A 67,028-nucleotide genomic window follows, 5' to 3' on the forward strand; every position below is an offset into this window, starting at 1 on the left:
TTTAAAAGTTATTTATGACAAATCAAACAACACAAATAATGTAGTACAAGGAGCACAATGCAAAAGATATATTTTTCTGACAAATGGAAAAAAAAGAGATAAAATGGATAAACAAGAGAAAAAAGAGTAAAATTGCTATTTATAAAAGACATAAGAGGAAACTACAACAATTTTTTCTGAGATAAAATAAAGAATAAAAAATTTTAACAACTAAAAAATATTGTGCAACATTGTAAAATTTTTACATCTAAAAAGCATATTATATTATAAAACTAAAAATATTTTCATCTTGCATGTTCAACGCTTTAGCGTGTGATGTCACATTAAAGAATTTTCAAGTGCAGAATATTCCCACACGTGTCAGTGAGAGATTTAGGGCTAAGGTTATCATTTTTTTGAGTTTCAACAATGGGTGGCAGCAGACATAAAAGATAGAGCTCACAGCTTGATAGATCGAGTTCCGATATAGGTTTGGTCAAGCATGTCTCACGTAGGGAGGAAGTAGGCCAGAAAAATCCATCCCCACCTCCTTTTGAGACTGTTTGTCGATAAGTTCGTCTGCCTGATTTGCAATCATATACCTCTCTTTCCTATTCGGCCTTCTTGTGTTCTTGATCCGATCCTGCAGCACGATCTTGATCGCGATCTCTTTCTGCACAAGAATTTCCTTCTGTATGAGCTAAAGTAATAAGCTTTAAAACATCCTTTCAGATTCCAGATTTCTCAGCTTGATTTTAAACTCGATTTTGGAAGAAAGCAGATGATTTCGTTAGGGTGATGGTCAAACAAGGAAGGAACCTGCTCTATAAACCTCCCCCTCCCCCCCGGCTTGAAATTCTCGAATGTTTCAAGAATAAAAGAGCAAACACATCTCTTTGGTGATGTAAATCAAGGGCTTTGGAAATTAATGAAGAAGCTCTGCCCCTTTTGGTACTTATGCCTGGGTGCTAACAGATGTATTATTATTCTCAGATATACTGGAATGCTGTGTAATATGCTCTACGTCTCCACCTCTTCATATAAAACTACCTTCGACACCTAGACTTTGCTCGGCGGCAGCAGGGGCCATTTCTTCATCGTATTCTTCTCTGATGTGGATTTGTAGAATGCGTGAGAGATAGATGTGGAAGAAAAACTATCCCAAAACCAATGTGTGTTCGTTCTAGAGTGTTCTCCAAGCCTGTCCTGGTTTCAGTCGTCACATCATTTTGGCCCACTCAGCAAGTGCATGATGCCCTCGTGTTTGATTAACGCAAAGATCCAAGCTCAGTGCAACAAGAGCTGGAACACAAATCAGTCTTCGTCAATTGCCTTTTTTCTTTGGTTTTAAGCATGAAAGATCAACCCTCTAGGAGGTGCCCAAGCGCTTGCCAACAGTTGAGCCAATGGAAGCATCTCATAGAGACACCCGAGTTTGCAGCCCTTCACCGACTTGAATTGTAGTCCTCCTCATGTCTTGGGTCTAGAAGCAGATGAGGACGTGCCTCTTTAGGCCCTTTGCAGGGGTTCATATAACATGGTTTGTTAGTCCTAGTCTTCTGCCACGTGGCACGGGGGTTACTTAGGAGGAGCAATCTGTCCTTGATCTCTTATGATCTTTCGTCCGATCTCCATGTGAGTTTTTTTCTGAGTTTTTCTCTTATGAAAAGACCAACACCAATGTTTCCAGGCGCAAAATATCGCAGCGATAGAGAAGGAAAATGCAAGAGGACCAGAGTTTCGTGACTTTGAAAAGCTCCAACCCTCTTGGAGATCTGTTCTAACTCTGGGAGGAACATTCAAAGCAATAGTTCTCGACACCAAGATTGGACAGGCAGTCATGCTTGATGTGTGCAATATGTTTTTGGTGCCAAAGGTACCTTTGGTTTCATAGTGTCCAAGGTCTTGACTTTTGCAACAGGCCAAGGCTCACGAGTGGCTCTATTCATCCAAGGAAGGACAATGGCAAGTGGTTGAAAGTGCCAAGGCCACTCGGCTTATCATGGTAAGACTTGCTGACTATAAAACTTGCATCGATTCATCTGTCAGAAATAACCTGTGTTTCTTCTTTTCGGACAGGTTTACCTTGAAACTGACCGTCAGACTGTCGAGGGCCAGAGCCAGCTCAAGAATAAGACTTGGTCAAAGTCAGGGGTTTTATCCTTTATAGTAGGGGAATAAGGGAATATTTGGCTAGAAACGGGTGCATCCCTTGGTGCCAAAGGTTGACAACAAGGGGGATGGCCAATTTCCAGGCATAGTATGTGTGTAGAAGTGAAGGGAGTGAAAGAAAAGAGAATGTTCTTGGAAGGATGCCTCGTTCAACAGCCTTGGAGTGCGTGGAGTGGAGGTTGGCAATGCAGCAGCGACTATGGTTGTTTGAGGAGCGCATTACAGCAAGAATCACTCAAGATCAACCAATCTGTGTGAGTTGTCCAACTTATGGGCAGCCCTGGGTTAGGATGTAAGCAGAGGGTCTAGCAAAGGTCACTGACGAAGCTAGAGATGTGGCTAGGCAGTAGTGATTCTCCACATCTCTGGTGTGTCGTCACAAGGAGCGACATCTTTTGGTGCACTACCTAGGAAACAAAGCGAGCATGGAGATTGTGGTAGAAGGGTGAGCGCCAGGAGAAGTCGGGCTGCCCTCACCAAATCGAGGCTGTTCATTCCTGGTGTATGAGTCAAAGAAGTCAAGAGAGACTTGTAAAAGCACAAGAGTGAGAGGAAAGACGAGCGAAGCAAAGACATGAGAGAGAGGTGAGAATTTTGATGTCGGGTAGCAAAGTCCGTGTCCATGAAGTAGAAAGTTGCACCCGAGTCTAGTAGTGCCAGAGCCTTAAGTCCTGATTGTCCGGTGAAAGAAAGGAGACATGGGATGCAAAAGTTGCGGGAATTGGTGGTGACTTTGATGAAAGGTGGTAAGGAGTTTAATAAAGAAAAAAATTGATTTTTATTTGGGGAGTCCAAATAGACAGCTCCTACTCTGTTTGGACAAGGTTGTTTCCCGACTGCAACAGAGGTGGACCTTGAGGCAGAGTGAACTCAAGCAGTCGGGGAGGCTTCTTGGGACACACAACTGCTTTGTGATTAGGATCAGCATAGTAGAGGCAAAGATTATGAGATATTCGACGTTGCTTCTCAACAGAACTCAACTTCCCTCTAATGAGTTGGGGAGTACCAGAAATATCAATCGGGACCGGAGTAGTAGGTTCAAAAGTATGCCCCGAAGACTCAAGCTGGGATTCCTGAGTCTAGGACGGGAAAATGGCGGCACGGCGACTTTCCTGATGATGTTCAAAGAGACGATTGTCGCATTAAACAGCTTTGTTGATGGCGTCCAACAGGTCCGTGGGATCCTTCATGGTGAGCAACAAATCCTTGACACCGTTGTTGAGGCAGAAACGAAATTGATCAATCAGAGCCCGCTCATCCCATTGAGTGTCCAAGGCAAGGAGTTGGAACTCTGTAGCATAGATCGAGGCAGGACGAGACCCCTGAAAGAGATGTCTTATCTTTGTGGTGGCAACCCAAACCCGATCCGTCTATGCTTCGAGCTTCTCTTTGAACAATTGAAGATCCATCAGCTCTAGAACCACGACCCCACAAAGCTACACCTTCGAGCAATGTCCCAATCGTGCCGATTTGAGACTTGGGAGTGGGGTACCGCCGATGTTGAAGTGCGAAGATCAGCTCCATTTGGTTCAGGAATCCGCAAAGCTCTGAACGCTTGCCTGAAAATTTCACTAGAAAACTCACCTTCGGTTCAGGAACTTTGCTGGATCCTTGAGCCGAAAGTGAAGCAAACTCCTGTTGCATGCGAAGAAGGGTCGCCTTCAGCTCGGTATTCTCAAACTGGATTTTTGCAAGGACTTCGGCAAAGAAATCATGATGGCTTGGAGACCCAATCGGCAAAGAAGAAAGAAAAAGGGGGAAAAAGGCAAAGGCAATCAAACAATCCAAATGAGCTAAAGCAAAAACGAAAAAACACAATCTGAATCAAACTGCTAAGACCCCCAACAAGATCAAGACTGGAAAATGCAGAAAACAAAGAGAAAAGTTAGTGGAAATGAAGAAGAGGCCTTAGACTAGTGTTGATTTAGATTGTGGAGAAATGGAACAAAGCTAACCTATATATACTATAGGTTGATGAAGCTCCACCACTCTTGGATTGAAGACGGCCTAAATATAGTTGAGGTTGAGGAGGTGCCACATCATCATCAGGAATGTGGCTCGAGACTCAGGAATCGTACGGGAAATCAGAGAGTCAGGAATAGGGAAGTGTCTCGAGAGTCAAGAATAGGGAAGTGTCTCAAGAGTTAGGAATGTGGGCTGCAGGTCAAGAATCCGGCGAGAGTCAGGAATGTGGCAAGAATTGGGGGTTCCTGACAGTTTTCTACATCGATTTCGTAATCTTGAAGATGAAGGAGGGCATGTTGGGCTATCCACTGCTGCTTAGACGTCCTTGGCTTCTCCCGGTGGCAACTGTGCATAATTGGCGTATAGGAATTCTTGCAATTGGCGATGGCAATAATTGTGTTAAAAGTCCAAGTTCATTTTTGCCTTAGGGCACAGCGAGTACTTGGGGCAGAACAGGAGGATGAAGACAGCTCTAATACATCCAATTCTAGCAGCTAGACAAACAATGAGGATGATGAGGAGGGTAGCAGCAGCATAGCCAGTTGTGAGGAGCTAGAAATGGTGGATGTGGCTGCTGTTGCCAGGAATTCCTGGGGTAAGCCTCTTTCGACATGCAACATTGAGGAGCTTGAGAGCTGGCTGTTGGGAAAGGATGGAGAGTTGCCTTTCAACAGTGTACAGGTGGAAGAAGAAGAGACTGCTACCAGACAGCAGCGAGGACGGAGCCCTTTTCCTTGCTACATAGCTATAGTGCTTCATGAGATGTGGATGGACTGCATTTTGAATCTTGATGTGAGGAACAATTTTTTGAGCGAGGAACTAGTTGCCACTTGCCAGCTCAAAACTATTCAGTGGAGCAGCTGTGTTGGGCTATACGAGCAGGAGTTAAAGCAGATCATATATAGAGTTCTAGGTTTGACAATTAAGATACCAGAATTTCCAGTTGACCTGGATTTTTTGGTGGCACCTTGGAAAATGGACAACTATATCTTGTTGGGATGAGATTTTTTTAAGGTAGCAAGAGTGTCTCATCAGTGGAATGATCCTCTTCACTTGTGGATTCCAAATCCACATGGTAGTGGCAGAGTGCAGATCGGCATGGAAGAAGGGGATGAGCCTAGCGAGCAAGTTTTTATCACAGTGTTGGGATCAAGAGCTGAAAATCAAGCTATGCCAATACCAGTGGTGTTCCAGACAGTGGATAGTTTTGAGGCTTGAGTGGGAGGAACCAAAGCGATGCATCTCACAACATTTTTGGAGAATGCAGATCTTACAGCAATAGTGGATCTAGGAGCACTTGGCAACTTTTTAACAAAAGATGGAGCGGCTCGAGCAAGCTTGGTGGTTACAGCTCTTCATGAGCATTACATTGCCGTCTATGCCGATGGTGGAGTTTTTCCAGTGAGTTCCAATGTAGTGATTGGTGAGGAAGACTTTCACGAGGTGCCTTTTTATGTGATCGAGGGCACTGTGACCAATGTACCAATTACTTTGGGAGCAGCTTGGCTTTTCTAGGTGTGGGCTAGTCATGACTATGTGATTGGTACTCTGGTGGTGGAAGATGATAATCATCGATCTCGGACAATCATCTTGTCTGATATTAGTGCGTTTGACTATCACTTTTCTTACATGCTGAAAGTTGAGAAGGTTTCAAAGTTAAAAAGCAAGTGGCAGCATGCAAGGATCGTAGTATGCTCAACTATTTTTGGAGTTTCAAGATGTGTTTGCATGGAGCTATGCTAAATTTGCTGGAGTAGATCTGGAGTTGGTGCAACACAGGATTCCCTTGCTTCCAAATGCAGTGCCATAGCAACAAAGAGCTTATAAGATGAATATGAGCTATGCTAAGGCTGTGCGTGAAGAGCTTCAAAAGCTGTTGGATACAAGATTTATTGAAGAAGTGGAGGCTACAGATTGGCTTTTGCCAATTGTAGTGGTCCGAAAGAAGAATGGTAAACTTAGAGTATGTGTGGATTATCACCACCTTAATGCTGCAATGAGGCAGGATGGATTTCCTCTTCCCTTCACAGATGTGGTGCTAGATAGGGTTGCTGGGAAGGAGTTGTACAGCTTTATGGATGGTTATAGTGGATATAACCAGATCCAGGTGGCTCCTGAGGATCGAGCAAAAACAACATTCATTACAGAGTGGGGTTGCTATATTTTTCGTGTCATGCCATTCAGTTTGATGAACACACCAGCTACTTTCCAATGTGTGGTGACTTTAGCATTCAAATCTCTTCTTCATGAGAGTGTGGAAGTCTTCTTGGATGACTTCTCGACTTTTGGAAGCTGCAGGAAACATCTAGAGCAGCTTCGTGCAGTGTTCCAGCAATGCCAAAAGTTTGGTATTTCTCTTAATCCTAGGAAGTACCAATTTGGAGTAACGCACGGGGTGTTGCTTGGCAGGGTCGTCTCGGCTCGAGGCTTGGAGGTGGATCCTGCAAAAGTGAATGTAGTGGAGGAGCTTGAGGCACCATAGACTGTGAAGGAGCTACATGCTTTTCTTAGCCATGTTAGTTATCACCGACACTTTATCTGGCATTATGCTGATATAGCTTTTCCTTTGATGGGCCTCTTGAAAAAGAATGTTCCTTTTGCATGGACCCCTAAGTGCCAAGCTTCCTTTATACAGTTGATGTGAGACTTGACGACTGCTCCAATTCTTAAGCCGCCAGACTGGAATTTGAAATTCCATGTGCATGTCAACACCTCAGCTTATGCTATTGGTGCTGTTTTATGTCAGTTAGTTAATGGTTAGGATCATCCCATCTTTTATTCGAGTAGGCAGTTATCTCTGGCTGAGAAGAATTATACAGCCACTAAACGCAAGGGCTTGGGAATGGTGTTTGCTGTTTCCAAATATCGCCACTATCTGCTGGGAAAGCCATTTCTCTTCTATCTGGATCACTAGGTGCTGCGCTATCTGTCAACAAGCCCTGTTGACATGGCCGAATCACTCACTGGTTGCTTCTGCTTCAAGAATTTGAATTCGAGATCATGTTGAAGCCGGGAAAATCTCATGTGATGCCTAATCATCTTTCAAGATTACCAAGAGAACCTGCCAAGGAAGGAGTTTATGATGAGCTGCCCAATGCTCCTCTTTTCTTGTTGGAGGGCAGACAGGTTTCTGCAGAAATTCCAACTGTCTTCTTAACTCAATCAAAAGCAGAGGAGCTGCTGTTATACCAGGTTGTAGCTGTGCCGGAGTGGTATCAGGGTCTTGCAGAATTTCTTGCTGCTGGCAGATTTCCTAATGATATGCCGAAGGTGGCATAGAAGAGGCTTTTGTGCCAGTCACGAGCTTTCACCTTGATCGCTGGCTAGCTTTATAAAGAGGGAAGAGATGGTGTTCTGAGGCACTACATTCTTCCTCATGAGGTGTAGCAGATGATTGGCTCTTGCCATGATTCTCCCTACGGTGGGCATTATGCAGCAGCAGCGACTAGAAATTAGAAATTAGAATGATAGGTTTCAGGTTAGAAACCTAGCTGCATGAAACCTATAATTCTAATTAATAATGCCTAGTCGCTGCTAGAATTCAGCGACTAGAATTATGCTGTGAGGTTTCTAACTCTTGGTTGCGAAAATCTACATTTTCCTGCTGCCACACGATGGAGTTTGTACAGGGACTCTGCTGGAGGAGGTAACAATGCCGTGCATCGATTAACAAACAGAAACCATTGACTTTTCTCTCCTTTGTTCAGATCGATTCTCCATTAACGGGTAACATGCTTGTAGAGGATGTTGTATCATCCGACAAAAAAAAGGCTTTCTTTCGACGCCTGTTCTTTAAACGTAATCCCAACCTCATCCAGTCGGAGGCTTTACTAACGCCAACGAATGGATTTCGACGCGTGGGTAGTAAAAAGAAAAACAAACATGGCAAAGAAACTGCAGCGCAGAGAAAACAAAGTACGTGGTATAGAAACTTCTTGACTTTAATCAAAGTGTAACTTTTTTTCTTTCTTGTTCTTGTGTTTGTTCCAGACACCACGGATGAGATGAAGGTAGATCACAGTTACTTGGCCAGTCCGTATCACGAAGGGATGGTGGCAGGCCTATCTTTGATCTCTACTAAGATTGAGTCATGCGTATCTTCCAAAGAACAGGCATGGCAATCAAAGTGTTCGCTATTTTCTGCTTGTGACAAAGAATTAATCCTCAACTACTAGTACAGATTCGTGTGATGATCGTTGGGCTTGGTGCTGGATTGCTCCCAATGTTTCTGTACAAGCATTTTCCCTTCAACAGCATTGAGGTAAAGTGTTCTCTTTATTTTTCGTTACATGACAAAAGGTTTTTTCTTGTTTAAGGTAGTGGAGCTGGATCCGGTTGTTGCTGATTTGGCAAAGCGTCACTTTGGATTTGTGGAAGACGATCGCATGCAGGCATGAGAGTCCCCAATTTTCTTTTTCTTCTTAACCAATATATTCTCTTACAGCTGAGACTTGGAGATGGATTAGCCGCTGTCGATGCTATAGCAAAACAAGAGGTATGAGTTGAAAGATCAAACTTGAAAGAAGAAACTCTCAAATATTTCTTATTTCAGATGGAAGAACAAGCTAACAGGGAGAACACTAGACATAAATTGCACATACTACTCATTGACGCTGATTCCTCCGATCCAAGGTTCTGTTCTCTCTTTTCTGTTGATATTTGTTGATAACTCCGTTGCAGTAATGGGCTAAGCTGCCCTCCAGAGGAATTCCTTCTCGAAACATTCCTCCGCAGTGCGAAAGCTGCTCTGGAACCCGAAGGAATCCTCGTCATAAAAGTTGTTTCGCGGGCTCGTGAGCCTCACATACAAGCAGATCAGAGAATGTGTAAAGTAAGCTCGCTAGACTCTCGTTTCTGGTAGCAGTAAGAGCTTACAAGTTGTTCTTGCTTTGCAGACTTTTAGCGAAGTCTACAGCCTGCAAGTCGACGAAGACGTGAACCGGGTGGTGTTTGGATTGCCACAGCCGAGTAACCTGAGAGACTCCACCGCGATTTTTAACGCTGGAGTGCTACTGAAGAATGTCGCGGGCCAGTTTGCTTCGTGGGACAAAGGCCCCAACGTCAAGGACGTACTAAAGAAGATCAAGCGGATCAAGTGACAGTGAGAAGAAAAAGGTCTGGTTTTAGTTTCTTTCCATCTTTTCTCATTCTCTCTGGGGGTTTTTGCGCGAGTTTTCTCTAGAGAAACGCACTGTACAGATGTACCATCGCTATACTTTTTTTGCAAACAAAGAGTCCTAAACGATGATCCTTGGTGTGTCATCGAAATCAAAGGAAAGATGGTTTTTTGCTCTCCTGCAAACTGCATGAGAAGATTCATCGCGTGAATCTCTCAGAAAGCCACAGGAGAGATCGACAAGATCTAATCTGTGCATTGTGTGAATGAGCGACACGCACTAGAAATTAAATCGCTTGTAGCCCCAGAAAAGATGCACGAAAAAGCGAGAAGAATGAAGAATCTCTCCTACATGAGATGAGATCTTTGTCCAGAGAAGAAGAGATGAAAGAAATCCCAGGACATTGCGAAAGGAGATCAGCAATGTAGCATTAGCTGAACGGGCAAAGCTCACGCGATAGAATCTTCGCAGTGCCCCAGTACTAAATGCGCGAGAAAAAACAAAAGAGAGAGAAGAAGGTGCTATGGCGTCCATCAGTCGAACAAGGCAGCGAACAACGAATCGCTGACCCGTGCTATGGAAGCCGCGAGAAATCGTTGTGGCATCCGCGTATAAGCGAGCCGCGAAGAAAGAGAAGCGCCCTAGGGCACACACACAATGCGGCAAAGAGCGATCGCCAGCGGCGAAGTTGTGACAGAGCTGGAGCTCGTCTTCCTCAGGCTGTCCGCGATCGATCTGTGCCAGGCCAGGTGCGTGTGCCGCGAATGGCGACGAGCAATTGACGATCCCATCTTCCGCAAAGGCTACGCTCTCTCCCACCGCTGCATCCCTCACCTCTTCCTTCGTCTCTCTGGATCCCTCCTCGTCAAGCCGCTCGACAGCTCCCCTCGCAACGAGTGGCGCCACTTCCAGACGCTCCCCAACAACATGACCATCGCCAGCAGCGACGCGGGCTTGCTGTGCCTGGCCACGTTTGAGGATAGGTTGACGCTATCATCTATCTTCGTGTGGCGCTACGGGATCTCAACTCCTCCCCGGTGAGAGTTCCGTTGCCGCCAGAGACCGACCCTGACATGAGCTTGATGGTGTACCGCCGCGAGAGGGATCGATCAACGCGAGAGTTTTGCGTCGCTGGCTTCGGGCCATCGCTCGCCTTCTACATCTACGACTCGGCCTCGGGCGTCGCGCGAGAACTACCCAGACATAGGGGACATGGAGGACGGGAATGGTTTCTATCCGATGCTGGATCACGGGGAGCTGGTGATGCTTTGCACGGATACCTGGAGCCTCGTGAGATACAACGTGTGGGATGATTCCTGGCGCATTTTCAAGCTTGATTCCGACGAGTTGGACATGGAATGGAGGTGGTCCTTTCTTCAGCTGGATCGGGATCGGCTGTTCCTGGTTAGTAATGACTTGCTCGCGGAAGATCACGAGGGGCTGATTGTCGTAGAGAGGCGGGGAGAGAAGTGGGAGATTGTTTCGAGCCGTGATGAGGAGTTTGATAATTTGGACGTGTGCACTGTGTGCACTGATGGGAGCCACAGTATATGGCTGCTTGACCGGTTTAACTCGCGGATTACGCACTTTGGAGTCGATTCCAAGAGCTGGTCAGTGGAGGAGACGCCCAAGGCTGTGACAGGATTCGTGGACTTTGCTTGGTTCTCTTGTTAGTGCTGAAAATCGGGAGTTCTTTCTCGAAGAAGATCCAGGGCACTGCTGTGAGCTAATGCTGTGATGATCAGCATCGTTGTTAGAATGGTGGTGAAGGAACAACAAGGTGGTAAATCGCTACTTTGCGAAAAACAAGATTGAGCATGTTTGTGACACGGAAGAAAAGTGTGCACAAGCTCTTGGGGAATAAGGAGTCAGTGCCCCGAGCCAAATCGTTGTGGCATCCGCGAAGAAAGAGCGGTGCCTCAATGTTAAGATGCAAGAACCCTAAAATCAAAAGAATCATATGCAAGAAACTTAACATCACTTTATCATGAGAAACTTCACTCACTTGCTGCTACAACACTGGAGGAATCCATTGTTGTTCTGCACACACTTGTTAATCAGTACTGAGGTATAACGATACTGGCCATTGCCATAGCACTGGGCATTGATGGAAGCAGGACTTGGAGCTGGAGGATGGTACCACGGGGTGATCACTACATTCTGGCACGAGGCAACAAAGTTTCTGCCGCAGTTGAGGGTGCCTCCATTGTTGCTGAAGCAATCGTTAAGATTGATGCTGCTCCTTTGGAGCTGGCCATTGGGCTTGTAACAATTGGCAGTCAATGTTGTGCCGCTTATAACCTCTGAGTTCTTGTCACAGGTATCCTCAAAGTTGCATGCCTGCATCAAAACCAAATTGAGTATGATTAGCTATAGTTCCAGTATGGGCATTTGCAACAAACTAATAGCTTACAGCGTTGCTTGTCCCTGCAAGCGCTACAAGAGCAAAGACTAAGTAGATAATAAACTGCGAAGACATGATAGAATGCGAGTTGTAGAGATTGTGGGTTCTGATCCCACTGTTGGACTTTTATACTGGCAAATGAGAAATTCCAACACGGAAGTGCAAGTAGCTCAACCAAGCTCTTTAGATTTTCCTTAAGAAAAAGAGGGTGGATGGTTCATGTCTATAATTTTTCACCAATCCTTCAAAATAATATCTAATTAATAAATCTTGCTATTTAATAAACAAGAAACGTTATATTGTAGAGAAACAACTCCTACAAACAACTGTCAAATTCCTCAAAAACAATATTCAATAAGAAAATTCAGTATTAAGGCTGAAGGCTAAGGGCATGTTAATTAGAGCTAATGTAATCAAAGTTAAGTAAAGCATTAAACTGGTGAATGCCAAAATCAATTCCAGACTTTTGATGGAGAAGTTGCTGTGGATGAAGCCTTGAGTTGGTGGGGTAAAATTTCAAAGCTCATCCAGGTCCATAGATAATTAGAGCATGTTGTTTATGATAAAGGTTTGGACGATACTCAAGCACTGATCCTCTTGAAGGTTTGTCTCTCCACCAAGCACCTGAAGAAAACAAAGATCTCTGTGAGCTCAAGGAAAGACTGGAGCTCCCAATCCAGATGCCACTGATGTTGTCATGTTTAAGTCATTATCCACTTAATACAACCGCAAGCGGAAGAACTAGAGGTACTGGCGGAGAAGAAAGAATCTCGACTCCAGCGTTCAATGCCAATCAAGATCCATCCGCATGTCCAGAACAAAGGTTGGGAGCTCGGTCATCGCATCACATTTTCTCTTTGTTTCTTTGCTTTAGGGAATTTTTAGGGCCCAAGATCAATGGCCATAAATTAGGGCTCTTGAGGTTTAGGCGCGAAGTGCTTTTTAAAAGAGGAGAAGAATATTCGCGGGGATCTAGGGCTTAGTCTTTCTTTCCCGCCTTGGCCAGATTTTGGAGGAGCTCCATTTCTTGAGAAGGTAGCCGGCGCGCATGAGCTTGAGCACCGCTCTCCACTTGATCCTCTTCGCCGGCGGCATGAGCAGGATGCGCTGCTTGAGGGATCGAAGCTCCTCCAGGGTGCAAGCTTGCGGCAGGCGCTGGCGATGGATATTTCTTCCTTTGGCCGCCCGCGCCGCCAGATTGCCGCCAGGGACAGAGCGCTCGTCAAGGGCTCGGCTGCTCGATTCTAGGCCCGATTGTGGATGGAGAGATCCGGTTCTTGCAGATTCTAGGCGCGATTGAGGACGGGAGGCTTCTTTCTTTGGCGATCGAGCTGGTTTTTGGGACGATTGTGGAGATCTCAGTCCATCCGGGCAGGATTGGGGCAAATCGTCTCCCTTGGTGATATTGCCTTGGAGCGAGCTCCATGCGTGGGAATCGGCCCAGGGCAAGCGATCGAAGCTCTTCTTGGCACGTCTGTGGAGGCCGCTTTTGAGGTATGCCGCGATCAGGGCCACGGCAAGCTCCATCTCTTGCTGCGGCATCCGGTCGAGCAGATCTTTTGCGCGCGTGAGATTTCCGGCACGGAGATACGCGTGGAGCATCGCGGCCCATGCCACCTTGTTCCTCAGCGGCATCCTCTGGAACAGCCTCTCAGCCCGGCCAAGCTCGCCGTCCTTTGAGCGCAACTCGATCAAGGTACTCCAGGTCCCGGCGTTGTGGCAGGGCATCCGATCGAAGAGCGCGTGGACTCTCTGCAAATACCGGCGCTGGGCGAATGCCGCGATGAGGCCGAGCCACACCACCTCGTTGCGCTGCGGCATCTCCTGGAAGATCTTCTTCGCGTATTTCGGATCGCCATGGTCCGCATAGCCGAGCAAGAGCGTGTTCCATGACACGACGTTCCCGATCTCCATCGCCCGCAGCATCGTCTCCGCCGATTCCAGATGCCCATTCCGGGCGTAGGCCGCGAGCATCGCGTTTGAGCAGACAAGATCGCGGGCAGTGGCAGGGAAGCCGTCGAAGAGCGTCTTCGCCCTCTCGATCTGGCCGAGATGGCCCAGCGCCTCGATCACGGCAGTGCAAGCGATCACGGTCTTGTCCGGCATCATCTGGTAGAAGCTCGCGGCCAGCTCCACGAATCCATTCATGGCGTAGGCGCACGTCATGATGTTCCAGGAGAAGCGATTGGGCTCCTGGATTCGATCGAAGACGTAGCGGGCATCGTTCACGGAGCCACACTTGGCGTACATGTTGACGAGGAGATTGGCGAGATAGGTGCTGTGGCGGTGCTCGGTCTGATCGATCCGGGCGTGGACGCGCTTGCCGCCGGAGAGATCCTGGAGCTCCGCGCACGATCGTAGCAGCCGCGCGAAGCTGTCCTCCTTGGCTCGGTGGGCGATGCTGGATACCGAGCAAGCCCGGCTCATCGATCTAGTTCTTCGCAAAGTCACTGGAGGTTTGAAGAACACGATGGTGGATGATCATCAATGGGGAGCTGCGAGGATCTCAGTCTCCAGCGTGATGCACTGGCACGGCGGCTGCGAGCTTGCTCGGATCTCCAGCTCGCCAGGCGCTTGCAGGCGATCGTGAGCGAGAGTTTCGGTTCTTCGCCGGATCTGCTGCTGGGGAACCTCGTGATCGATGCGTTCCGGCGTTGTGGCAGCGCAGAGGAGGCTCGCCGGGCATTCGACGATCTCGCGGCGCCACCCAATCTCTTCTCCTGGAACATCCTCATCTCTGCGTATGCCCAGAACGGGCATCTCCGCGAGGCGGAAGCGGCCTTTGAGGCAATGGATCAGAGGAATGTGGCATCGTGGAACGCGATGCTGTCGGGATTTTCTCAGGAACAGGAGCTGGATCGAGCGAAGGAGCTGTTCGATCTGATGCCCGAGAGAGACATCGTGTCGTGGACAGCGATGGTCAGCGCGTATGCCCAAGCCAGGGATCATCGTTACTTGGCTGCCGCGAAGGAGATCTTCGATGCCATGCCCGAGAGGACGCTCGTCTCGTGCAATGCCATGCTCACGGCCTTGCTCAAGAACAGGAGGATGATCGAGGCCAGAGATTTTTTTCTCCAAGGGATGCCCGAGACGAACACTCTAGGCTGGACTGCCATGGTTTCTTCGCTGGCTGGCATGGGAGACGTGATCCAGGCAAGATGCTTCTTCGACCGAATGCCGGAGATCACAGCTTTGGCCTGGAACTCGATGATCTCGGCCTACATCGCAGTGGACAGGCTCGACCAAGCGGAGGAAATCTTCCAGGGTGTGCCCGAGCACGACTCTCCAAGCTCCACTGCGATGATCGCGGCTTACGGCGATGGTGGGGATGTTGGCAAGGCCAGAGAAGTGATGGATCGAGCTCCCAGAGATGATCTAGCAGTGAGAACCGCGATGCTGGTGGCTTATGCCCGGAACGGGTATATCAACTCCGCCAGAGAGATCTTCGATGCCCATGGCGTCGATCGGCGAGATGTGGCGATGTGGAACGCGATGATCACCGCTCATGCCGAGCATGGCCAGATCGAAGAGGCCAAACGGCTGTTTGACGAGATCCCGGAGAGCAACGTCACAACTTGGAACGCAATGATCACTGGCTATGCTACGAGCAGCCATTGGCGCGAGGCAACCAATATCTTCCACTCGATGCCGGAGAGAAACTTGGTTTCCTGGAACACCTTGATCGGAGCTTACAACCGTGGCGGAGAGATCAACCAAGCTCGCAAGATCTTTGATTCCATGCCGGAGAGGAACACTTTCTCGTGGAACTCGATGCTGGCAGCGTTTGCTCGTCATGGCCGCGTTCTCGAGGCCTTGCTCCTTCTTCCAGAGATGAGCTCGCAGGGATTCTCGGCCGATCGCGTCTCCTTCCTTGGGATCCTCTCGGCTTGCAGCCACGGAGGAATGCCAGATCGAGCGCGCGAGCTGATGCTCTCGATCGATCTCTCGTATTTCGTGGAGCCGGCGGCCAAGCAGTATGGGTGTATCGTGGATCTCTTCGGGAGGGGAGGATCGCTCGAGGAATGCGAGGAGCTTGTCAAAGATTTGAGAGAAGGGGCGGAGAAGAGCGAGGCGTGGATGATCTCGCTGCTGGGAGCTTGTAGAACACAGGGCGATTTGGAGCTTGGATCAAAGATTGTGAGGAAGTTGGCGGGCGAGATGGATTCGAGCTTGTATGTGCTCTTGTCCAACGCTTTGTCTAATAGTCCTGGTTTTACGCGAGGCTAGAATTTTCACCCTATTAGGGTGTATTGGCGGCTTTTTCAAAAGTTTTAGGGCTTTGAGGAGGGAGAGGAAGCGCGCGGGGAGGGCGCGGGATTCCATTCACGATCGCTTCCCATGCCTCGGCAGTGGCTGGAATCCTCGATCGTCTCCGAGCGTTACGACCGCCGCGGCTCACAGGTGGATTGCTTCAGGGTTTTGGGAGCGTGAGAGATTGGGCAATGGGGGATCCCGAGCTCCAGGTGAAGTTTAATGCCGGCTTGGCGGCGGCGAGGAGAGTGGCTGCGCTGATTGTAGGGCAGCCATTTTGCGCCTCGGATTGCATAAAGGCCGAGAATCCACTAGATGATATGAAGATTTCTTTGAGGTCAGTCAGAGAAGTCCCCAGTATCGGTGAGAGAAGTGAGAATGGGCTGCTTGTCGAGGAGCAAGGGAAAGTTTGCGAAGAAGATGAATGCCAAGAAGAGAAAGTCTCACCGCAAGCACACGTCAAGGAGGAAATCCGGTGTGAAGAACAAGTCGATGGAAACAGCTGCGAGATCATACGAGTAGATGCGGATCAAGAAAAGAGCTGCGAACTTGTAGAGAAGGAAGACAAAGCTTGCGAAGTCCAGCGGTAAATTCGAGCTCCTAATTTTGTATTGTTTCGTGATTGACTTTTTACTAGCAGGGAAGAAGGAGATGGCGGAGTTGAAAAAAACAGCTCGGAAGACGAGTACGATGGCGATGGATACATGTCCGAGAGTTCCAGTGAGGTACTTCTAGTGTTTCTTGTCGTTCATCAATGATACTTATGTTTGATGTTCAGGGCTCAAAGTCTGACGAGGAAGTCACAAGGATGATCGATTGGCTGGTGGAAATTGAAAGTGAGGTTTGTATCCTTTTGTTTTGTCATCCAATAGCTGGCTTATCTGTGATGTTATCAGTCAGCGGACGCTCAAGAACATTTGGAAGACGAAAGTGTAAAGAAAGTGGAGGAGGAAGTCAGGCTGGAGTTGTCTGAAACACTCTCTGGACAAGAAGTAAGAAATTTGGATGCAAGGAAAAAAAGCTCATGGACACCATTTTGTTGGTAGCTGGATATGGCAGTTTCTTGTGAAATGGCGGACTACGTTTCCATATGGAAAAAAACGCTTTTGGAGCTTGAAGAGGAGAGTGCAAAGCTTCAGGTTGATTACAGAGCTATTTGTGCTATTGTGATACTGAACCGTCTTCTCCAGGACCGGCTTGAAGATGCCGGTGTGTCTCTACCGGATTTATTCAAAGCTATTGAAAAGCAGGCTGCTGAAGGGTGTATGACGGACACTTGGAGAAACCGGGCTCACTGGGCTGGTACTCAGGCACCTGAAGATTTTGCGGAAGTGCTTCATTCTGCCGAGAAAGATTTGGATGCTCTGCGGCCGGTTATAAGGTTCGTTTTTTACGCATACGGAGCTGATCTAACCTGTGAGATATTAGGCGCCGAGGCAAACTTGTAGAGGAAGGTGCAAGCGGTTTTCTGGAAAGAAAAGTGAACGACGTCGATACTGTAAAGGGCTCCACTGGGTGGGAAGCTTTTGATAGTGCATTCCAGCCAAAACTGAGCGCAGTTAGCTTGTTCGAGTCAAAAAAATGGGCTGCGGTTTACTCCGCCTCGACCCCGGAGCAAGCAGCGCGATTGGGCTTAAAGTTCCCAGGCGTTGACAAGGTATAATGTCTTGAAACGTCAGAAACTAACCTTCTCATGTCAGGTTGACGATATTGCGGACATAGATCAACATGTTGGGATGGAGGCGGCCGCTTTGGCCGAAGAGAGTGAGTTCGGTCTTACGGAGCATCAAAAGAAGACTATGAAGCGGGTATTCATTCCTTTTATTTACTTCACGTACTGACGCAACCTGCAAGCAGGTTAGAGAAGAGGATGATGTGCGGCAGATGCAGAAGAAAATTGGTGCCAGACGTGTCAGGGCAATGGCTTCACAAGTGAAGTCATCAACAAGTGACGTTAATATTATAACCGAGCCTCCTGCAGTACTATCCAAATTGCAGCCCGATACCATTGATCTGGGGACTGCAGGGGACCCGCAGAACACAGATGAATTGCGACTCGAAGAGGAGCAACGTCAGAGTCATGAGCGGCAAACAGGGACGGACCAGGCAGTCGCGGATAACGTGACAACTAGGAACCAGCCATTTATTAATGGAACGCCGTCGCGCAGCGAGGAAAAAGTGAAGAAAGGTGTGGCTCCAGCCAGGGAAGGAACGGATCATATACGCAATGCTAGCTCTTTTGGACGCCCAACCACAGATGGAACGGAGCCTATGCCCGTCTTCATGGAACAGACCGTCAGAGATAATGGAACACAGGCAGAGGCAGTCGCAGATGGAAGTCAATGCCATGACGAAGCAGTTGAAACTGAAGAATTCAAGGTTCTTAAAAGAAGTAACAGTTTTAAAGCCATTGGAGTGAGGACGAGCTCAGCGGGTTTCAATGATGCTAAAAAGCCGACTCCTTCGGTGGTCATTGTTGTCAGCGATGATGATGACGACGATCCACCTGCTGATTGTGGTTCGACTGCACAACCGAGAACAGTAGACCAAGGCAAGGTGCCAAGTAAAGGTTAGCGCGTAATGCTATTCTCTTTAGTTTTAACTCTTGTTTCAGACGTCACTGCGCTGGATGAAACGACTTCTCCGTTAAAGCCTTTGAAACGAGTGATTGAACATGGTTCTTCATCCAGATGCAAGAGAAAGCGTTGTTTCATGGTTAACAGTAGTGAAGATGAGGAAGATGCGACCTCGGCCAAGAAGGAACAATCGGGATTGAAAAGTGATCGTGATGAGCAAGAGGAAAGAAACTCAGACAGCTGCGATTTAAGTCAGAGTAAGCTGTCCGGGGATACCAGGAGAAGGTTGACGAGAGGAAGCAGGAGCTTCGGGTGCACAGTATGCGGCGAGATAATGTCGGCAAAAGACGTACTGTCGCATCCCGTTCTGAAAGTTATAATTTGCACCTCCTGTAAGCAACAGTATGATGATGGCCCGTTTCGGAAGGTAGGGTGTTCCTGGTTCTCTTTTTATTTTTGCTGATCATATCAATTTCAGGATGAAGATGGCTCGGAAGCAGAATGTAGATGGTGTGGTGAAGGTGGAAGTCTGATTTGCTGCGATAGCTGCGACAAGGTTTTTTGCGAGTCTTGCATTGGGAGGAATTTCGGACCTGCGTTTTTGGAAAGCATAGAAGACATATCCTGGAGGTGCTACCTTTGCGATCCATCTCCTTTAGCAAGTTTGCAGCAGTGGCTGAAAGTAGCAGAAGAAGAAGCCTTAAAGGAATCACTAGCTAACTTGGACGTGAGGCGTAATCGGTATCTGTTTTTTTTTCTTTTTTCAACTGCACTCTAGTTAACCTCTCTTTTGTGCAGTAAAAGACAACGAAAGAACATTCGCAGGGTGCTGAGAGATGACGAATTGGACGAGGTTACGAAGCAGAAGTTGGCACTTGAAAAGGTATGCCCTCGAGAAATCTACCTATCATTTTCAATCACTGTTATTGTAGGAACGTCGAGAACGCCTAGCAGAATGGTATGCAGAAGCAAGAAAGGGGAAGTCTCTCTCTGGGAAAGCCGCCAACTCAGAGAAGGCTGTTGAAGGGACAGACGGAGACGATCATATCTGTGAAGGTGATTGCAAAACTGAGGGGTGCGTTATCAACATTGCTAGCAGGCAAACTGGTGAACCACTGGTTCGGATTCCTGCAAGTATATCGAAGCATTTAAAGCCACACCAGGTAATTACTTGAGGCGCATGAAGCTATTAACCTCCCGTTTATGCAACAGCTGTGTGGAGTCCGATTTATGTGGGACAACTGTATTGAGTCTGTGGAGAAAGTCAAATCCGGGGATGTAGGTTTGGGCTGCATACTTGCCCACAGCATGGGACTTGGAAAAACGCTGCAGGTTTGAGTTCTTAGAACTTCCAAGTTATGGTTGTTTTACCATCTTATTTACAGGTTATCGCTTTCTTGTACACGGTAATGAGAAACGTGGACTTGAACTTCAAAACCGTGTTGGTTGTGGTGCCCGTAAATGTTTTGCATAATTGGAAGCGTGAATTCGAGAAGTGGCGGCCTGCAGAAGTTGCGCCTCTGGAAGTGTCGATGCTAGATACTTCCAGGTACTTTCTCTTCGTCATCCTCATACAACTGTTGACGCTGCTACTCTATGCAGGGATAATGCAACTAGAGCGAGCCTTTTGAAATCCTGGAAGGAAAAGGGAGGTGTCATGCTTATTGGCTATGCAGCATTTCGGAATCTTTCGACGGGAAGTCACGTGAAGGACAAGGAAACAAGAGATACTCTATGCAAGTGCCTGCAGGTATTTATTCTTTACTTGGTGTCCATGACGGTTATATTTGTGCTTGTATTATCTAGGATCCTGGCGCTGACATAGTTGTTTGTGACGAGGGTCACACCATTAAAAATGACAAGGCGGACATTACCATAGCACTCCAGCGAGTGAAATCTGGCCGCCGAATAGCCATGACAGGATCTCCTCTACAAAACAATCTGATGGAGTACTATTGTGTAAGTATTCGATGCTGGTGTCATTATGTGGATTAATTGATCTTACAGATGGTTGACTTTGTGCGGCCTGGGTTTCTGGGTCCTCAAGCAATCTTTCGTAACAAGTAAGACTTTCGACTGCTGGAAAGTGGATGTTAATGAGGTCCTTTGCATGTAGGGTCCAGAATCCAATAGCAAATGGTCAACATGCCGATTCTACTCCGGACGATGTAAAGAAGATGAAACGGACAGTGCATATTCTGCATAAACGTCTGAGCGGATTCGTGCAACGACGGGACATGACTGTCTTAAAAGATGAACTCCCTCCAAAGTGCGTATGGGTGATCTCTGTCCGCCTGTCTCCCTTGCAGAAACAGCTATACAAAAAGTTTTTGAGCTTATGCGAAACTGGGAGGAGCAAACTCTTCGATCACTACCATGTTCTAGCCAAGGTAATAACTGAAGTCCGATCTCAACGAGCTCATGGTTTTTCTTACAGATATGGAACCACCCGGATTTGCTAGCTATTGCAAAAGAGCAACGATTGAACGAGGAGTTTATTGTAGACTCGGAAAAAGAAGATAGCGCCGAGAATGGACAAGGTGCAATGGATTTTTACTCCTAAGTTGGTTCTGACTACTCTTTTTTTCTTTTCTGGCCCAGGATGTCCAAAGCGGGCTTCCCCTGAGGTAAGTATATTCGCAGTTTTTTTATCTTGGAACTGACTGTAGTTTATTCAGGCTGATAGTTTCGAATGGTGTGAAGAGATTCTTAAAGAGTCAAAGCGGGATGTTTTAGAAAACAGTGGAAAAATGGTCCTAATTATGACACTGCTCTCACTGAACTCGTCGCGAGGTGAAAAGACTCTAGTATTCAGCCAGAGTTTGCACACGCTCGATTTGATTGAAAATTTCTTGGATACAATTCCACTTGGAGGTAGCCAAGATGTTTGGAACAAAGGGAAAGAATGGCTAAGGTACACTCTTGTTCATTTCTCTGGCCATCTATAAAATCTTGGCAAATGCACAGGCTCGATGGCAACACAACTGCGAGTCGGAGGCAGCAGATAGCGGACATTTTCAACGATCCTAACAACACAGCTATTAAGTGTCTTCTAATTTCTACCAAGGCTGGCTCGCTGGGTACTAATATGACCGGCGCTAACCGTGTCATCATAGTTGATGGGTCCTGGAATCCTACTCACGATTTACAAGCTCTTTTTCGAGCATGGAGGTACTTATTTGAAATCTTCTTCAGATTTTGTGGTGTTCATTGGTTTTATTTAGATATGGGCAAACGAAGCCTGTGTTTGTCTATCGATTGCTGGCGTACGGGACTATGGAAGAGAAAATCTACAATCGCCAAGTAAGCTTTACTGTTTAAGAGGCAAGTCTAATGTTCAACAATGACAGTTAACGAAGGAAGGCATCGCTGCGAGAGTGCTTGACGCCCATCAAGTTGGCAGGCATTTAAACGCAGACGACCTGGAGCTTATGTATACTTTGGATGACGATGACGACGAGGAGGGAACTCAATTGGCCGGAACCGAGCAGCAACAGCAGCCTGGTGCCAAGGGTCAGAAGCCCAAGCACAAAACGTTTTTTGTGCCCTCTGACGCCCCTCCACGAGATGATCACATGGCGATGCTTCTCTTGGACTTTAGGCCACAGTATGGCTCTCCTTTTCTGATCGAATTCTTAGTAAGTTCACTTTTTTCGCTTTTATGTTCACGCAGGTGGATTGCGCAGTATCACGAACACGAGCCCCTGTTAGAGGACTTGGAGGAGGAGAAACTGACACCAGAAGAGATGAAGACGGCTTGGGACGGGTATATAATTGAACACGAGCTGCAGAATCGACAGATACCAAGCCAATCCCCGACGAACTATCCACCACAGTCGCAATATCCAGCCAGCAGCACCGATGTTCGTCCTCCTTTCACTGCGACTCCCTCCAAGGCAGCTTGCAACGACGTTTATCACGCCAGCCTTTTGGCATCACTGTCCATTCCCGTTGGTGGTTCCGTGGCTTGTGGTAAGTGCCTGCAGAGAGTTCGATGGGAAAATCTCGGAATTCCCGATTTCAACAAGCAGCAGCAGCAGCAGTAGCAGTAGCAGCATCACCACTTACAAAAGTACATATAACATTTTTTCTCGTAAAACTTTTCGCGACTTTAACTACAACCAACTTAAGTTTTCGACGCTTGTCGCATGGAGGAGGTGACACGTATGGTGACACGCGTTTGTACAGGTCGGTATAGTTTTCGGTATAACTAGTCCTGAACTAAACCATCTTCTTTGCGTTTTCTTATCAGGAAAGCGGAGGTTATAGCGATGGGGATTGACGATGGTGCAACTGCTGATGCTAACCGGCCACCACCCGCTACTATTGCAGGCGTAAGCGATTGTTTCTTTTTGGATTTTCGTTGATGGTTTGTTTTCTTTTCTCCATCAGGCTTTGAATTCGGCCTCTCAGTCGTTGGTGGGATCCAAGCCTCTCGAGGCCAGTGACATACAAAGCGCGGAAGCTCGAGCCACTGGAATTCCGGCCGGCGTGAAAGGTGGTGTCGGAGCTGCTGCGCAGCATGCAGTGGACAAAGGCGAGCCGGTTACAGTCGGAGACGTGCTTCGTGTGAGTATATCTCTTTTTGTGCTTTTCGCTGCGAAGGTACTTATCTTTTTGTTCTTCTTTTGGTCCTGCAGACACCAATTCCAAAGGGTGGTGACAAGATCGTCACGCAGGCTGATGCTTCACGAGTTCAGAGCGCCGAGCAGCGAAACAATCCCGACAGCGTCGTTTCTCCGGGTGGTGTCGCTGCGTCGATGCAGTCAGCCGCGGATCACAACAAGGCTGCAGGATACGCTTGAAGGGAACGAGAAGAGAAAAGAGTTCCTTCGTCTTTAGGGGCTTTGGGAGGGATTCTTTCTTTTTCCTTTCCATGGTAGGAAACAGGCAGAGCAGAGACGACCATTGTCTGTGAGTAGCTGTTGGAAATCCAGAGGGGAAGTTTCGGAAACGTGCTTTGTGCATTAGATGGCCAACTTCTCTCACTTTCATCACGAACACTTTGCCGCAGCGGAAGTGTAAGAAGAGAAAAAAAAAAGCGGGTCTCTTTCTCTTTTCTCTTCCACTCTGGCTTGGGAGCAGCGTTTTGTCACTTGATGCTTCAATACCATACTCGCGCAAAGGGGTTTAATTCTCGTGCGACGTTTCATTCAAGGATCAAAATCAGTCAGGAAGTCAGGAGGGGTCGCTGTTAGAAATGCCTTGAATGCCAAGAGGTGAAAATGAGATACTGGGGATTTTAAGCTCTCTCAATTCAATCACTTGAGTTACTACTGACCTGTCACAATATTCCCATCATTGGTTGCAAGGATTTGCCTTGCTACTTGTACTGTTACCTAGTGTTTTGTTTAGACATGTAGCTGTACCTCACAGGAGTTTAAATCCAAATGCTTCTGCATTAATAATGTCTATAACATGTCATGTTGTGCCTAGCCTAAGTAGTGCTATTTTCCTTCCTTTTTCTCCCTTTTGTTTCCCCATTTCTTAAAATACCCAGTGTCCTGTCTAGAAACATGCTTTGCTTCACATGACAATTCCTCAAGATTCCATGACAAGAAGTTGAATCCAAGCAATGTTCCCTAGAACCACAAAGTTGCGTCTATTGCTGATGTAATGTGCTGCTTGTGATTCTTATTTCCATCTTATTTCTAGGGGGACACAAGATCAGATATGCCTTTTGACCAATCCAATGTTTATGACTTTGCTCACATCACCGCACATACACAAATCACCCCTCAAGAGCAAGAAATCTATTTGCTGCTGCCATGCCTGCCAAATCCAGTAGAAAATTCAAGAGAAATTTCAGGCTGAATGGATATCCAGCTTTAGTCCAGCACAGACCAAGCCTTACCAGCATCTGCTGCAATTTGCAGATCTTTTTTTTCTTCTCTCAAGCATGATCAAGCAAGATCTTGAGAGAGGAGGTGACTGCAATTGCATTCTCTTGGTTGGTGAGCATAGGATATCAGAAATTCAATTGCAGTCTGCTGCATGCAGCCAGCCATGTGTTTGCGTGCACCTAAAAGCCTGAACTTTTTCCAGATGATTGGTTTGGTGATTGGTGTCCTCCTTTGAACAAACTTTCAGTACTCTTTTCTTTCTTCTGCCGCGCAGTTCTTTTTTACTCATTTTTTTTCCCGCTAGGGAATACTTGCTCTTGTGAAACTGGAGGTGGTGGATCAATCAGTCAAGAACAGTGGTCACATTGAGGTTGATCTTTGGATTGGAGGTCACACAAGAGACAAAGGGGGCTGTTCCTCTCCCCCTCACAATCACAGTTGCCAAATCCTGGAATGTATTTAGACAGGACAGGGTTTGAATCAGAAACATGTTATGTTAGCCTCACTCAAAACATGTCTCCTGACAAATCACTCAAAAACTATTCCGCTCTTTTTTATATTTTCTCTCTTTTATTTCGTTTTCATCACTTATATTATTTTTCCACACATAAAATAAAAGGCATTCTCAGGTGTGGAATTGGTTTTTGCCCATTTTCAAATCTAGGCCATTGGATCAAGCCGGCCGACGGTCCGGATCTCGTCCCAACCCACCTGACTTCCCGTGCCCGTTGACCACCCAATCCGCGCCGTCGGATCGCCAAGTACACGGCGGATTCACGTGCTACGTGTCTCATTTCTACTGCCGCTTAGCTCCAGTGGCACTGTGGATCGTTGGATGGTCCACGCCACAAAAACAAAGGCATGAGCTGTGAAAACATTGGTTTCTTTTTATTCTTCTTTTTTGTGTGGGGGAGGAGCGAGCGAGCGAGCCACTGCCATCAAGGCCGATCGCAAACAAAGGAGAGAGGAAATTTTTCTAGATGGCGCGGGAGAAAGGAGAGAAAAGGAATGTAGCAGCTTTCCAGTGTCGATCCATGGAGTTTTTTTTCTCCTCCTTTTCCAGAGTGGTCTCTTGATGGTTCCATCCCATAGGCGCCTTCCATTTGTTTTCTTTCGCTCCACTGTTTGGGATTTTTTTGTGATCGCCCACTACTCATCCTCGATTTGTTCTCGTTTTTTTTTTCTTGTGGGTTCCCTCAAAAGCTGGAATTGTCACCGCCCACCAGATGGATCATCCCAGCAGATGAGGATCCAGTTCTCCTCATTCCTCCATCTTAGTTTTAAGCTCTTTCTTCCACCAAAGATCATTAACAAGGTTAGGTAGTGTTCTTCCAGTGATCGAATCCACGCGAGGGAGAATGAAGAGCAGCCCGGAACGCATCCAAGGTAGTGGCTTCCACCACAGCTTTGCATCCAAGTCCTCGGATTTCAAGGGCAGCTTCCTCCACCTGGAGAACATCCAGGAGGATTCGGCCGTGAGCTTTCCATCGCCAACCCCGGGATTCCCCGAGCCGGAGACGCCGCAAGAGCCCCTCGAATTCCTCTCGAGGTCGTGGAGCATTTCGGCGTTTGAGGTGTCCAAAGCTCGAGCGGCATCGCAAACTTCCATCGCGACGCCGCCGCCGCCGCTGCCGTCGGCGCAGGATGATTGCTCCACCACGATCTCTTCCTCGCAAGAATCCAACTTGGAAGGAGCGCCTTTCGTGTTCGCTCCCTCGATGACTTCGCAGATGGTCATGGACAGGATAATGGTGAGAGTTTTTAAAGCTTTTCTCTTTGTGTTCATACGTGTTCTTCGCAGGAACACTCCTTGTTCACAACTCCCCGGAGGAATTCCCACAGCAGTGGACCATTGATTTTCCACCAAAACAGCGGCATTCTGGCCGCCAGCCCTCCGCCATCGCCCAAGCAATTCACAGACGATCACCTCCATCCCCACCACCAGGTAAAGAACTTTGGCAAGCTTTCTCATCGAGCAAGAACGAATAAAATCTCTTTTTTCCCTTGTTGGTCGCTTGGATTTGCGTCGCTCTTCTCTCCAGCCCACTGCCGCCTCCAAATCATCCCATCAGCTTCGCGGGAGATCATCCGTGGGACGATGGTTTAAAGACATGAAAGAGCGAAAGAAAGAGCTCAGCCGAGCACATAACGCTCAAGTCCACGCCGCGGTTTCTATGGCCGGAGTTGCAGCGGCGGTGGCGGCAGTGGCAGCGGCTACAGCGGCGGCGGCGACACCATCGCCATCGCCATCGCCATCTCCGTTTTCTCCAGCGCTGGACGATCCTTCCTCGTCGTCCAAGACGACGAGCTTGGCTGTCGCTTCCGCGGCCTCGCTTGTCGCGGCACAGTGCGTGGATCTGGCCGAGAGCTTGGGAGCCGATCACGATCACATCACTCACGTTGTCAGCTCCGCCGTGAACGTGAAAACAGCGGGAGATATCATGACGCTTACTGCCGCGGCAGCCACTGGTAAGCTCTAAGTTCTGTCAAAGTTTCATCGAGTTCTTGCGTGGTTTCTTCGTGTTCTTACTTTGTTTGATCTTTTGATCTAGCTCTGCGTGGAGCCGCGACTCTCAAGGCTCGGACGCTCAAGGACGCAAAGAGCCATGCAACCGTGACTCCCTACGACAAACACGCCTTACATTTTAACAGTGGCGACCTGGGATCCGAGGATGGCGAGGCCGAGAGCTACACGCAAGAGGTTCTTAACAGAGGATGCGAGTTTCTCAAGCGTTCCAAGAAAGGTAGCGGAGAAAAAATCGATCTCTTTAATTGACTCCTTGTTGTAGGCGAGCTACATTGGAGAACTGTGTCAGTGTATAGTGATCCCAACAATGGCCAGGTTTGTGAACATTGCTTTAGGAAATTCTAGTTTATGTTCTCATGGTCTTTGATCCATCACGCAGGTAATTGTCAAGATCCAAAGCAAGCATATGGGACTAAGGAAGAAACGAAAAGGTTCGTTTGTTTTTCATTTCTCCTTGACCAAGGTGGCATTTTGATGCGAAGTTCTCTCTGTTTGATCTAAACAGGCATTGTTCTCGACGTGGATGCTAACATTCCCGCATGGCCGGGACGATCGCTGCTCGACAACGGCGAGCAGCGGCGATACTTCGGATTGAAAACCGCGACTGGAATGCTCGAGTTCGAGTGTAAGTCAGAGTACGAACACCGGCTATGGACACAAGGCATAGCTCATTTACTCCATCTCTCCAGCCAACATTCTGTGGCACTCACCACAACTTCCACACAATCATCGACTAAAAGGCCATAGCCAGGCCAAAGAAAAAAAGAAGATAGAATGAATATAGTTCTATTTGTTCTCGAGCTGGGAGCTATGGAGCCAATTCAACACACAAGAAAGCAAAGAAGTGTATAGCAAAGAGAAGAAGAAACTTCTTTCTTTCTAGTAGTACGGAAGAGTAGCACTTTGCTGCGTTAGGGAATCGAATGCGACGGGAAAATGCGATTGCTAATCGATTTCTTTCTGGATTCCAAGCTCGATTTCTTTGTTTTTTGAGCTCAACCTCTTCGCGTGGAGCGGAGGAGCGTTTTGCTGGGCGCTGGGACGCTGCTGGCGTCTGGAGTGCTGCAAATTTCGAGCCGGCATTTGCAGACGTGAAGATAGCTTTGATGAATGCGGAGGCGACTCGAATTCCATGCCATGGTTTTTTTCCTCGATTGCTGTTTGCTTTTATATTTGCATTCAAGAAAACAGATCTTTCATTCTCTTGGAGCTCCTCTTCTCTTTCTCCTCGTTGTTTGTAAGTTCTCTCTCACGTAAAATTGCCTCCCCAGGAGCTTTCAGAGGACAGACAACTGGGACTGGTGGAAAAGTAACATGTTTTCAGTGCCGGTTCGGCTTGACCATCACAGAGTCTTTCAAAATGTCAATCCACAGTGTTAATCGCAAGGAGCAAGAGAAAGATTTTAGTCACAGCATTGTGAACTGGCTGAAAAGCTGGATTCGTGGCTTTCCCCGTCACTAAGATGCAATGCAGTGAGCTTTTGTTTTGTAGGTATCATAACAGTTCTCTCCTTTTCGTAGACCGAGAACCTCCCACTCGAGAAAAGAAAAGGTTCGTTACTTTCTTTTCTCCTCCATCGCCATGTTCAAGAGAAGTTTTCTTTCTCCGTTCTCGTCGACGTGGATGCTAACATTCCACGATCACTGCTCGACGATGGCGAGGAGATGGAGTAAATGAGCTTATGCCTTGCGCCAAGTGCTTGTACTCTGACTTACACTCAGACTCGAGCATTCAGTCGCGGTTTTCAATCCAAAATATCGCCATGCAAGTGTAAAGCCAATCCACTTTTTGATAGTAAACCATGGTACTTATACATTAGCTTAGTAAAACAACGATGAGCTAGGGTTTAACAGAGTACCATTGGATATTAGCCTACCAGCGCCAAGCAAATTCAGTTTCTTTTTTATTCTTTCTAACAGACTGCAATCAAACTCAAGCCAAACTGTTGCAATAGCGAGACAACGTCTTTTCTTGCACTAAAAAACCATTCTCTTTAGCATTGTTTACTTTCCCATTGCTTATCTGCAACCTAGGGTGGCCACCTAGAATAAATCTCTGGATATGGGTGCGTTCAAAACAATTCAAAAACAAAACAATCTCTACCCAAAATTTATCCATATGAAACTTTATATGTATTATACTTCTATAGGTATTCACACCCTTACAGTACACCTATCTGAACCCTAAAAAAGAGTAGCCACTGTGATCTGTCACGCCCTGAAACTAGCACACCCAGCCATCGTAACTCTAGCCTGTGGAATTCACCTGGAATTTCTATAGCTTCTTCTTTCCCGCACTGTCCCAAGTCTCGCCCAGATCATGATCATCCTCCCAGACAGTGACCGTACAGTAACCAAACGGATGCCAATAGTCAAACGACCGGCGATCACGGGAATTCACATTTTCCAAAAAGTCTCTTACCTCACAGCTATTGCAAGGGATTCAATCGATTCGTGCCCGCCAGAGCGCCGCAGAAGCCTGGGAAGCATGCACTAGACAAAAATTATGAAACCAACTCTGCGATCACTTGAAAACATGTTGCTTTGAACAACGTTCCACCATGTTGTCTGTAAAATTCCACTATACCTACAGAGGACAAAGAACAGTGGAGCTCTAAGAGCCACCTGCCGCGAGCTCCGCGGGCGCCATGCAGCAAAGCGCTAGCCCCCCAATCTTCGCCATGGAAGAAAGTAACTCTGAACTGTAACCTGTGATTGCAGCCTTCTGAATTCGTCTAATACTTTGTACCTTGAACCCATGTCCAAGAGTACGATCATGGTGGCTGATGGGTTTGCAGTATGAGTTTGGGTGGCTTTGCTGGACAATCTCATCAGCATCGAGCTGAGTGTGTTTTGTTTTTGGCCTCAGGATTCTTGTATGTTGCAAGTATACGAAACAGAAAACGAAACAACTATCTTGGAGAATTTGGTTCAGCTGGAGCTCTTACCATCAAAGGACCACGGTAGAAAAGCAACAAAGGAGACGAAGAAGAAGAAACCAACAGACTACCTGGTAGCCACGCTTTACCTGCAGGTATTTATTGATGCTAGAAGATCCTACCAGCGTTCCGAGCACACTCAAAGCATAGGTCCCTCTTACCTTAACTGTCCCAATTTTTATTTGTAAGACTTCTCTTTCATACACTTAGGGGTGTAGGAGTAGTAAACATAGCAAACAAAGTCCTAATTACTCGTTACTCCAGATAATCGAGGAGGATGGCATTATTTCATCAAGATGTCTCATGTTTCAGAAATCAGGTAACTTTGACTAATGATCCGGACAAAGATATTGGTGCTTGGGGGACTAAACTTGTTGATCTTAGTCATTGCAAGTGATCCGTCTCAAAATTTATAAAATTAAAGCAAAAACATTTTTTTTTAAAAATCAAAAAGTGTTTCTTTTTGCTTCCACCAGCGCATGAAATTATATTGAAGCACTGTTCTGGCCAGGGATAATCCAATCCTTGGCTCCTCGTCCAAAGAGATTGCATTTGGCGAAAGTACTGTAAATATAGTTGATGCCCAAAACAGTGACTTCGGTCATCTATGAGGCCTTTCCACTGCTTGCAAATTGATTTTACGTGGGTGTTTAGAAACACTGCTGGCAAACGCACCAATATGTTTGGGCACAACGGCAAGAGCTTCATTGTCTTGAATTCCCTCACTAGGGCCTCTCACGAGGGATCTCAAGGTCCTGCCACCCTTTCTTGTTCTTGTTACCCTTGATCCCCACGTCTGTGACCATGCACGCATCCAGGCAGCGCTATTGCATTTGCGTTTCGATTATGCGTGTAGTCTACTTATACGATTCGAGTGTGGAAAAGGTGGCGCCGCCTGAAAGCATGGATGTATGGGCGATCGACAACAAGGTTCACTTCTATTGTCGCCATGATGCTACCAGGGAGTTTTGTGCCTGGAAACTTTAAGCTGGTCTACAAAGTGGACGATCCACGGGTATAATATGCAAAGCCTATGTCCAGCATTAGATATTTTCAATGTCTTTGTGAAAGACTCCACATATCATCTCTCGAGGCTGGACGCTGCATCGGGAGGCTTTGTCGAGGAAACTAGTGTGCCTCAAAATGTGAAAGAAGGCTTGTCTCATGCTCCATCTTGCTGCTACAAGGACACGATTGTGGTTGCCGGTCCCAAAACATTAGCAGTGCTGGAGTGCAAGACCAAATCTTGGAGCACTCATGAAAACCAAAACGGTTCAAAGTTTGATTTCTTGCTTCCATTTGAGTTGTCTGATCCTTCTCAATGAAAGACAATTCGCTAACATCTATCTATATATATATATATATATATATATAACGATAAGACGAGGGGCTTGAGGCCGTCTGGTCGCAGACATGGTCATGGGAAATTTTGTTGATGTTGCTGTTGGCCAATGGGAGAGCGAGAGGATTGGGTGGAGCAGAATTTTGACCGGAGAGGGCGGCGAGGGTGCTGGGTAGATTGCATGGCAGGGCTTTGAGGGAGTGATTGTTTTTATGGTGCTATCACGAGACCAGGCACGGCAAGGAGCTTGCTGGCCGTAAGACGTAAAGGTGTGTCATTTTTCTTTGTAAAAGGTGCTGTGGATGTTTTGCTCGCGCTCCATTTGTCTCCATCTTTATCGTAATTTGCCAAGCAAGAACATGAAAACTATCACATGGCAAGGAAATGGAATACACGAGAGAGTTATCATTACATAAGAGTAGAGTGGACCTCAGGTACATGCTTTTGGTAAAAAATTGACGTTTCTGTGATTGTGTGTGTGGTTCTCAGCCTGTGAATAAAACTTTTCTATTCTTTCCTTGATTTTGGTCTGCGATTAACACTGTGGATCACTGGAAAATCCTCGGGACATTTTTGGAAGAGTCTAGATGATGCTCAAGGCGAACCGGCATTAGACACGGTACGATGATTCAATGCAGTGAGCTTTTGTTTTGTTCTCCGGATCGATACACTCTGAGCATATGGGACTAAGGAAGAAAGAAAAGATTCGTTACTTTCTTTTTATCCTCATCAAGGTGGCATTGAAGAGAAGTTTTCTGTCTTAAACAGACATTGTTCTCGACGTGGATGTAACATTCCCGCGTGGCCTGGACAATTTTGGATTGAAAACCGCAACTGGAATGCTTTGGTCTGCGAGTATGAGCACAGGCTATGGACGCAGGGCATAGCTCGTTTACTCCATCTCTCCAGCCAACGGCACTGACCACAACTTCCACACAATCATCCATGTCAGGTGGTAGATGACAAAACTGAGCCGATTCGAAACCTTAAAAAGTAGAAGATAAAATGAATATATGGCTTCTTTATGCTCAAGACGTGAACGCCATTGTTTTGTTTTCTTATTCATTGACAAGAATCAAACAACGATGGTTCAAATAGAAGCAAGCACTCAAAATTGGAAACGTTTTGGTTTTCATGTTTGCTCCAAGATCTGGTTTTGCAATCCAGCACTGCCAATGTTTTGGGACCGGCAACCACAATCGTATCCTTGTAGCAGCAAGATGGAGCATGAGACAAGCCTTCTGTCACATTTAAACTAGTTTCCTTCACAAAGCCTTTAGATGCAACATCCAGCCTCGAGAGATGATACGTAGAGTCTTTCACAACGACTTTGAAGAAATCCAGCGCTGGGGATACAAGAAAATCTTCCCAAGGCGTATCATACCCATCGATTGTCCACTCTGTAGACCAGCTCAAATTTTCCAGATCCAGGCACAAAACTCCCAGGCGACTGGTATCAACATCATTGAGTCTTAGACAATAGTAATACACCTTGCTGTTGATAGCCCTTGCATAGCAATGTTGCGTCCATCCTTCTATCCATCCTTCTGGCAGTGCCACCTCTTTCCAAATCCCTACACTCGAATCGTATAAGTAGATTACACGCATAAATGCAAGGCAAATCCAATAGCGCTGCCTGGATGCGTGCATGGCCATGACGGACGTAGAGAGCATGGGCGGTGACGAAGGCGGCGGTGGGAGGACCTGGAGATCCCCAGTGAGGGGATTCATGACAACGTAGCTCCTCATGCTGCACCCAAACATTAGACCACCAGCGCATGAAATAAGATTGAAGTCAAGTTCTGGCGGGGGGTCTACCATAATCCAATCTTTGGCTCCTCCTTGTCCGAAGGGATTGCACTTGGCAAGGCTACTACCAGAAATATAGTTGAGGCCCAAAAGAATGGGGGGACTTCGCTCACCACCAGAGTGGTATTTGTGGTGGAGAGACTTAAACCGAGGTGACTCTATGAGATCTTTCCACTGCTTGCAAACAGACTTTACGTGGGTGTGTAGAAACGCTGCTGGCAAACGCACCAATACCTCCTCCTCGATTACCTGGAGTAACGAATGGTCCATTACTACAAAACTGTTTGCCCTAAGTATACACAAGTGCCCTTTTTATAAAGAAAAATGGAAAAGGTTAATAGAAAGGTAAAAGGCAACATTGTTAAAGAAGGATAGACTTCCATGGCGAAGAATGGGGGAGCGCTACCGCTTTGCTGCATGGCGCCCGCAGAGCTAGCGCCAGGGAATCGAATTCGGCTGCAAAATGCGATTGCTAATCAGGTGTGGCGCCATTTCATCGATTTCTTTCCAGATTCCACGGTTTTTTCAGCTCAGTCTCTTCGCGTGGAGCGGAGGAGAGTTTTGCTGGGCGCTGGGACGCTGCTGGCGTCTGGAGTGCTGCAAATCTCGAGCCCGGCATTCGCAGACGTGAAGATTGCGTTGAGGAATGTGGAGGCGACTCGAATTCCGTGCCCTGGTAAGATTGTCTTCTCAGTGCTGCTTGGCATTCATGGATCCAGCGAAGCTTTCGTTCTCTTGGAGCTCTTCTTTTTCTTTCTCCTCGTTGTTTGTAAGCTGTCGGTTCTCTCTTTCACGTAAAATCAATGACGCTTGCCTCCCTAGGAGCTTGTGCAATTTTTCAGAGGGACAGACAACAGTGACTGGTGGAACGTCGTTCAAAGCAACGTGTTTTCGAGTGACCGGGGAAGCCACGAATCCAGCTTCTCAGCCAGTTTACAATGCTGTAAGTGAAAAAGATTCTCTGGTTCATGGGCTGTGATTAATATACTCACCTGTGAATCATCAGGACATTTTTGGAAGAGTCTATGATGCTCAAGGCGAACCGGCATTAGATACGGTGTGATGAAGCAATGCAGTGAGCTTTTGTTTTGGATCATGACATTCCTTTTCTTTTCGTAGACCGAGAACCTCCGGATCGATACGCTCGCCGAAATACCTCCCGGCAAGAGCAAGGTTTGCCTAATGGAAGGAAAGAGAACTTCGCTCACGCATTTTGTTCTTCCAGGTCTCCTTCCAGATCACAGTTAGCGAAGAACAAGCCAAGCTTGGGCCTCTAGAGCTCAAAAATTTCAAAGCGACAGGCTACCTTGGCAAAGTAAATAGCAAACAGGCAAGCTTTCTTATTTCTTTTGTAGTTTTTCTAAAAACAAGAGAAAATGTAGGGATCCGGTCGTCTGGATGATATCGATTTCAGCGAATTGGACAGTGACTAAAAAGAACTTTGCAACGTTGTGTAATTTGTGATTTACATCAAAACGTTAACAAAAAAACACACATAATTTTCGTAGTAAATAAAAAGGATTGACAAACAAAACCACTTTCGCCGTTGCCGGGGATCGAACCCGGGTCGTCCGCGTGACAGGCGGAAATACTTACCACTATACTACAACGACTTGACCATGTGAAAATTGTCCTGGTAAGCTTTGTAAATATTAGACGAATTTGCCCGGATTCGAACCCTTACATTTTCGACGGTATGGATGAGATGTCACAAATGCGGCCCGTCCGATCTTAGGTCACTCCACGATAAGAAGCTGTGCGAGGCTAGGGTTTGCAGTGTAGTTCTTTAGGTTTTCTTCTGCGATGGAAGATGATGCTGATCTTTCCCCGTATGATCGACACTGATTCGGCGATTTTCTTATTGAACAGCCCCTCTGGGGCGTTCGAAGCCAGAATACTCTGATTCCTTCTTCATCGCGTCTTGCTTGTCTCTTCTCTTTTTTCATTTTCCTTGTGGAAAAGCGGCGAAGGTGATGTCTAATCTTTCCCCGTATGATCGACACTGATTCGGCAAAATCTTGTTGGCTGTCCCTCGAGGGCAGCTAAAGCCAGATCGATCTGATTCGCCCCCTTCTCTTTTTTTTCAAGCTTTTTTCGTAATGGGTTGGGTGTGATGAAGCTTAGAACCTTACCTACATTGTCTGAAACGCTGTGTAGAGACCAAACTTTAGAGGCTGCTTCTGACCCAACGCGAATGCCCATCTCCGGCATCTCGAAACCAAGCTTTGAAGCGATCAAAACTCGTAGAGAACGTTTTGTTTCTCCAGATGCCATGGCAAAGGTTTTGGATGAACTTTGAGCTTTCAAATCGAACACACCAGAACTTGTTTCGCAAACTCGCAAGCTATCCAGCAAATGCCCGGTATGGGCATCTTGAAAGAACAAAGAAACGTTTGGGACGAAAATTTAGGGCTTTTCTGGAATGGCGCTGGTTGTGATGTGTGGGCAGCCCTGCAGCGGCAAATCGGCGGCGGCCGCCAGCCTCATCCGCGGCCTTGAAGCTGCGAGCTTGCCACACGCGGTGAAGCTCATCGATGAGACGTCGCTGGGGTTGGATCGAAACGAGAGCTATCAAGGTGAGTGAGAACCATTCGTGTTTGTTCTACAATGTGGTCACGATCTTCTTTGTGGGAATTTTAGATATGTTTCACGAGAAGAACTTGCGAGGACTGCTGAGATCGGCTGTGGATCGCGCGGTCACCAAGGAGGTGATTGTCGTCATTGATTCACTCAACAATATCAAGGTAAGAAAAGCGGTCTAAGCTTTTGGAAGTTTTTCTCGATTGTTCTTGCAAGAACAGGGATATAGATACGAGCTTTGGTGCTTGGCCCGTGCTGCTGGAGTCCAATACTGCGTGGTAAGGATCTTCCTTGGTTTTTCTTTCGTTCTTTTATTCTACTTGACGAGTTAAGGCTTTCTAGATCTACTGTGACGCAGGTGAAGATGATTGCCGGAGCTGGAATAAGTCGAAGTTTGATCGGGGCGATCCTTGCTATGATGATAAAATGTAAGCTCTCACACTTTGGATGACCGTAAGCATGGGAGATTTATGAAACAGATTTGACGACTTGGTTCGAAGGTTTGAGCGTCCTGATAGAAGGAATCGTTGGGATACGCCACTGTTTGAGTTGAGACCATCTGAAGGTACTCTCTTTTCTTTCCTGTTCTTCGGTTAAGATCACGGGCTTCCTTGCAGGAGAGTTCACAGAATCGTCTACACCAATTGTAGAGGCTGTTGCGTTTCTCACTGGAAACGAGAAAGGGAGAAAGGTTTCTCGGATACTCCAGCCAACAATTGCTACTCAAACTGTTAAGTAAAACACGGAAAAGCGTTTGAGCACAACTGATGAAGTCGCTTCGCTGCAGGCACGGATTTCCGAGACAAACTCGCTATACGAGCTTGATCGTGCCACTCAGGTACCTGCAAGAAAACCATTCTTTCTATTAGCCACACCACTGTTTTCCCAGGACGTGATCAACGCTCTCGTCGAGTCTCAAACGCAAGAACTTGGCTCACTCGTGGATATTGGAGAAGGATTGCCGAAGATATCCTTTGTTCCTTCTTTGTTCTCGACGATCAAACTCCAAATTCTCCTTGACTCCTTGGAACATCAGGTTGCAAAAACGAATCGGCCTCCCAGAGCTCCGCCGCCACCGAAGAACTTTCATCCGGCTCGCAGGACAGTCGAGCCTCTCAGGTCCACCGCCACCGTCGGACAGTCTCAGCGCCAAGCGAATGTTTGCCGACTATCTCAACAGAGAACTCAGTGACCAAGTTCCGAGCTCCTAGATCACTGTGGTACGTTTGTCAAAAACTAGTTTTTGTTCTTGGCAGATAAAGAACATTTTCTCAAGATCAAACTATTGTGAGGTAAGGTTAAAAGCTGCGAGTGTTTGCCAGCTAGTGATCAAGTTCCCAGCTAAATCACTGAGGTCTATTTGTCAAAAACTAGTTCTTGGTAGGCATTCTCTCAAGATCAAAATAACGATTCTATCATGCTAAAACACTAGGAATTAAGTTCCAAAGTTCTTGACCAGCTAGGGATCTCCAAAGGCTGGCCAAACGCCACTACTTGACTCAATTCCAGGTGTTTTGCTTCGTCAGCCATTCATTTCTTCTTCCTCCAAGAATTTTAAAAAAAAATTACAAGAGGGATGCGATTCCAGGAATGAATGAGCGCGAGGTATGGATTGCGCGCTCCCACTGGCGATCGCGCACATGGATCGATTCCAGGGATGAATCACACCGGCGCCTGGAATACGCTGGTGGAATTGACGCCTGTATCTCAGCATTTGAGAGAGCATTCTCCAGGGGCAAGGGGGTTAGCTACGCCCACTCCACGCCCTTTAATGCTTAACGACTTACTCTAAGTTGCATTAAAATTTAATTAGTAGACGGGTGTATCATCTATCACAATAAAGAGGAGTTGCCGAACTTTCTGGGGCTGCCGGATCCACCCAATCGCAACCATCTGATGGGGGGTGTAACTGTAAAGGGGTTATTTCTTTAACCACGTGTTAGCGAATAATTGTGTTGATGTTTGCTCCAGGTGAATGGGAGGCAGCCAAGCTGCATAGGGCAGGAGAGGAAAGCGTAATGACATATGTTACATGCAAATGTGTTGACTGTGGCTGTGCTTGTCGTCTGGGCATAGAGATCGCTTGAGCAGCAGCAGCAGCCCAAGCCTGCAAGAAAGATCTAGCGACTGGAGCAAAATCAATCATCCTCCTAGTGGTGGAGCGAGGTGTCACAGCATCTGGACGCGCCGCTAGATTGGATTGCAGTGTTCATCTGCTGGATGTCGTGCTGCAAACTATTAACCGTGAAGACTGGCCCAGAGGCGCTGGCAGAGGTGCTGAGAGAGAGGCACCGAGCAGTACTGGAGCGCTGAGTGAGGTGCTGGTGTGAGAGAGTGGCCTAAGGCACTGGCAGAGGCGTTGAGAGGAGGCACCGAGCTAGGAATGCGCTCACTAAGGCACTGGCAGAAGCTGGGCAAGCAGAGGGCGCTGAGAGAGGGCTGGCTGAGCAGGGACTGCATTAGAGCACTGAGCAAGGTGCTAGGGCGTGCGAGGCAGAGGCACTGACAGTGGTGCCAGGCACTTTGACACTGGCTAGAGGTGTGGGCATAGAGGCACAAGGCACCAAAGAGGCATGTTTCAACTCTTGGCATATTTTCTTGCTGTTTTCGTTATTTTCCTGATTTGATTTTTGCAATACTTTGTGGTGTCTTTGCTCCCATTGAAAGTTTTCACTTTCTTATGCTCCGAACTTAACAGAAGAATTGCTTGGTATGTAGTTTCTCAACCACTGGCATCAGAGGAGGTCTGCATGGTCATCAGGATGGTAAGTTTTTTATTTTCTTTACAGGTGAATTCATGGGTGTAGAGATTGGGACATAGGGTATTAAGTGTTAGCTAGACTTTGATAGTAGGTTCTGTCTCTTGCTATGGTGATGGAAGTGTGGTATCAAAAGATTTTAGGTTATCCAAATGGCAATGCACAGTGCTCTTGCTAATCTAATTAATGACAAGTTGTAACCATGAGGTGATAAATGTCTTTGGTGGTATCAGCCAGAGATTTGAACTCTGTTTAACAGGTTATCTGAATATTTATTTTTTAAGTGAACAGCTTTATTTTTAATGCTTTACTAATAAAATAATCTAATTTACCTTATTTTATTTTGTTTTATAAATTACTATAATATTTGAATATTTAAGGTCAAAATTAATTTTTATAATTTAATTTAACAGTATTTGTAAATATAATAAGAAAACTGTATTTTATACAGATAGCCTGTTTAAATATCATTATAACATCTGAAACTCAACACCAAATGATGGTATATCAAATATGGGTTGACTTAGTTTTATCAATGAGTAGGATCATGATCAAAGCTTCAAATGTTAATAGAACAAATTAAACAATTTCAACAATAGGAGTATATATTATATTTTTAGATGTAGCCTTAACTATTTACAATTTAATTCATTAGCAGAAAAACTAAAATGATGTATGCAGTATTTGATTAAGCAGTAATATATTAGAATCTTTTTCCTAACTGTAAATATAGTTTATTTAGTACATAATAATGTGTAGTAATATTCTAAGTAAACTGCATAATTAAGTAATGTCTTGCTAAAAGAAAAAGAGTAATAATTATTCTTAGTAATTATTCTCTTTTTTAAAATAAAATATTAATATAAGTTTATCCCATGTAAAAATATAATTGACATATAACATATTATTAATAATAGAAATTTCTGTTTAATTTTTTCTGTGTCAGGTATTTTTCTAAATATATTCTTATTTCCAAATAATAATTTGTATTTAATATTTTTATTAATGAATATTTATTCTTACTTATGCCTAGGAATATATTTTGTTCTAAATATTTATATTATCAAGTTTACAAGAATTAATTTTTGTGTTCACCTAACATTTGCTAAGCATAATTCCCTCAATTCTTCTTTCAAAGTGGAACACAATATTTTTTTTTTTGATACTATTCCAATTTTAGTTTTTAATGTAATAAAACTATAACAATCAAAACAGTATTTTGCTAACTAGGCAGCATATGCTAGGTAAGTGCTAGTCTATAATAATTAGCACTTGTCTTGAATGTCATAGTTTTGGTACATTGAAACTGACATAAGCCTTTCAAAACCACTTTTTGGATTTGAAATAAGAGTATTCTAGGCTATCCACCTCAAAAAGAGTAATCTATGTGAGGTTAAGCTTTTTTGTCTTGTTTATTAAACTTAACTCAAGAATTTTTACTCAACATTGGCAATAAGGGTAGATTTTCCTTCTACCATAAAGGATCCATTAGTTGTAGCATTGGAATTTGATATAAGATTACATATATGAGAAAGAGATCATCATTTCATTTGAAAAGTTAAAGATAATGTTGCTTACTTTGTAGAGTGACTTCCCAAAGCCAAAGATGGAATCTATGTTCCCCTTGATATATGTATTTTAAAATACATGTTCAAGGCTAAATCACAAATGTGTGCTTTAAAGTAACAACATTAGCTATATCAAATTTGGGAGAAAGAATCAAATTCAATAGAAAATTGGTGTATAAACAACTAAAGAGAACTATTTGAGAAACAATTTATAAAGGTTTAAATATAAAAAGAAAAGATCCGTGAATAAAAGTGCAGTTTATGTTCAAATTCATTAAGGGTCTTGGGGTACTTAACGTTAAGTGTCCTCGGGTTTGAATAGTATTGACTTTCTTAGGAAAAATTTAATATAAAACCTTTTTATATATTGTATTGATGGTGAAAATAAGTAATAGTTGTTCTTGGAGTGACATATTTTTATAAGTAACCAACGAGAGACAATCTATAAGAGTTTAAATATAAACCTATAAACAAGAGTGCATCCCTTTTTTTAAGGGTATTGAGATATTTAAGGTTAAGTGTCTTTGGGTTTAAATAGCACTAGGTTAATTGACCTTCCAAAAAATCCAAATTCAAGATATCACATTTGGTATCAAACGGGTATTGAACTCAATGAATAGAATCACACAACATGTTGAAATTGAAATTTGGTAGATATAATTTATTTTTGGCTAAACTTAATTCGAGGGGTAAAGTGTTAACAAACTCAAAGGGTATGCTGTTAATAGAGTAGGGCTCTTGAAAGAGTTGCAACTTTTAACTTCTATTTACGAAAACAAATTTAAGAACTTATAATTTTGGGCTAGATGACATTTTAAGAAATTTAAATTCCAAGAGCTCACAATTTTGTACTTTAATGCCTAATCTAACTAGTGATGTGCATTTTGATAAAGCCTAAATGTGTAAGTGTATTTCAACTCGGTCAAATGACTTCTCTAGTACTAAAGATTGTGAGGTAATACCCCTAAAAAATTGGAAATTGTCTTTTAGACATTTTATATGGAATTTGTGGTATGAATATAATTTAAGGGATGAAAGCCTTTGTGTTTTTGAATTTGCCTAACATAATTCTACAGTCTAGAACTGTTGGTAAGACATATTTATGGATGAAGTATATACTATTACATAGTCTAATAGATGGATATATATTTCTTAATAGAATAAGGATAACATTTTCTTTAAGTGCTGAAAGACTAGAAGGCATGATGAAATTTAGGCTGGGTGTTTAATATCAATAAAGTTAATAATTTCATAAATATGTATATAATTTGATAATGAAGAGATTATAGCATTATTAATGGGAAAAATATCATCATTTATTAGTGTAAGTATGACTCTAATAGATGCAATGTTTGGGTCTAAAATATCATAAAGATAATATTGGTAAGTTCAAGTAATTATCACCATTTCCAATTTGAATAAGCCACTCAGCCTATAAAAAATTATTTTCAATTAGACTCACATTTTTTTTTAGAGAAAGTTTTCTAAAAAATTTCCATAACATATTCATTTTTATCAAATTTAAAACAATTTATGCTTGATGACTATGTGGAATACTTAGTAATGTTTATCTGCAGTCACCACTTGTAATAATAACTATTTATCTAAAAGGTAATTTAGTTCTATTATATCTTTTAATGCTATATTAATGGCAGAAAATGCATGTGTGTAAACCATACTAATTTCATTCCATATTGAAACATGTGCATTCGTAATTTTTTGGCGTGCTTCACTATTAACAGTAATAGAAAAAGGAAAAATTTCATTTATTGGAACATAAAGTTTAAATGCAATATATAATGTTTGACCATTATGTAGTAAAGTGTTTGCAATACTTGTCCAGACTATACTAACTATATTTTTGTTTAAAAAGTTTTAATGTGTATATAAGAGTGTTAAGAATAAATGTTTTACCAATACAATCAGGACTATCGATGAAAATATATTGATTTTGCTAGGTTGGGTTATTAATAGTAATATGTAAGAAACTAATTTTCTTGTTCACCTAACTACACATTTAACCCTATAAAAGAGTCTTACTCAAAACCTCTAGAGGTACTCTTCCTAACTTAGGGATTTACTAGCCTCAAGGGGTGACCTCAAAGTCACACCACCTTTACATTTGGTCCAAGTGGTTTACATGTTCAATCCCATTATAGACACCCAAAGGTATCCCTAATATACTACTCCATTATACTAAAGTTAGATTCATTTGCCTTTGATAGTCCAAGACTATCTGTATAACAATCTCATCTCCCAAAGACTTAACCATCCATCCATGAGTGGCTATCCTATGACCACAACTTAGGATCTTTAGGATGCTTGGAGATATAGAAACATTATTCCACTAAGCCATCTGTCTATATGTAGTCATGTTATGACTACACTTTAGCATTTTTAGGATGCCCAAAGACATAAAAAACACCCTTCTCCAATATGTCTCATTCAGTCCACACCAAATCTCTCCTCATTCACAGCAATGCTCACTAATACTATCATTAGATAAAGGCTCAAAGGCCTAACCACTATATCCCATTGACTTCTAAAATTTCTTCACCACATGATTATACCCTTGATCACTATACAAGAGAATTATTCTTTTTTCTTTTCACAATTTGGGACTTTAGGATGATATTTTAAAACACTATAGCTCTACGTGAGTTTCATAAGTATTCCCCCACCTTCCGCTTCTGGGTGCCTTAGCCATGTGGCTAAAGTGAAGTTTTTATGAGCCATATTAGGTATCCAAATAAATAGTGCCACCCACACTTGGATTGGTAATATCAACCATTTAAACTTTTGGGGAAGTTAAAGTTCGCTCTTGAACACTTCACCAAATTACCTCATTTATCCATTTATGTTCACTTTAGCCTTTAACATTTTAGTGGTTATATCATCACTCACCACATGAGTGTAACCTTCTTTAGTCACACTAGCCTTTCTTGACCAAATTGGTTTCATTGGAATACAATCCTCATCCTCTTTCTATTAACCTTTTATAACCCCTTTGAGGGATGATTGCTTTAGCCTTTCACCCTATGATCTGTATTAGTATTCGGACTTAGTCTTAGATTTAGAATTGGACTTAAACTCAGACTTGGACTTGGATTCAGACTTAAACTCAATCTTAATCTTGATCTTGGTCTCACTCTCAATCTTAGTCTTGGACTTGGATTCCATTTTGGACTCTCCATCCCAAACCCAGTCTTGGCCTCCATCTCGGACTCAGACTTGGATTCGGTCTCAGGCTCACTTTTGGATTTAGCTTTGGACTTGGTCTTAGATTCAATCCCAACACTTCTATATATTATGACATCTACCATATATTAGTCCTTCTTATATCCCTTTCTAGGTACTTATTCATCAATCACTTTGTGCTTCTTCAAGCACTTCTTTGGGAATTCAATTTCTTCCACTTTGGGGCTTAGGGATTTATATTTTACAATTCCACCACCTATAAACAAAGTTTAATGTCCTCAATAAACCATTTTATATAGTAACTCCATTATAAATTACCATTTTCATCCTTTGCACTAAGCCACTATTCATCAATGGTTTAACACTAAAGGCTTATTATGTCTTGTCTATCTTAATCTCTCCAACTTAAAAACTCATTAGATCACTTGTGGTGGTTTTTTCCCTTTTTTTATTTAGTTATTTCTAAACCCATTAAAGACACTTTTTCTATCTCAATTTTAATACTCATTTTAGAGTAGTTTTGGTTTCTATCAACATAATCATCGTAGCTTAGAACCTTAATATTAACTTCTCAAGTCAATTTTTTAGATGTCTTTAACACTTTGTATTGCATATATTGTGTAAACTCCACATCCCTATTCTAAGAAGTTCTTTATTTGAGAGCACCATTATCCTCTCTTTTATTTCATGCCACCTTAGGTATTAAATTCCATTTATTCATAATTTGTGCTAAGGTTATTCATGGCCCTATCATTTGGCTACTTTGCTATTTTATATTTTGGAGCTTTTAGCTTTTGCCAAATTGGAGCATTTAAGAATTCCATTCTTGGAAACATTTTTCTTTCCCACAATCTGGTAGTATTCACCATATAATAATTCCTAACCTAACTTATTATTTAAATTCCTTTTAACAATTTCCAAAGCCTATTATAATTTGCTCCTATCATTTAATTATTACACCAAATAACATAGGATTGCTACCTTCATTCTTAGGGTATCCTTTTAGTTTATAAACAAAATCTCAATTTTGCCAAGTTTATGGGATGTTTACCCATAGGAAATCTCACTAGCATTCTCTTCTCGGGCACTATCCACAACTCAATTTTACAACCCTTCTATAAGTCCTTCCATCAATTTCTTTTCGCCACGCGGGCCTAAATCAGAGCGACCGCAAAAATAACGTCTTTATTTTTTAGAAAGGTTGTTTCTCAACGAAAGGCTTCCAGTTTATAGAAGTTTCCATGCGTCATTCACCATTTGAAGTGTTTATAAGGACACACTACATTTCCAAACTTCCATGGAGCACATCACAGCTTTTTTCACCTTCTTGGCTTCTTTCTTCTTGGTGATCTTCTACTATGATCGATCTAAATCACGCAGCTCCCATGTCATGCCTCCAAGCCCCCGGCCCTTTCCAATCCTCAGCCACATTCCACTCCTGGCCAGCAATTCCCGCGGGCCGCATCTCATCCTCTTCGATCTCGCCAAGAAGCTTGGCCCGATCTTCTACCTCCGCCTGGGCTACACCCCCACGCTCGTCATCTCGTCAGCCAAGATCGCCCAAGAGATCCTCAAGACCCACGACAGGACCTTCTCCTCGCGGCCATCGCTCACGTTTGCCGAGGCGATCCTCCCAGACGATCTCGTCTTCGCGCGCTATGGCGCGAGATGGAGGGAGCTCCGCAAGATCTGCACGCTCGAGCTCTTCACCGCGCGCCGCGTGGGGAGCTTTGCGGCAGTGAGGCAAGCGGAGATGGAGAAGTTCCTGGCGATGCTCTCCCAGAATCTAGGAAGAACGGTGAACATGACCCAGGAGGTCACCGTCCTCACCTTGGAGATCATGCAAACGCTCGTGTTTGGGACGAGCCGGACCTTCGGTGCCAACGATTTCCTCCGCTTGGTCCGCCAGGGGAACGAGCTGAGCGGGAGGCTACACATCGGCGATTACGTCCCATGGCTTAAATGGATGGATCTCTCGCTGCCCAAGCTGAGAACCTTAGCAACCAAATTCCATGCCATGCTTCAAGCACACATTGAAGAGCACCGATCCTCTATAGCCAAGCAAGGACATGGCGGTGAGAGCTTCCTGGACGTCTTGCTCTCGCTCCACAACATGTCAGATCTTACCATCCGGTGCCTCATGCTGGTAAGACTGGGGTTGACTTGAGTGTTGACTAACTCGTTGGCCGTTCTTGCTAGGATGCTATGAGTGCAGGGCTGGACACGACTGCCACAGCGATAGAATGGGCTCTCACAGAGCTACTTCTTCATCCACAAATCTTGGCAAAAGCCCAGAAGGAATTGGACGACGTGATCCCTGCTAGTAGCGCTATCGTGAGTGAGGCCGACATTCCCAAGCTCAAGTACCTCGGCGCGATTGTCAAGGAGACCCTGCGCAAGCACCCACCGGCGCCACTCATGGTTCCACGCGAATCCACCGCCGAGTGTAAGGTAAGTAGTCTAAAAGGTTTGATCCTCGCTAGATCTCTGAATTTGTTATCAACGTGTATGAAAGCTTGAAGAAGCTGGCTACATGATCCCAGCCAAGACCCAAGTGTTGATCAACCTCTACGCCATCGGCCGGGATCCAAACATCTGGGAGAACCCTCTGGAGTTCATCCCGGAGAGGATGAGCAGCGAATTCAATTCGGCCGTGGAACTCATGACGTTTGGCTTTGGCCGGCGATCCTGCCCGGGGATGAACTTGGGGTTGACTGCTGTTCATCTCGTTCTTGCCAATCTTCTCTACAGGTTCAACTGGACAACACCAGATGGTAAAGAGGTGGACGTGGGCGAGGGGGTCGGGTTCACGCTCATGCGGGCTCGTCCACTTGCATTGGTTCCACTTCTCCGCAAGTAGTCAAACATATTGATTAGAATAAACAGAGTGTGTTTATTAAGTACACTTTTGCGAAGGTTAGATTGGAAGCTCCCAATCTGCCATGGTCCTGGTCCAATGGGCTTCGGTTCAGTTCTATTCAGGCAATTATCTCAAAAAATCTATGCGCAAGCTTTGTTTGGATACCAGGCCCATTTTTGGGCTCCAACACGTCAAACAACCTGTAAATGAATGGATATATTTAAAATATACTAGCAATGAATCCAGCTATGCTGGCCTACACAAAATTAAGTCTTCAAAGATGTTTTTTGGATTTTAAATTGTTCATGGTTGCAAATTTATTTAAAACAAGAACAATGCACCAAGTTCCTTCTTTTATTACCATTACCATTTCCCTTCCTGCTTTATTTGCACTAACTTCTTATGGCTCTTATGTGAATTTCTTTTTAAGAGTCTAAAGACAAATTAATTTGTCAAGAGGTAAACCATTACAAGGAAATGGCTCACATTTTTACACTTTACTGCTTTGTCCAGTTTTAAATATCTTTAGTAGTGATGCCACATAACATCATCAACTCACTCTAAACAATAGTGCCTTGGCAATAGTTAAGTCCTTGGGATTAACTTTTGCATTTCTGCTCATGCTAGAGGCTACCTTGGCCATATTGATGGATTTTTTAATCAAGGACTGAGCAAGCTTGCAAGTGCCTCAATTGCAGAGACATGGAATTGGAGGGACTCATGATACAGGCAGGAGCAACAATTCTCTGGACATAATTGTGGCTGCCAAAGCTGCATGTTGGATTGATGAGATCTCATCAATCCAGAGAATTGGCAGAAGGCTTGAAAAACTGGAGTTTTGATGACAAAGAGGTCAGAGGTTCCATTTCCAAATTTTTAGGAAATTTTGACTTCTGATTGTAACATTCCTTAACAATTTCTTCAAGAGACTCTACTTACTGGCTCAGACCTGATTGAAAACTTTCACACTTGAACCTTGATGCATTGCTCATCCAAAGAATCAATAGAACAATGTCATAAGTCCTTGTTGTCCAACCCACAACATCCTATCAAAAAACTAATGGGGCAGTGAGCACATGCTCATTCTCAATGAAAGACCAACTTGTAACTTCTGTGTTCTAAAGTTTTCCACATAAATTTTAGCAGTCGTTACTCCAGTCATGCTAGACAAATTTCTCACTGAAAATGAAGAGAGAATGGTGGATTCTTGCCTTGAAAAACAGGGATTCTCCAGAAGTGTATCTCAAAAAGTGACATTCTCTACCATGCTTTCTCGAAAGTTGGAAGTTTCTGCTAATAACTTCTCTTTAAAAATAAAACACAAATATACAGTGCTGTAATACAATCATGTGACTGTTGCTTCTTTGAAAATATGAACCAGCCGCTCGCTGTCGGGCACACCTCCAGTGCTACTAAGCTCTTCGATTGCATCTCCCAGCGCAATGCTGCGACCTGGAACATGATGGTCCATGCCTACGCTGTGTGACTCTTCTTTGACATTGGTGATCACATTTGCCAAGAGCCGCTGTGCAGTGGAATTTGTGCAATCCTACATGTAGAGCTCCAATCTGAAGAAGATCTTTGATTCCATGACGGATGATGATGTGGTCTCTTGGATCTCGCTCATTTGCCCCAAGAACACGTTTAATGGGGTGGAGTTTCACGATCTTGTCTCGCAGATCTCGATGCTCATTGGATATGTGGCGGTATTCTGGATCCGCAACTGCCAGGCTATCTTGCTGCCTGGTGTCTCTGAGGCCGTGACATGGAACTAAATTATCACAACACTTGGCAAATCGAGGCAGTGAAATCGACCTTTGATCGAATGCCAAGGATCTCGTGTCATGGACAAATCTACTACTGTGCTACGTTCAGAATGGATTCCTCGAAGAATTGACAGGGCATTCCATCATCTTCCCTTCACTAATGCAGTCCAAATTGTGATGATCTTGGCGAATGCTCAGGGATTTGGCCACCACAAAAGAGTTTGATTCCATGCTGGATCAATTTATGTGCTATGGTGCAAGCTTTATGGCTGCCAAGGCCTCATGACCCTTGCAAAGAACATCTTCGATCAAATCTAGGAGAAGAAACCAGTCTTTGGAGTGTGATGCTCCTCATGTATGCCGAGAATGGGCATTTTGATGAGGCCATGAGGTTCTTTCACTAGATCCCATGCAAGACCATTGTCTGCTGGACAGCTTTCACACAAGTTTATGTCAACTTGGACAATCTCAAAAATTTTGAGCATGAAAATGTGCAGCTTGGTTTCCTGGACGACCATGGTTTGGGCTTATGCTCTAAACATGCATGATAATCGAGCAGTGCAACTTATAAATCTCAAGGGCATCAAGATGGAAAAGGTGATGTTATGCCACGTGTCCATAGGACAGTGGTGTGGAACCCGAAGTTTAAAGCCTTGAGCCACTGAATGAAGGAACGGTGCCAAACTCCCAAGCATGGAGCCAAGGAGTGACAGAACCGGTCCACGGAACAACTCTCGAGCACACAGCCCAAGGAGAGAAGGAATAGGTGCATGGAGCAACTTGGAATAATCTTAGAGTATCCAGCATCCCAATGCCAGGACTAACACGCAAAATGGAGCCAAATGGAATTTAGCGCTATTTTGGCATACCGATGGCCTAATGCAAAGATATGGGTATTCCACCAGCTAGCATAGTGTGGAGCTTGGGCTTAGACCTAAGCTGGACACAAAACAAGGATAGGCATATAAACAGAAGCTAGACTATGCCTCAAGTTGGTCAACCATGCCCAACCTACCCACTATCCCTACTATACATTTGAAACCCCCCACAGCCCCCCCCCTGAGGAACATATGCTTTGGGCTTTCACCCCAAGCCTCCCTTAGTATCAGGAGTTAGTCTTTGGGACAAGTTTGAAACTTACTAAATATGGAATGTCTCTAGATTGTGAATTTGGACACGGGATGAACATGTAAGCGACTAAATTTTCCATTCTACTTTAGTCACTTAACCACACCTCTGACCACTTGGAGGAGTCTCATTCACAACCTCCATAAGTCCAATCCAGGACTTGGGACTTGCTAGCCCTGAGAATGGCATCCATGCCACTCAACATTTGCACTTGGTCCAAGTGCTCCACGTGTCCGATCCCATGACCGACACTCAAAGGTACCACCGACATAGCAGCCCGTTACGCTAAGGCCATGCCCAATCACCTTTGCCACACTGGTAGTCCAATACCACTTGCATCACCGTCTTGGCTCTCCAAGACTAGGCAAACCATCCGTGAGTGGTCATCTCAGATCCACTCTTTAGCATCCTTAGGATGCCCACCGACAAGGGGAATAGCCTTCCCCAATATCCCTCTGTCAGTCCCCACTAAGTCCCTTTCTGCCCCTGGCCGTGTTTGCCAACACTGCCACTGGATCGAGACCCACAGGCCCGACCACTAAGTCCCACGGTCCTCTGGGACTTCCTCACCACACGACTGTGTCCTTGGTCACTACCCTAGAGGACTGCTCCTCTTCCTTTCCACAGTCTGGGCCTTTGGGACAACATTTCGGAACACCGTGGCCTTACGCGAGCCACCTGGGTACTCTCCTCGCCTTCTGCCCTTGGGTGCTCTAGCCATGGGCTTAGAGCGGGTTCCGTTGAGCCACACCAGGTATCCAAGTAGGTAGTGCCACCCACACTTGGACTGGGAGCATCGGCCAGTCGATCTCCCGGGGGAACTAGAGCCGGCTCTTGAACACTTCACCAAGCTACCCCGCTTGTCGGTCTGTGTTCACTCTAGTCTTGGACTTCCCAGTGGGCAGCTCATCACCCAACACTGGGTCCGGCCTTCCTGGGCCAAACTAGCCTTTCCTGGCCAAACTGGCTCCACTGCAGTCCTCCCCCTACTATACTTTTGGAGCTCACCAAACCCCCCAGGGTCTGGGAGACGAACGCTTTGGGCTTTCACCCTCTCAGACTCGAACTCGGACTCGGACTCGGACTCGGACTCGGACTCGGACTCGGACTCGGCCTCGGCCTCGGTCTCGGTCTCGGTCCCGATCTCGGTCTCGGTCTCGGTCTCGGTCTCGGTCTCGGTCCCGGTCTCGGTCTCGACTTCGGACTCCATCTCGGGTCCATCTCGGACTCCATCTCGGACTCCATCTCGGACTCCATCTCGGGTCCATCTCGGACTCCATCTCGGACTCCATCTCGGACTCCATTTCGGGTCCATCTCGGGTCCATCTCGGACTCCATCTCGGACTCCATCTCGGACTCCATCTCGGGTCCATCTCGGACTCCATCTCGGGTCCATCTCAGACTCCATCTCGGACTCCATTTCGGGTCCATCTCGGGTCCACCTCAGACTCCATCTCGGACTCCATCTCGGACTCCATTTCGGGTCCATCTCGGGTCCACCTCGGACTCCATCTCGGACTCCATCTCGAGTCCATCTCGGACACTTCCACGTGTCATGTGTTGGTCCTTTTGGGTCCCTTTTTGGAGCCTCGCTTTTTGCTCGCTTCGTGCTCGTTCCTCGAGCACTTCGTTGGGAGTTCCACTCCTGCTCTTGACTTTTCAAGTCGGAGCTTTTGGTCCAAACGTGTTACGCTCATTTGGCTCTTGCTTCGGCCACTACCACGTGGCGCCCTTCCGGCTCCACTTTGGGGCCTAGGGATTTTGTGTCTCACAACTCCACCACCCATAGACGAAGTTCGATGTCCTTATCGAACGGTAAACCATTTTTTAAAGTAACACTCGCATGTGTTACCATTTCCATCCTTGGCACCTAGCCAATATTTGTCAATGGTTTGACATTGAAGGCTCACCATGCCTTCTCCATATTCGTCAATGGTTTGACATTGAAGGCTCACCATGCCTTTTGCATATGCCTCAATGGTTTGACACTAAAGGCTCACCATGCCTTGCCTATCCTCTAAGGAGGGTAGTCTCTCCAACTTAGAGATTGATTGGACCACATATAGTGGTTTTTTCCTTTTATTGGTTTAGTTCTCGCTAAACTTCTTAGAGACCCTTCTCTAAGTCAATCCCACTACTCCTTCTCGAGTAGTCTCAATTTCCATCTATTGAACGTTTGCACCTTGGAACTTTTACTCTTTTGACTTTTGGAAGTCAATTTCCTAAGTGTCTCTAACACCTTGCATTGCACAGATTGTGCAACTCCACTTCCCCATCCTAGGAAGCTCATTACTTGAGGGCACCATCATCCTCTCTTCTATTTCGTGCCACCTTGGGCACTAAGTTCCATTTATCATACTTTGTGCTAGGGTTGTCCATGGCCCTATCATTTGGCTACCTTACCGCTCCCTCCCTTGGAGCTTCCACTTTCGCCAAATCAGAGCAATTCGGAATTCATCCTTGGAAACACACTTCCTTTTCCAGAATTTGTTAGCGTCCAACACATTAGTGTTCCTCGCCTAACTTTGTCACTTGGATTCCTTCCAAGGGATTCCACGGCCCTATCTTGGCCACTCATCTTTTGCTCCTATCCATTGATTGTTGCACCAAGCAACATCGAATCTCTACCTCCTTCCTTGAGGTATTCTTTTGATTCCATAGCAAAGGCTCTGCTTTGCCAAGACTAGGGTGTTCGCCCCTAGTAAGTCTTTTTAGCATCTTCTGCTGTGGGCTCTATCCACGGCCCAACTTTGTGACCCTCCCATGGGTCTCTTTAGAGACTACTTTCCTTGGACACACTATGCCATCGCAATGACATAGCTCATTTCCCTAGAGTGCTTTTCCCACTTGGTCACCTTGACCAAGCCACACCATCATCAATAGTTCAAATCAACACTTTGAACTAGGAACCTTATTCCTTAACCCAAACAAGGACCTTGTCCTTATTTAGCCACAAGATCACCTAGTGATCTCACCTCGGCACCTTAACAGGTTTGCCAATAGGTACTAAGTCTTCCAGACCTTTAATTTGTTAACTACGACCCCGGGGGCATCCCCCACACTTGGCGGTGCGCCCAAGCCAGCCCTTCCGGCCAAGGGTCCATAGCAACTGAGATTAGGTGTCCCCATCTCACTCACCACGTCCTTGGTGCCACTTGCACCAAAGCGTTCAAGTTAGATATGCCAAGCTTTCACACTAAGCAATCTAACCATGCATCACGACTCCGAGGCATCCCTTGCTTGGCGGTGTGCCCAAACCAGTCTCCCCACTGAGAGTCCATGACCACCGAAATATGAGTGTCCTCATATTCCAAACCATCACCACGCCCTAGTGATTTGGGACTCGAACCCAAGCACTAGAGGGTCGGGACTCGAACCCAACCTCCGTATATGCATCTACGGACGGCATCACACAAGATGCCTGGCGTGACTCCTCACGCCGGTGCACCAACTTATTTTTAAAGCGCGCTACAGATCACAGCTTAGGAACCTAGTTCCTCCACACTACCAAGTCCTCTCACTTGACATGTCTGTGATCATACATGGACTCCTCCATGCTCGGCCCTATGGCCCACCCTTTTTGAAGTTATCACCTTCAACTAGGGTATTTGTTCCCCCGATGTGCCAATCTCGCTTGGCAAGTCTTCCGACCACTGTAACATGGTTCCTGCATAAGCGTGAAAGTCCTTGACCATCGACTTTCGTTCAAAGCCCTCTCTTTGAACACTCGGGAACTACTTCCCTAACCTTGATAGCCTTGCCTCATGGCAATCTTCAAGACCACGCTTCTGCTGCGCCACTCTGATTTCGCGCGTTCCATGAACCATTTACACTTGGCCTTTCTAGGTACTAAGCTACCTAGAATCCTCTTTGGGAACCTTGAAGGAACTCTGTCCCTCAGCTTGCTAAGGCCTCCCTTTTTGCAAGCCTTCAAAATGCCACATAGTCTAACATGGACAATTCCATAACTTAGACTCTCCATGGCATCACGGTTGCTAGTGGCAACACCCTCGAGCCCCCACTTGATTCTCCACTCCCAGCTGGCATAACCAATCTTGGTTATGCCCTTCGATTTCTATGGTTCAGTTCCATCCTAATACTACTTGCCTTTTGGCCCCATATGTTTCCTTTGGTTATTCTCCTCCAGACCAGGAGGATAGCTTTGCACTTTCTATCATGCCTTAGCAAGTATTCTTAGGGATGAACCTACCCAATAGCCCAGGGAGTGGTTCCTCAATCCGGGTATGCTCACCTTATAATCCCACACACTGGGATTACATTGTTGCTTATGGGCTTTTACATGCCCATCACTAGCCTTGCCAAAATTTCATTCTTGGCTTTGTCCAACTCGGGTAAACAGTCCTCTCCTGTCTCCGCAACCTTGGACATTTGGATAGCACCTTCTATCCATCATTCGCTAGGGACTTAGTCCCTTGGGCTTTATCCATTGCCCTCGCAACATCAAACACCACCTTCTTGTGTTCTAGAGTGTTCGGGTGTCCCAATGATGGCTTTCTTAACAATGAGTATTTCCTTTTATGACATTGACTTACTATATCACAACACAAGCAACTTATCCCCCGTAAGGGTATATCCAACTTCCCTATGCTATTAAGAAGTTTTGGATAGCTACTTTCTACCCGTTTAACCAATTATTTTGCACCTCTTGCTTAGTTGCCTCATAGTTGTCAAGTCCTACAACTCATTGCTTGGTGTTTTCACACCTCCATCATTATCTGGGTCACCACACTCCAACTGCATGCTCTGCAGCTTAGGCTATGCCATTCCCATTTCCACTGGGATTCCTTTGGCAAGGGGTTCTCATGAACCCACCAACATAGCCTCAAGGTATCACACCTTGGCACATTTGGTGTCTCCACACCATCAGCTCCACGAGCCTACCTCTATGACATTTCCCCTTCGTGTCTAAGTCTTTGCCAAGACCAACACCGCTCTTTCTCATGCCAACCATCCGTTAGCACTGCACCATAGAGGTCACACACAACTTCATGTCAAAGTTGTTTTCTTCTGGGAACACCTTTCCCATAACTTTAGCATGGCACATTTTGCCATCGATGAAATACCCTCTGTTCTCATCCTTGGATCCTATGATCCCCCCCCCCCCCATCCTTTGTGGGGTACAACACACCTCAGTCCAAATGCTTCCATCAGTCCTTTTAGGACCATCCCTTGACTCTACTTGAGTCATCCAGCAGTTTTGGACTTGGTTAATCCACAGACCCGTAAGGTCCTACTTGTGAGGCACTAGCTCACTGGAATACACTTCTTGCATTCCTGTCCTACTCAAAAGGACTATTTTCACAAGTGTTACTCCGACACTTGATTTTGTTCTCTGGGGGCAACCTTTGCCCCTTAGGACTACTTGTCCATGTGATGAGAATACCAACTCATCCACTTAATACACCCCCAACTCCTTGGGTTGTTCCAGCATTTATTAGAGGTAGCCCCGGCTACCATTTCGAGGACTCGTGTCCTCATCCATACTTGACCTCTCACGGTCATCCATTCCGGTCTCACCTTCATGAGCACCAGCCTCAACCATGTGAGGATAAACTTGTGACTCCTTTATTGTTTTTGGAGTCTCTATCTTCCCCGTGATCCCAACTATAGTTGTTTACCCCAACTACATTAGCCCGTTTGCTGAGTCAAACGCTCATCTGGATCACTGTAAGCCACAAATTTTTCTTTTCCAATTTGCCAGCTTACCTCGCCTATCCGTCCAACACCGCCTTGGCTTTTGCTAAGTTCCCTTGCCAAGGTTCTCGCCTATGGTACCAGCTCCTACTTGGTCTCAGCTACTCACTGCACGAGCAACGGAGTGTTAGCCATCCATCCACAGATTCCCAAATCACTCCCAATCCCCCTCCCTGGGTTAGACTGGACTTAAGGTTCGGCTACACTCCCCGCAAGCACAAGTAGCCAAGCACACCAAGCTTCCAGGTTCCTAACATCCTTTGGTACCACAAGACTTGATCATGGGACCCTCTAAATCCCAAGTCTTGAGTGCAACACTTGCTTCGGGACGCCGGGGCGAAACACCGTGGCCTAGCGGCCCGGTATGGGTACCTCTCACCCCCCACTTCCATCCCGAAGGAAGGCCCAAGCCCCTAGGAAGGGCAAGGACCAATGAGCCGCATAGTACTCAAGTGGGGCACCACTCCACATGAGCCAGGAGCACCACAATCGGTTTCCCTTTCGGGAGTGGGAGCTGCTCTTGAGCACTTCCTTGGATGGCCCCTCCGGCACCAACCAAGTCCATGCTCACTCCCACCCAAGGCCCCTCAGTCCTAGTCCCAACCTCAAGTTAGTTTGGGAGCCCCACTGGAGAGTCCCTTCTAAACTGGTTCCTGGACCTCACTATCCCTACTATACTTTTGGAACCCCCTGCAACCCCCCCCCCCCTGGGAGACGCACGCTTTGGGCTTTCACCCCTTGACCCGTATTAGTATTTGGACTTAGTCTCTGGCTCGATCTCGGACCCGATTTCGGATCCGACTTCGGATTCGGTCTCGGACTCGATCTCGGACTCGATCTCGGACCCGATCTCGGACCCGACCTCGGACTCGACCTCGGACTTGGTCTCGGACCCGATTTCGGATCTCGGACTCCGTCTCGAACTCGGTCTCGAACTCGGACTCGAACTCGGTCCCCGAGTCGGTCTTGGACTCGATTCCGGACTCTATCGCGAACTCGGTCCTAGAGTCGGTCTTGGACTCGATCTTCGACTTGGTCCCATCCGATGAACTCTTTGTCATTTTGGTCATTCTTTCGGGGTTCCTTTAGCCTACGACACCTCGGCGAGTTGGTTCCTTACAACTCCACCACCCATAGAAGAAGTTCGATGCCCACATCAAACGTCTCGTTTTATCCTACGACTTGTTGACCATGTCTCCGGGGGCATCCCCCCCACTTAGCGGTGTGCCTAAGTTAGCCTCCCCGGCCAAGAGCCCATGACAACGGAATATAGGTGTCCCTATACTCCTCCCCTCACCACGCCTTAGTATGGGGTCGGGACTTGAACCCAGCCTTGCTTTACTAGGGGGTTGGGACTCGAACCCAACCTCCGTAGAATACGTCTACGGATTTGACATCCCCGCAGGGAGTCGGGCGTAGCTCCCTACGCCTGGTCGACCTAGCTAACCCATGCTAATTAGCTCACCTTCGGCGCGCCTTCGGGTCCCAACCTATGCCACTTGCTCAACTTTGCAAATATATATTTTTAATTGAACTTTGCATAAGTACATAGAGTTCTGCTTTGCAGAAATTCCTCCACTAGATCTCGCGCGTTCGCTAGGTTCTCCTCCGGTTCCCATGTTGCTTCGCAGTGTGGAAATCCTTTCCACTTCACATGGAACTCTCTCACCTCGCGTCCTTGTCACTTGCTCTTGCGCGCATTGAGGATGGCCTCGACTTCGTATTCCTCTTCCCCTTGGATAACCTCAGGTAAAGGTCTTACTTGGTCCTTGCGAAGCGGATCCTCAAAGTACGACTTGAGTAAGTTCACATGGAACACTGGGTGCATCTTCCCCATCTCTCAAGGAAGTCGGAGTCGGTAAGCCACTTTACTGATTCGTGCCTCAATCTCGTAAGGCCCCGCGAACCTGCTTAAGGAACTCAAGATCAATTCATTTACAGGAATACATGCATTTTTACCTTTGGGTCAACTTTCGGCTGATCCCACTTGGTAGCCTGAGGTTCTTGGTGTTCAGCCACACCTTCTCCCCAGCTTGGAACTCTACATCCCGGCGCTTTAGGTTCGCGTACTTGGTTTGCCTTTGTTGAGCCCGTTCCAAGGAATCCCTCACTAGATTCCAAATGTTGAGTCTTTCCGCCTTGAATGCCTCCACTGCGGGTAACTCTCCATGATACTCGGCCACGCCGAGTTCCACAGGACCTTCAATAGCTCGCCCATTGATGACTTCCCATGGACTCACCCCGATACTCGAATGTGGTGAGTTGTTATAACACATTTCCGCAAGTCCCAAATGACTTACCCAATCGGTCTGGTCTCTCGAGACATAGCATCGCAAATAATCCTCCAGCTGCCTATTCACCCTTTTCGTTTGTCCGTCTGTCAAGAAGTGTTAGGACCACCAAACTTGACTTAATACCCCATACCTGTCTGTGGGTGATAGGCTGTGCTGAATTTCAACTTGGTGCGATACTGTTCTAGGAGGGTCCTCCAGAACCTACTAGTGAAGATCTTATCTCGATCTGAGATAATCTCTTCTGGCCTTCCCTGCACTCGAACCACTTGTTCGAAGAACAGCTTCGCCACACCTTCCGCATCCACTTCCGTTGTGGTGGGTATGAAATGTGCCATCTTTGAAAATCGATCCACCACCACGAATATCGCATCGAACCCCTCGCTTGGGGGTAGTCCCGTGATGAAGTCCATCGTAAGACATTTCCACGGACGATCTGGAATTGGGATGCTTTGCAACAAGCCCCCACTAGCCTTAGTCACGGCTTTGACTTGCTGACATGTTGGACATGTCTTTACATAGTCTTGGATGTCCTTAGCCATATCTGGCCAATGGTACTTCCTCTTGAGTAAGCCCATTGTCTTGGGCACTCCGCCGTGTCCCGCAAGAGGTCCGTCATGACACTCTTCTAAGGCTACCTTCCTTAGTCCCCCTTCTGGAACATATACCCTCGTTTGCTTGTAATAAATGAGTCCGTTGCGTTCCGCATAGCCTGTTTTCTCTTCCGTTGGCAGCTCACCTCTCTGGTGAGCTTCCCGCGCCTCCAGATTCCTCAACAACACTTCTTGTGCTAGACCATCGTTCTCATATGCTGTCTGCACATCGTCCCAGAAGGTTGCTGTTGCGCCGGATATCGCCAACCTCAAGCTCGCTTTTCTACTTAGCGCATCTGCCACGATGTTGCTCTTCCCAGGCTTGTACAGAATCTCGCAATCAAACTCGGCCAAGGCATTGGCCCACCGACCTTGTTTCCCTCTCAGGTCGGGCTGTGACAAGAAGTGTTTCGTTGCCACATTGTCCGTGTAAACCTTGAAGTGTCTCCCAAGGTAGTGTCGCCACTCCTTGAGCTCCTTGACCACCGCAAACAATTCCTTCTCGTGGGCAGACCATTTCCTTTGAGCCTTGTCCAACTTCTTCGAGAAGAACGCTATTGGATGGTTGTCTTGCTTCAAAACTGCGCCCAACGCAAAGTCCGAAGCATCCGTGTCTACCTCAAAGTCCTTACCAAAATCTGGTAATGCCAACACCAGAGCCTTCCTCAACTTCCCTTTGAGGTGGACGAATGCCGCCTCACATTCCGCTGTCCATACCATCTTCCCTTTTCCTGTTTGGTCCGTTAAGGGTAGGGCTACTCTCGAATAGTGTCTGATAAACTTTCGATAGTAGTTGCATAGCCCCAAGAACGCCCTCAACTCATGTACATTCGAAGGCCGCTCCCATTCCTGGTGGATCGCTTGGACCTTCTCCGGGTCCACCTTGAGCCCGTCCTGGCCCACCACATGCCCGAGAAACTTTACCTCTTGTTGAGCAAAGTCACATTTGCTCTCTTTAGCATACAGTTTGTGTTCCCTTAGTTTCTCAAACACCTTCGCCAAGTGTTCGGCATGCTCCTCTAGCGTCTCGCTATAGATCAGGATATCGTCAATATAGACGACCACGAAGTGATCCAGATAGGGTACAAAGATGTGGTTCATCAACGCCGAAAATGTTGCCGGCGCATTGCACAGCCCAAAGGGCATCACCAGAAACTCAAAGCTCCCATACCTCGTTCGACAGGTTGTCTTCTCGACATCTTCCTCAGCTACCCTGATCTGGTAGTATCCTGACCTTAGGTCAATCCTCGAGAAGTATTTTGCCTTTCCCAACCTATCGAACAGGTCCTCGATCCTTGGCAAAGGGTACTTGTTCTTCTTGGTATACTTGTTGAGCAACCGGTAGTCTATGCACATGCGCATAGATCCATGTTTCTTTTTCACAAATAGCACCGGCGCCCCATATGGCGACTTGCTCAACCTAACATACCCTTTGTCCACCAACTCCTCTAGTTGGCTCTTGAGCTCCTTGAGTTCTTTTTCATTCAATCGATAGGGTGGACGAACCACCGCCTTAGCACCCTCGACCAGTTCAATCTTATGTTCTATCGGTCGTGCGGGGGGCAACCCCGCCGGTAGCTCCTCCAGCATGGTATCCTGGAATTGGTCCAGCACCTGTTGGATCACTAAAGGTACTTCTTCCGTTCTTGTCTTTTTGTCACTCTTCACCGAGAGTAAGCACAAAAAAGCTGCCTTAGTTCCTTTAGTGAGTTGTCCTCTCGTGGACACCAGGTTTAAGCATGACTCTTTCACCTTGCTTTGCCCTACCTTTAGATCCTGGGCCTCCACCCTAGATCTTCTTCCTTGGGCATTCGCCAATACCACAAGGTTCCTACCTTGTCCATGCAGGGCTACCACGAACCGATTAAACCAATCCATTCCGAAGATCACGTCAAATCCCACCATGTCCAAGACGGTGAAATCCATGTCCACTTTCCATGTCCCCACTTCGACTCTCGCTTGTCGAAGTACCTCATCGGTGCTTTGGCTACCCTGAACAAACTCTATAGTCCTTGGTTCGCCTAGCCGCTGCACCGTTAGTCCGGCTTGCCGGACTATGTCTGCAGCCACAAAATTATCCGAAGCACCCGTGTCAATAAGGATCTTAACAAAGCTACCTCCGAGCTTCTCTCGGAGGGCTAGTAGATGTCGCGAACGACTCTCTACCAAAGTTGCTCGTGTAATGAGTAACTTTGAGTTAGGGACTGGATCACATACCTCAGTTTGGACTTCACCCGACTTGATGGCCATATTGGCTCTGGCCTTCTTCGGGTAGGGACATTCCCTCGAGAAGTGTCCCGCTTCGCCGCAGTTGTAGCATACGTTGTTGCCCACGCTGCTATACGACTTGACCTTCTTATCCGTGGGTTTGTCTCTTTTCGCTTGACTTCCCCACGTACTCGCTCGTTGGCCACCGGATTTGCCTTTTCGGAACCCCGAGGACTCATTCTTAGAGAAACTCTTCTTGAATTTCCCCTTGCTATATGTTCCCCTCGGTTTGGCCCCTTTGTGAAACGTGGATCCCGACTCCGTCGTGTTCCCCTTTCGCAGGTTATCATTGAAATGCACCTTGATGGCCGCATCCAACGCTTCCTTGTAGTTGGTCGGGTTCCAGCGCATCACCTCACCGCGAGCCCAGGTTTGCAAACCTGATATAAAGGCATGGAATGCATCCATATCCCCCATGTCCGTGACAAGTATCCTCTTTGCCATGAACCCATTCACATATTCCTGGATGGTTCCAGTCTGCTTCAGCCTACTCAGCTCATCTCTCAGATGCAGAGTGGCATTCGGAGGAACGTATGTCGCGCGGATCCTCGCCTTCATCATGTCCCAGGTGGCCACCGGTCCTTCGTTGGCCTCCGTTGTTCTCCACCAAGACTTGGCATTATCTGCCAAGTATGGTTTTGCACATGGGACCTTCTCCGAGCTCGGTAACCGCAACGCTCGGAAGTAGTCCTCCATATCGTAAAACCAATCCTCCACAACCTTATAGTCGTTCACTCCCTTGAACACCGGTGGGGGCTTTGGTTTGTACTTGGGAACTGCCTGAGGGACTGATTCCACTTCGGTCTGTTCGACCTTGTCTGGTTTTGCCTCATTCCCTGCCGAAGGGTCCGCACCTTCTGCGCTGCCAGCATCCGCAGTCTTTCGCTTTTTCTTCCGCTTCTCGTCACGCTTTAACTTGCGTACGAGAGTCTCCAGCAAGGCATTGGTCTGTGCCAACTGTCCTTCTAGCACGTCCAATCGAGCCTTGGACGACCGAACCTCGCCACCGGACTCCTGTTTGGAAGTTCCTCACTGGAGTCCTCCTCATGCAAGGATTCCTCATCCATAGCCTCTTGTTCAACCAGAGGCTCCAGCTCCGGCGGAGGTTCCGTCTCCGCCTGGGTTCGCTTACGCCCTACCCTTGCCATCTCCCAGCAATCCACCTCTATCCTTCGCTAGAACTGAGATAAAGGTTCCGATACCAAATTGTAAGCCACAAATTTTTTCTTTCCAATTTGCCAGCTTACCTCACCTATCCGTCCAACACCGCCTTGGCTTTTGCTAAGTTCCCTTGCCAAGGTTCTCGCCTATGGTACCAGCTCCTACTTGGTCTCAGCTACTCACTGCACGAGCAACGGAGTGTTAGCCATCCATCCACGGATTCCCAAATCACTCCCAATCCCCCTCCCTGGGTTAGACTGGACTTAAGGTTCGGCTACACTCCCCGCAAGCACAAGTAGCCAAGCACACCAAGCTTCCAGGTTCCTAACATCCTTTGGTACCACAAGACTTGATCATGGGACCCTCTAAATCCCAAGTCTTGAGTGCAACACTTGCTTCGGGACGCCGGGGCGAAACACTGTGGCCTAGCGGCCCGGTATGGGTACCTCTTGCCCCCCACTTCCATCCCGAAGGAAGGCCCAAGCCCCTAGGAAGGGCGAGGACCAATGAGCCGCATGGTACTCAAGTGGGGCACCACTCCACATGAGCCGGGAGCACCACAATCGGTTTCCCTTTCGGGAGTGGGAGCTGCTCTTGAGCACTTCCTTGGATGGCCCCTCCGGCACCAACCAAGTCCATGCTCACTCCCACCCAAGGCCCCTCGGTCCCAGTCCCAACCTCAAGTCAATTTGGGAGCCCCACTGGAGAGTCCCTTCTAAACTGGTTCCTGGACCTCACTATCCCTACTATACTTTTGGAACCCCCTGCAGCCCCCCCCCCCCCCTGGGAGACGCACGCTTTGGGCTTTCACCCCTTGACCCGTATTAGTATTTGGACTTAGTCTCTGGCTCGATCTCGGACCCGATTTCGGATCCAACTTCGGATTCGGTCTCGGACTCGATCTCGGACTCGATCTCGGACCCGATCTCGGACCCGACCTCGGACTCGACCTCGGACTCGGTCTCGGACCCGATTTCGGATCTCGGACTCCGTCTCGAACTTGGTCTCGAACTCGGACTTGAACTCGGTCCCCGAGTCGGTCTTGGACTCGATTCCGGACTCTATCTTGAACTCGGTCCTAGAGTCGGTCTTGGACTCGATCTTCGACTTGGTCCCATCCGATGAACTCTTTGTCATTTTGGTCATTCTTTCGGGGTTCCTTTAGCCTACGACACCTCGGCGAGTTGGTTCCTTACAATCACCTCCTCAACTCAATGAGGAAAACCTTGCACTATTCCCAAGATCCCAAAGTCGTTCCATTATTGGCCCCTTTTCTATCCACCACCTTGTCTACAAGTTCACACATGAACTGTAATGGAGAGCCATGTCTTCCCGACCTGCTACTCCTCAAGGATAGGCCCACTTCTCGGACCTTCCGTTGCCAACACCAGTGGTGATATACTTGAGCACCAATAAAAGTCGGACTAAGGAACAGCTCCGATACCAAGTTGTAAGCGACTAAATTTTCCATTCTACTTTAGTCACTTAACCACACCTCTGACCACTTGGAGGAGTCTCATTCACAACCTCCATAAGTCCAATCCAGGACTTGGGACTTGCTAGCCCTGAGAATGGCATCCATGCCACTCAACATTTGCACTTGGTCCAAGTGCTCCACGTGTCCGATCCCATGACCGACACTCAAAGGTACCACCGACATAGCAGCCCGTTACGCTAAGGCCATGCCCAATCACCTTTGCCACACTGGTAGTCCAATACCACTTGCATCACCGTCTTGGCTCTCCAAGACTAGGCAAACCATCCGTGAGTGGTCATCTCAGATCCACTCCTTAGCATCTTTAGGATGCCCACCGACAAGGGGAATAGCCTTCCCCAATATCCCTCTGTCAGTCCCCACTAAGTCCCTTTCTGCCCCTGGCCGTGTTTGCCAACACTGCCACTGGATCGAGACCCACAGGCCCGACCACTAAGTCCCACGGTCCTCTGGGACTTCCTCACCACACGACTGTGTCCTTGGTCACTACCCCAGAGGACTGCTCCTCTTCCTTTCCACAGTCTGGGCCTTTGGGACAACATTTCGGAACACCGTGGCCTTACGCGAGCCACCTGGGTACTCTCCTCGCCTTCTGCCCTTGGGTGCTCTAGCCATGGGCTTAGAGCGGGTTCCGTTGAGCCACACCAGGTATCCAAGTAGGTAGTGCCACCCACACTTGGACTGGGAGCATCGGCCAGTCGATCTCCCGGGGGAACTAGAGCCGGCTCTTGAACACTTCACCAAGCTACCCCACTTGTCGGTCTGTGTTCACTCTAGTCTTGGACTTCCCAGTGGGCAGCTCATCACCCAACACTGGGTCCGGCCTTCCTGGGCCAAACTGGCCTTTCCTGGCCAAACTGGCTCCACTGCAGTCCTCCCCCTACTATACTTTTGGAGCTCACCAAACCCCCCAGGGTCTGGGAGACGAACGCTTTGGGCTTTCACCCTCTCAGACTCGAACTCGGACTCGGACTCGGACTCGGCCTCGGCCTCGGTCTCGGTCTTGGTCCCGATCTCGGTCTCGGTCTCGGTCTCGGTCTCGGTCTCGGTCCCGGTCTCGGTCTCGACTTCGGACTCCATCTCGGGTCCATCTCGGACTCCATCTCGGACTCCATCTCGGACTCCATCTCGGGTCCATCTCGGACTCCATCTCGGACTCCATTTCGGGTCCATCTCGGGTCCACCTCGGACTCCATCTCGGACTCCATCTCGGACTCCATCTCGGACTCCATCTCGGGTCCATCTCGGACTCCATCTCGGACTCCATTTCGGGTCCATCTCGGGTCCACCTCGGACTCCATCTCGGACTCCATCTCGGACTCCATCTCGGACTCCATTTCGGGTCCATCTCGGGTCCACCTCGGACTCCATCTCGGACTCCATCTCGAGTCCATCTCGGACACTTCCACGTGTCATGTGTTGGTCCTTTTGGGTCCCTTTTTAGAGCCTCGCTTTTTGCTCGCTTCGTGCTCGTTCCTCGAGCACTTCGTTGGGAGTTCCACTCCCGCTCTTGACTTTTCAAGTCGGAGCTTTTGGTCCAAACGTGTTACGCTCGTTTGGCTCTCGCTTCGGCCACTACCATGTGGCGCCCTTCCGGCTCCACTTTGGGGCCTAGGGATTTTGTGTCTCACAGAACACCATTGTGTTCAGGCCAATCTCTACATTCCATAAATATGCAAAATAAGTGGATTTAAACACTTTCCATAAATAGCATTTGGGACCGAAATAAGACTAACACAAAGGGCATGATAGTGAGGGTGTTTAGCAGACACAGTAAGCTATCATCTAATGATATTAAGGGACTAGTCTCAATACGCAAGAGTTCTTGTCAAGCTAGTGCATGATAGAGCAAAAGAGAACTAAGAGCCAAGCCAAGTATGCTCTGCTAAAAACACATAGGAGTTCCTACCTTATGTCCATCTGGCTAAGTACAGATGCTAAGCCCAATAAGCTAACACTTGAACAAGAGGGGCTGATAAAGGGAACTAGCAATATTGACTTCTTGCCATCCTGACAGTAAGGAAAGAGTGTCTGTAAGGATTGGCCGACAGATAACTTTCAATACCCGAAGTCACATTTGCGACACTCTCCCCCCCTAGGGAAGATCGACGTTTTTGTCAATGCATACTCGAGTCTATACCATAGCCAAGGAAACAACTTTAGAAAAAGTTCACAGTGATCACACTATGTGAGAAATGCACCAACTTAAATGAGTTAGGCGGCAACCTTTTTGTCTAACGCGGACACACTACCAACTCAGACACCTTCCGGCCATCGTTGACAAGGAAATGACCAACAGAGTTAACCACCCTTGCTACGCTAGGTATCACCTAACTTACAAAAGTGTGATATACCCCTACCTGCAAGGACATAGAGAGAGAAGCCAAAGGCCCCAGCCCTCATGAGCAAAGAAACCAAACCTGTCGGTAAGATTTAAATAAACTACTGTAAACAAGTAGTTAGAGTTGTTTCCACGGTCACGCCCTTTTAATAGAATCAAAAACATCGACAAAGAGGCGGGTGATGTGACCAGTCGACAGTATCTACCCCATGGCTAAAGATTTCACCATGCACACGAAGTGCCAAAGCCAATCTACCTATACTGGCCCAAATTCAAAGATCAATAAATGGACAATATTAAAGTTATAAACAATGATATCTTAAAGACTTAATTATCAATGAAGAAATCTTAGATTAGAACACAAAAGTATTCCAAGTAAGTTATTATCCGATAAAGTAGTATTACAGTTTAGGAACCACCAAGATCATCATCATTTTTTTTGGAAACATAGGATTCACCATCCAACAAATTCAATAGTCAGTGTATTATTAAGAAAGCTCAATGATAAAACTGAACTATCGAAAATGGTAGATAATATGCCAAACAACTTACCAAAGATAACTCAAAGAACACAAAGTATCATTGACTGGCAAGCAAAATGTTCAAGAATGTATCACCCGAAGGAAATAACATCCCAATCTATCAGAATTAACTTAAGCAATAATCAACAAAATAGAATGAATGTGGTAAAACCAACAAACACTCATTTATACCAACCATTATATCAGCTAATCTGATTAAATCCCGGTCAACAATACGAAGGAACCATAGTTGTTTAAGCAAGCGTCAACAATATCCTACTGATATTTCAAACCCAAGAGACCAATCCAAAGCAAACCACAAGAAACATGTGATATTGCGAAAAACCATAAGCCATCAAAAAGACCAACTAACCATCATAAAAGATCATCAATCATCCTATCAATAGAAAGATGCATAATCATCATTGAAGAAAGAATCCACTATCCTGAAGAATAGCAAATCATTCTAGACCAACAATAATTAAGCAAAACATTTGATAAGGATAATCAACTACCCTAGATGATAGTCAACCATCATCAATGATTACTAGATGCAAATACTAATTTCAACATCGAAACTAATAATCTAAAATGCCTTCCCTAACAACTTCTAACAAATGGAACAATGAGCATAAAACTCAAGGAACCAAAAGCTCAAAGAAGTTTATAACTACGTCTTGCCTAATAATGATCACAAGTTTTGCATGAACTAACTTCAATGCTAAAGAAGAAATCATGGTATAACTCACAACATCCTCCTCAACACATCCATAAGCTAAACTTTATAATGCAAAGCTAATGAAGAACATATTTACATCAATCCACACAATGGAGCTATGCTCAACAAATGATTACTAAATGATCCTCCATGAATTCATCTATAACAAAATGTAACTCACTTCATAACAAGCACAAGAAGAATTATCAATGATTGATATATCCCAATTCAAATCCAACAAAGATTCAAACATTCCAATATTGATTATTAACTCTTCTTCTCGTAAAGCTAATATAGTCCACGACTAAATCACTTTTTAAAGAGAAGCTAAAGCTCAACCCCTACTAAATAATTTCGTTTAGAACATAATTATCTTAAACTTGCCACTCAACTTGTTTGAACATCAATACAGTTGCTAACTAGCAATTGTACAATTGCCAATAACATAAAGCTACAACTAAATCATCAACACCATCTTCATCGAGACTAATAAAACTCAATATCAATCTTTTGGAGAGACATTTCATCTCATTCAAATCTCATTATCAATAATGTCAATGACAAAACATCATTTCAATGCCATCAACACTATAACAAAGCTAGAAGAAAGCATGAGTGAATCACCACTCAAAGCTCTTTAGCAACCAAGCTAACCAAAGTCGAAGATACCTTAGTCAGTATCTGAGACCAATCTTCCAACAATACTCAGTTACAGATAACACATCATTAAAGAGTGAATCACCACATCCAAAACTCAATGAAATCCAACACTATGAACTAAATGCAACCAAATGATATCGATAGAGGTAGAGTTGATATGCTAACATGGAAAACCCATGTAAGTTTAACAACACGATCTTCTGCAACACCATCTGACAAAACAAGCCCATCACTAATAAATCTTCATTGAGCAAAGCAAGTGTTAACAGTCCTCGACGAAGTCTACAAGCAATCACTAGTCATAAGCAACTAACAATTATTATTTCAACTTGCCTTCACAAGACCCAACACTAAACTCATGCCATTGAATCATATACTTGGTTAATATGAACGTAATACCCTAAGTACAAGATAAAGGTTCATAGACAAGCATAAACTAAATAACCATTTATGCTCTATTTCGTTAAAGTGGGATTTATTCA

The 67,028-nt window shown here is 46.1% G+C and overlaps 8 protein-coding genes and 1 non-coding gene across 12 annotated transcripts; 8 read left to right on the forward strand and 1 right to left on the reverse strand.

Annotated features, from left to right (window-relative positions):
• The first annotated feature begins 7,116 nt into the window (after positions 1–7,116).
• LOC112346412 (methyltransferase-like protein 13) lies at positions 7,117–9,215 on the forward strand. Its single transcript, XM_024675359.1, has 9 exons — positions 7,117–7,386; positions 7,824–7,977; positions 8,107–8,228; positions 8,297–8,377; positions 8,433–8,507; positions 8,561–8,611; positions 8,669–8,748; positions 8,797–8,947; positions 9,012–9,215. Exons 1-9 carry the CDS (start codon positions 7,117–7,119, stop codon positions 9,213–9,215), a joined length of 1,188 nt encoding a protein of 395 aa, XP_024531127.1.
• A 4,909-nt stretch (positions 9,216–14,124) lies between these two features.
• On the forward strand, positions 14,125–15,864 carry LOC9632159 (pentatricopeptide repeat-containing protein At4g02750). Its single transcript, XM_024675361.1, has 3 exons — positions 14,125–14,271; positions 14,389–15,334; positions 15,419–15,864. Exons 1-3 carry the CDS (start codon positions 14,125–14,127, stop codon positions 15,862–15,864), a joined length of 1,539 nt encoding a protein of 512 aa, XP_024531129.1.
• A 44-nt stretch (positions 15,865–15,908) lies between these two features.
• Positions 15,909–22,600, forward strand: LOC9646596 (protein CHROMATIN REMODELING 20). Of its 3 annotated transcripts, none has more exons than XM_024675216.1 (26): positions 15,909–16,474; positions 16,526–16,613; positions 16,667–16,729; positions 16,785–16,880; positions 16,935–17,027; positions 17,079–17,269; positions 17,317–17,545; positions 17,589–17,696; positions 17,746–18,457; positions 18,503–18,891; positions 18,943–19,205; positions 19,263–19,347; positions 19,397–19,627; positions 19,677–19,796; positions 19,850–20,013; positions 20,067–20,214; positions 20,271–20,423; positions 20,472–20,527; positions 20,581–20,854; positions 20,902–21,004; positions 21,066–21,091; positions 21,143–21,378; positions 21,432–21,635; positions 21,689–21,767; positions 21,815–22,071; positions 22,138–22,600. In XM_024675216.1, exons 1-26 carry the CDS (start codon positions 16,080–16,082, stop codon positions 22,508–22,510), a joined length of 5,136 nt encoding a protein of 1,711 aa, XP_024530984.1. In that variant the 5' UTR covers positions 15,909–16,079; the 3' UTR covers positions 22,511–22,600. The 3 variants fall into 3 exon arrangements, with proteins under 3 accessions (XP_024530984.1, XP_024530985.1, XP_024530986.1); XM_024675217.1 differs by having other exon boundaries at positions 16,529–16,613; XM_024675218.1 differs by lacking the exons at positions 15,909–16,474; positions 16,526–16,613; positions 16,667–16,729; positions 16,785–16,880 and having other exon boundaries at positions 16,978–17,027; positions 17,092–17,269.
• A 135-nt stretch (positions 22,601–22,735) lies between these two features.
• Positions 22,736–23,269, forward strand: LOC112346413 (late embryogenesis abundant protein D-34-like). The gene is made up of 3 exons (XM_024675362.1): positions 22,736–22,798; positions 22,857–23,069; positions 23,105–23,269. The coding sequence occupies exons 1-3, from the start codon at positions 22,736–22,738 to the stop codon at positions 23,267–23,269; spliced, it is 441 nt and encodes a 146-aa protein (XP_024531130.1).
• Positions 23,270–25,197: 1,928 nt separating this feature from the next.
• LOC9646597 (VAN3-binding protein) lies at positions 25,198–27,802 on the forward strand. The gene is made up of 7 exons (XM_024675403.1): positions 25,198–26,058; positions 26,109–26,252; positions 26,350–26,776; positions 26,860–27,051; positions 27,097–27,149; positions 27,214–27,265; positions 27,340–27,802. The coding sequence occupies exons 1-7, from the start codon at positions 25,666–25,668 to the stop codon at positions 27,579–27,581; spliced, it is 1,503 nt and encodes a 500-aa protein (XP_024531171.1). The 5' UTR covers positions 25,198–25,665; the 3' UTR covers positions 27,582–27,802.
• Positions 27,803–33,277: 5,475 nt separating this feature from the next.
• Positions 33,278–34,436, forward strand: LOC9632160. Of its 2 annotated transcripts, XM_024675270.1 has the most exons (7): positions 33,278–33,404; positions 33,459–33,600; positions 33,767–33,867; positions 33,931–33,981; positions 34,044–34,097; positions 34,150–34,254; positions 34,307–34,436. In XM_024675270.1, the coding sequence occupies exons 1-7, from the start codon at positions 33,306–33,308 to the stop codon at positions 34,355–34,357; spliced, it is 603 nt and encodes a 200-aa protein (XP_024531038.1). In that variant the 5' UTR covers positions 33,278–33,305; the 3' UTR covers positions 34,358–34,436. The 2 variants fall into 2 exon arrangements, with proteins under 2 accessions (XP_024531038.1, XP_024531039.1); XM_024675271.1 differs by lacking the exon at positions 33,278–33,404 and having other exon boundaries at positions 33,418–33,867; positions 34,150–34,253.
• Positions 34,437–34,465: 29 nt separating this feature from the next.
• TRNAD-GUC lies at positions 34,466–34,537 on the reverse strand. Its single transcript has one exon. It is a non-coding gene; the product is annotated as a tRNA-Asp (tRNA).
• A 174-nt stretch (positions 34,538–34,711) lies between these two features.
• Positions 34,712–37,033, forward strand: LOC9646599 (protein KTI12 homolog). The gene is made up of 9 exons (XM_024675443.1): positions 34,712–35,500; positions 35,565–35,668; positions 35,726–35,782; positions 35,847–35,932; positions 35,984–36,069; positions 36,122–36,234; positions 36,292–36,342; positions 36,394–36,471; positions 36,536–37,033. The coding sequence occupies exons 1-9, from the start codon at positions 35,347–35,349 to the stop codon at positions 36,713–36,715; spliced, it is 909 nt and encodes a 302-aa protein (XP_024531211.1). The 5' UTR covers positions 34,712–35,346; the 3' UTR covers positions 36,716–37,033.
• A 61-nt stretch (positions 37,034–37,094) lies between these two features.
• On the forward strand, positions 37,095–45,889 carry LOC9646600 (cytochrome P450 71A1). Its single transcript, XM_024675380.1, has 8 exons — positions 37,095–37,247; positions 37,476–37,519; positions 37,711–37,828; positions 37,968–38,075; positions 38,223–38,269; positions 44,410–45,175; positions 45,229–45,480; positions 45,545–45,889. Exons 1-8 carry the CDS (start codon positions 37,095–37,097, stop codon positions 45,887–45,889), a joined length of 1,833 nt encoding a protein of 610 aa, XP_024531148.1.
• Positions 45,890–67,028: the final 21,139 nt, after the last annotated feature.

The sequence above is a fragment of the Selaginella moellendorffii genome, unplaced genomic scaffold (assembly GCF_000143415.4).
Source record: "Selaginella moellendorffii unplaced genomic scaffold, v1.0 SELMOscaffold_14, whole genome shotgun sequence".
Classification (NCBI taxonomy): Eukaryota; Viridiplantae; Streptophyta; class Lycopodiopsida; order Selaginellales; family Selaginellaceae; genus Selaginella; species Selaginella moellendorffii.

What these genes read in the sequence shown, in the direction of transcription:
- LOC112346413 (XM_024675362.1), top strand. Translation starts at nt 22,736, where the DNA reads ATGGGGATTGACGATGGTGCAACTGCTGATGCTAACCGGCCACCACCC. An exon ending in CACCCGCTACTATTGCAGGC is followed by an intron (nt 22,799 to 22,856) that starts GTAAGCGATTGT and finishes TTTCTCCATCAG; the next exon opens with GCTTTGAATTCGGCCTCTCA. An exon ending in TTGTGCTTTTCGCTGCGAAG is followed by an intron (nt 23,070 to 23,104) that starts GTACTTATCTTT and finishes TTGGTCCTGCAG; the next exon opens with ACACCAATTCCAAAGGGTGG.
- LOC9646600 (XM_024675380.1), top strand. Translation starts at nt 37,095, where the DNA reads ATGAATGAGCGCGAGGTATGGATTGCGCGCTCCCACTGGCGATCGCGC. An exon ending in ATAGGGCAGGAGAGGAAAGC is followed by an intron (nt 37,520 to 37,710) that starts GTAATGACATAT and finishes ATTGGATTGCAG; the next exon opens with TGTTCATCTGCTGGATGTCG. An exon ending in AGGCACAAGGCACCAAAGAG is followed by an intron (nt 38,076 to 38,222) that starts GCATGTTTCAAC and finishes CTTGGTATGTAG; the next exon opens with TTTCTCAACCACTGGCATCA.
- LOC112346412 (XM_024675359.1), top strand. Translation starts at nt 7,117, where the DNA reads ATGTTGAAGCCGGGAAAATCTCATGTGATGCCTAATCATCTTTCAAGA. An exon ending in GAATGGATTTCGACGCGTGG is followed by an intron (nt 7,978 to 8,106) that starts GTAGTAAAAAGA and finishes TGTTTGTTCCAG; the next exon opens with ACACCACGGATGAGATGAAG. An exon ending in ATGCTATAGCAAAACAAGAG is followed by an intron (nt 8,612 to 8,668) that starts GTATGAGTTGAA and finishes TTCTTATTTCAG; the next exon opens with ATGGAAGAACAAGCTAACAG.
- LOC9646596 (XM_024675216.1), top strand. Translation starts at nt 16,080, where the DNA reads ATGGGGGATCCCGAGCTCCAGGTGAAGTTTAATGCCGGCTTGGCGGCG. An exon ending in TGGTGGAAATTGAAAGTGAG is followed by an intron (nt 16,730 to 16,784) that starts GTTTGTATCCTT and finishes TGATGTTATCAG; the next exon opens with TCAGCGGACGCTCAAGAACA. An exon ending in ATCTGATGGAGTACTATTGT is followed by an intron (nt 20,424 to 20,471) that starts GTAAGTATTCGA and finishes TTGATCTTACAG; the next exon opens with ATGGTTGACTTTGTGCGGCC.
- LOC9632160 (XM_024675270.1), top strand. Translation starts at nt 33,306, where the DNA reads ATGGCGAAGAATGGGGGAGCGCTACCGCTTTGCTGCATGGCGCCCGCA. An exon ending in CTCAGCCAGTTTACAATGCT is followed by an intron (nt 33,868 to 33,930) that starts GTAAGTGAAAAA and finishes GTGAATCATCAG; the next exon opens with GACATTTTTGGAAGAGTCTA. An exon ending in GCGAACCGGCATTAGATACG is followed by an intron (nt 33,982 to 34,043) that starts GTGTGATGAAGC and finishes TTCTTTTCGTAG; the next exon opens with ACCGAGAACCTCCGGATCGA.
- LOC9646597 (XM_024675403.1), top strand. Translation starts at nt 25,666, where the DNA reads ATGAAGAGCAGCCCGGAACGCATCCAAGGTAGTGGCTTCCACCACAGC. An exon ending in TGGTCATGGACAGGATAATG is followed by an intron (nt 26,059 to 26,108) that starts GTGAGAGTTTTT and finishes TGTTCTTCGCAG; the next exon opens with GAACACTCCTTGTTCACAAC. An exon ending in GTGATCCCAACAATGGCCAG is followed by an intron (nt 27,150 to 27,213) that starts GTTTGTGAACAT and finishes TCCATCACGCAG; the next exon opens with GTAATTGTCAAGATCCAAAG.
- LOC9646599 (XM_024675443.1), top strand. Translation starts at nt 35,347, where the DNA reads ATGGCGCTGGTTGTGATGTGTGGGCAGCCCTGCAGCGGCAAATCGGCG. An exon ending in CCTTGCTATGATGATAAAAT is followed by an intron (nt 35,933 to 35,983) that starts GTAAGCTCTCAC and finishes TTTATGAAACAG; the next exon opens with ATTTGACGACTTGGTTCGAA. An exon ending in CAACAATTGCTACTCAAACT is followed by an intron (nt 36,235 to 36,291) that starts GTTAAGTAAAAC and finishes GCTTCGCTGCAG; the next exon opens with GCACGGATTTCCGAGACAAA.
- LOC9632159 (XM_024675361.1), top strand. Translation starts at nt 14,125, where the DNA reads ATGGGGAGCTGCGAGGATCTCAGTCTCCAGCGTGATGCACTGGCACGG. An exon ending in ATCTGCTGCTGGGGAACCTC is followed by an intron (nt 14,272 to 14,388) that starts GTGATCGATGCG and finishes GCGTATGCCCAG; the next exon opens with AACGGGCATCTCCGCGAGGC. An exon ending in CTTGATCGGAGCTTACAACC is followed by an intron (nt 15,335 to 15,418) that starts GTGGCGGAGAGA and finishes CGATGCTGGCAG; the next exon opens with CGTTTGCTCGTCATGGCCGC.